Source organism: Phaseolus vulgaris, chromosome 11, assembly GCF_051622355.1.
Source record: "Phaseolus vulgaris cultivar YP4 chromosome 11, ASM5162235v1, whole genome shotgun sequence".
Taxonomy (NCBI): domain Eukaryota; kingdom Viridiplantae; phylum Streptophyta; class Magnoliopsida; order Fabales; family Fabaceae; genus Phaseolus; species Phaseolus vulgaris.
Genome location: NC_143508.1, coordinates 45,941,664 through 46,013,752, shown reverse-complemented (window position 1 = coordinate 46,013,752; position 72,089 = coordinate 45,941,664). Strand labels below are relative to the sequence as shown.

At 31.8% G+C, this 72,089-nt stretch overlaps 2 protein-coding genes and 1 long non-coding RNA gene across 3 annotated transcripts; all 3 read right to left on the bottom strand.

Moving 5' to 3' along the window:
• Positions 1-42,411: 42,411 nt before the first annotated feature.
• Positions 42,412-42,834, bottom strand: LOC150023294 (uncharacterized). The gene is made up of 3 exons (XR_016517163.1): positions 42,730-42,834; positions 42,584-42,653; positions 42,412-42,507 (listed from the first exon to the last, which is right to left on the bottom strand). It is a non-coding gene; the product is annotated as an uncharacterized LOC150023294 (long non-coding RNA).
• Positions 42,835-43,152: 318 nt separating this feature from the next.
• Positions 43,153-44,006, bottom strand: LOC150023293 (uncharacterized). The gene is made up of 2 exons (XM_090297791.1): positions 43,477-44,006; positions 43,153-43,392 (listed from the first exon to the last, which is right to left on the bottom strand). The coding sequence occupies exons 1-2, from the start codon at positions 43,948-43,950 to the stop codon at positions 43,153-43,155; spliced, it is 714 nt and encodes a 237-aa protein (XP_090153917.1). The 5' UTR covers positions 43,951-44,006.
• Positions 44,007-51,282: 7,276 nt separating this feature from the next.
• Positions 51,283-53,702, bottom strand: LOC137833268 (protein CUP-SHAPED COTYLEDON 2). Its single transcript, XM_068641630.2, has 3 exons — positions 53,344-53,702; positions 52,853-53,136; positions 51,283-52,127 (listed from the first exon to the last, which is right to left on the bottom strand). Exons 1-3 carry the CDS (start codon positions 53,546-53,548, stop codon positions 51,516-51,518), a joined length of 1,101 nt encoding a protein of 366 aa, XP_068497731.2. The 5' UTR covers positions 53,549-53,702; the 3' UTR covers positions 51,283-51,515.
• Between the last annotated feature and the right edge of the window lie 18,387 nt (positions 53,703-72,089).

Genomic DNA, 72,089 nt, shown 5'->3' with positions numbered 1-72,089 from the left:
ATTTTTTTATACAGCTACTCTTTTAAAGTGTCAAAAAGTGTCATGCATTTTTTTATATTGCTACTCTTATAAAACAAAAGTATCGAGACATAAATTTGAAAGTGTACAAGGTTGAAAATAATACTTCATATTCCATTTAAATACTTACTTTTGTTATATGTGTTGATGAGAAAAGATACATTTTAACAAAAATAGAAGACTTACATAAAGCAAGCCAACAACCGAACTATAAAAAGAAACAAGAAGACTACTACGGTAACTACATAACAAAAGAGAAATGAACATAACATGAAGATGATGATGGTTCAAGAGATGTCTCAAATATCTGAACTCTAATGAATACTAAGCATGTCACGTAAATCAGTATCTGCTACTATCTAATCAACCATCAAAGGAAAATAAACTTTTTGATCATTTTATAACATCAATCACTAATGTTTCAACCACATCTAAACTTCTCCAAAAGCAAATTTAGGGTGGTTAGGAATTAAGACTAACTTCAAAAGTGAAACTAGATCTGCAATAAAAAAAAGATAGAGTTTGTGAAAGGGCTAAGCAAAACTAAGCTCTGTCTAAACACTAAAGCATAAACCTTAAGAAAGGCATCTCACCCAAAAGTTGTGTACCGATGATAAGGCTCAAGATGAATTGCACAAATGACCTACCCTCAATGAGGTAATAAAACATAATCTAGTTTATACAAGGAAAAGCAAGTTACAGTACCATACACAAATATTATTTTAAGAAAACTTACAAAATGATGAACTCAAGGCAGGGGTTGATCATCAAAGTTCCAAGCATAGTGAGGGTGAACCTGACTTGTGCTTGTTGAGGTGTCACCATGTTGTCGCTCCATCATCATGGTTAACTTTTGCTCCATGAACTTTATTTTATCCTCCAACATTGCACACTTTTGATTTGCTTGAGCAACTATTTGAGTTGCTTGATCAGCTCTTTCATTTGCTTGCATCACTTGTTGATGAAGTTGTTCATTATGAGAAAAGTAATCACTGAAAGGAGCACGTATTGAAGGTTGGGTTAGGGAAGACACTCCATGGAGAATGTTGGAAGCCAAGTCTGCAGTTCCATAACATCGACCTCTACTCTTGCCTCCAACAACATCCTTCTAGCATTGAAGTTTTGTTGTTGGATTGATCGGTTGGTTGTTGGAAGTTGATCCTTCAGAGTTGTCTGATTGGAGGGCTTTCAATCGCTCATGGTAGGTTTCCTAGTTCATTGTGAAAATTGTAAGTGGGACAATAATAAGTTAGAAATATAAATCATGTATACAAAAGTAGAGTAATAACTTACGTAAGTCTGTTTAGCACGACTATCTACCCAAAGTCCATCCTTCTTAGTGTGTGTGGCTATGAATAATTCATCGGGTTGAATCGGCCGACCAAATTTTCGTTGCTAAAATAAATGGAAAAGTTACCAATATTAGATATTATCTACTAAATTTAGGCTTATGCAACAAAATATAGATACTTACTAAGCCCAATGCAATGTCGAGGTGTGATTTACGACCAATAGAGTGCAATGCCCCACCTCGAGTCGATGACCTATTCAATTTATTTTGGATTTGATTGTTCTTTGAAATTTTTCGAATCCCAATAGTCCAAGAGACCAATCCATGCTTGTTTACTAATCAAGTTAGGTCTAGTTGCTTTCATCCTAGCTTTACCAAGCATATTAGAGAGGCGTTTTCTCACCTTTGACTCGTACACTTTTCTAATTTGCCACTCATCATGAGGGGCTCAAGTCACTTCAGTCTGTAAAAAAACAACAAATTTAAATAAAAGTTAATAAATATAATAAATGCTTAAATGGAAATGAGTGAAATTGCTATGTTAAGATCACCTTAAATTAAGTCCACCATTTAAGTTGGACTTCCTCTGGTGTTTTGTCATAGTGATACTAAGGACCCCTAAATTGTGACCTAATTGCATGCCCAATTGCATGGACACAATGATTATGTGTCCATCTACAAAACATGCAAACCAAAATGTTAAACATGAAGTATAGCAAACAATTCACAATAAAGTTCAATGCGATAATAAATTTACCCTTTACCCACTGGTCAAATGATGACCCTCCCACTACCATCATGTTCTTCATCCGGGATATCATGGTGTGTCGTGGGTTGTACTGGCATATCAGGGGAGGGTTGCACTGATGCCTAAGTAGGCTGAACTGATGTATGAGTGGGTTGCACTGATGCCTGAGTGATGAGAATAAAAAAGATGCTATTAATAGGAGGAATGGTCAATGACCAAAATACTTGAAGTTCTTCTTATTAGTATTTTAATATGGAGGCCCAAGCCCAAAAACCAAGCCCAAGAAGGCCAAGTCCAAAAAGCCCAAGTCCAACCCATGAGGGGCAAGGCCAAGCTTTAAATAAATGAGCATCATTGGATGTCTCTATTTGTAATTACTCTAGTATAGTTTTTAGGGAGGTGTGGATATTAAATAAGGAGTATGAATGTACAAAATAAAGTCACATTGTCCATGTGACTTAAGGGATGGTGTAGGAGTATTATAGGAGGTGCTTAAGTTAGAATTTGGTCACACCTTTCTCATGACTAGCTAGGCGCCGAATTTGATTTGCATTTGGGAGGGAAATCTGAATTTGATTAGCTTTTCATTTTAGCACCTCTAAGGCTATAAATATAGGTGCTTGCTCTTTGTAAACAAAAGGGATGGTGTAGGAGTATTATAGGAGGTGCTTAAGTTAGAATTTGGTCACACCTTTCTCATGACTAGCTAGGCGCCGAATTTGATTTGCATTTGGGAGGGAAATCTGAATTTGATTAGCTTTTCATTTTAGCACCTCTAAGGCTATAAATATAGGTGCTTGCTCTTTGTAAACACAAGTTGAAAGTTAAATTTTAAGTAAAGAAACTCTACTCAATTTGAGAGAGAACTTTGTGAGATTTGATCTCCTTCCTAGTCTTATCTTGTGTGCTTTTGGAGGGCTACAAGTGGCGGTAATCACACACTCATATTGGAGCTTTCACCACCAAGTGGCGTGTTCATCTCCAACTCCATCTCATCCGATCTTCATCCAACTAAGTTCTTTCTCCTTTCATATCCATTTCCATATTCTAGCAATTTCCAATCGGTAGCTTAGTTTCCTTTGCTTTATTCTTCATTTTCCACCATTTATTCTTGTCCTTATGTGTTGTTCTTAGATTATAATCGGTGCACTTTGTTCCATTATTGATTTCAATCGGTAGAATTCATTCCTTGTTCAATTATGTTCAGTTTAAGCTAATTCCATATTTTAATTGTGTTTCTACTTGTGTTCATGTGTTGTTCTTGCTTTCCTTTCCAATTCCGCCCTATATTTGTGTGTAAGGACATGACACTCATGATTTTTATGAGTTTGGCTCTTCATTTGGATGGCAATGTCCTCCATTAAACTGTCCTTAAGCCTCCTTAATGTGTTGTATCTTGTCTAGTGTCAATCCAACTCATATCACTGAGTGGGCTGAACTGATGTAAGAGTGGGTTGCATTAGAATTTGAGGAGTCACATGAACGGATGGAGCACTAGAGAAGTGAACTAATGAGGGGTAGATATGGACTATAATGGACTGTAAGTGGGAAAGAGTATCAGAGTAGACAAACATTGGACTGCTGAAGCCATGGGCGACAGGACTGGTATAATACGAGAGGTATAAAGAGGAACATTGTCCTGTCGCACTGCAGAACGAAAGGATGAGGAGGAGGGGGTTGAGGAGGAAGGGGTGGAGGAAGAGGGCATGAAGGATTAAGGAAAACGGGATTGGGGTGATGGGCTAGAATAAGGAATGGACCCTAGTTCTATTGCAAGACGGCCATGCATAGATGTGTGAACCTACGTTTGAAGTGGAAATTCTATGCAGGCAAAGATATTACTACAACACCAGCTATATACGATGGTACCCTTTATTTTCCAAGTTGGAACGATAACATCTATGCAGTTAAAGAAGCCGATGGATCACTTGTTTAGAAGCAAAACTTGCAGATTCTGACAGGTCTGAAAGCAACGGGCTTTGTTCAGAATGTAAATTGGACAGTGTCAAGGTCAACTCCCACTGTTGTTGGGGATTTATTGATTGTTGGAATCTATGGCCCTGCCGTTGTTATTGGTCTCAAAAGAACAAGTGGTGAACTTGTGTGGAAGACCACTTTGGATCATCATCCTGCAACACTCATCACCATGTATGGGATATTTTACAACGGGTCAATCTAGCCTTCTTTCCTTAGAAGCTTTACTAATATTTCTCTGTTCAAACTCTCACTTCTTCTATTCAATATCATGACAAGCAGGAGTGTTTGGTTCTCCATTTTTCTAGTCATTTACAATACTCTAATTCAAAAATCTTATTCAAGGATAATACACTTAAATTAACTGTTGGTACAAAATCTATACAATTTAACTCCTGCTTCCTGCTTAAACCAAATATACCAAATATACAAGCCTGTTCCATCCTTGAACAACATATTACATATGATACTGCAATTAATCTCCATAACAGTCATACAAGAACTCAAGATACAGTGAGAGATAGAAGCTGCTAAACACATTAAAATGATAGTAAGTGAATAAGGCTCAAGCATAGCAAAATTAGTTCCTATCAAAGACATTAAAACACAGAAATTGCCATAACACGAATAGGACCATGAACAAGATAAGGCCACAAGGTTCGACCAGTTGCAGAGCAAAGCACACTCAACAAGAGAGACACCCAACAAGCCCCGACTAGTTCCCCATACCTCAACTGGGAACAAAGATCTACTGCAACTTCCATTGTAAGAAAACAGAACCAACTAATACCATCATAAGAAAACATACTCTTCACTCCCAACAAACATATATTGCAATACGACCTCAAAGCACCCAGACCCAAGACACACGAAAACACCCAACACAACCCTTATTAAGTCAACATCATACACCAAACATCAAACAACAAGACTAAATATGAAACACACATCAAACCATAGAAATAACAATAACTTAGTAGAGATAGAGAGTTTTAATTGGTCACAGTCCTCTTGGTCAAGAGAGATTTACCGAAGAGCAGCATTTCCTCTATCAATGACCTACAAGGAACTTAGCATCAAAATCATTCTAGAACTTAGCATCCTCTTAAATCAACCCCTTAAATCAAACAATGCAGGAAAAAATTGGTAAACAGAACACAGAAAAGTGAGCGTGCATCACCACATCAAACATAGTCCACAAAAATCAAGAACTTAAAAAACACAGAAAATCACAGAGAATGAAATAAAGTGTTTGGGAAACCACTGAAAATCAAGAACCTAGGGTTACAAAAATGCGAAACTCACTCGTCAAAGAAGAAGAAAAAAAGGAGTGGAGGAAGAAATGCGAAACTCACTTGTCGCACGTTCACGGTCGTCGCATCCCACAGTCACGGTCACGGTCATGGTCGTCGCATCCCAAGTTCACGAAGAAATGTTCAAGCTGACATTCTAGTTCAGTACGCTCAACAGTTTTCAACAACTAGAAGTTTTCAAATAAAATAATTTTATTATTTTTAATTTTAAAATCATAGCGTGGGCTAAACCTTCAAAACTTTAAGTAGCATAGTGTGGGCTTAACCTTCAAAGGCATAGCGTGGGCTTATCCTTCAAAAATTTAAATTTTTATTATTATTTATATTTTCAGTATGACCGTTTCACCAATGCAACCTTTTTTTTTTTTTTTTTAAGTTTGCATGGGTATAACCCACACTTTCTCACATTTTATTTAATTTTTTTTAATAATGAAGGCTTATTTGATGTTATTAGTGTCCACATGGCACCGTCACTTTTTTTTTTGCAGCTAAATGTAATTTTTCTTGTAGTGAACGTGCTCCGACACTGATAAAAATTTGATAAAAATAGTATAAATAGGAAGTGATCCCAAAGTATACACGGTGAATTAATTATGCATTTATTACCATATATTTCTAAGTTGATGTAAGTGTCAGAGTGTCATTACAAGCACCCTTCCACTTTTGATTCCGAGCCAACACACAATAAAAGAAAAATGAGCTTATAGCATTGAGTTAGAGCAAAAGAGTATTCAAAGATAAAGGTTTTGGACTCCATATGTCTTGTACGAACAAGTATATAATTGATACAAGAGATATCTTTCTTTTTTACAATAACAAGTATCTTATGTAGTTAGTTGCAAGAATCTTGAAATCAAGTATATCCCTTAAACATTCTTTAGTCAAATTTCTTACTAAGAATAGTTAATTTTTGAATAAGACAAAGTTGATTCTATTATCCAAAACTCTTTCAATTTTAATTAAGTATTTTAGTTTTTCCTTTAATATATTTAAAGAGTCTTATACTTAATAACATGTCTGCCGTGTTTTCTAAGACAGTACAAAACACTAAGAGTATAAATTATTTATGACAATCTTCAGGTTTGACATTGAGAGAAAAAAAGCAAAATACTCTTCAAAACTTGTAACTTTTATTGGAATCTTTTTTCCAGTAATTATTTTTTATTAATAAAACTTGGATTCAAAACCTTGGATACATAAGCTTTATACATTATGGTCGTGTAACAACTAACAGTCTTACAGAAAAATAAGCACCCTTATTATAAGCTTTTAAAGCCAACAACTTCATGCATTTGAGCTATGTATCAGTCCATTTTTAGAAGACCACAATAGTTTAAAAGCCAGAAACACCAAGTACTTCTGACACTAAGTCCTAAAAAACAAGATCATCGGTGGATTGTTATGAATATGATTTTCCTTCATTTTCATGTAACGTTAAGTCATATGTTTTATATTAGGATTGAAGCAAAGATTCCAAGGTTATAAGTTTACAGCTTTTACATTTTGATGCAAAAAATACTTTTGTTTTTTCCTTTTGTAAATACATACTTAAACACTTATATCAAGGTCAAAATATATTCTTCAAAGAAAAAGGATAAAAATATGTATTATCACAAACAAGAACTACTAAAGTAGATCAAAAACAAAGGGAAAGGAAGTGGAAAAACAGTGGGGGAAACCAAAATAAAGAAAAGGAAAAAGTGCCCATTTCTGTACCAATGATTCCCTTTGAGCCTCCAAAAAATATCCATGATTCCTTCTTGTTAGAAAAACTTCCAAAGTGAAGCTTTATGCCATTGGACTATAGCACTTGCACGATATTCTTTACCTTTTTATTCCATAATCATTTGGAGGCACAAGCAAGATCACTAGAAACCAGCAACATATAAGACCCAGATAATTGTGAGAAAGTCCAAAAGCTTGAGTTGGGTATGGTACACCGCGTGCCATGCCATTTTCATGCACAAGCAGCTGCTCAACTCTGCTCCTTTTTCTGTCCCTAACGGATATGCTCACAAACAAAACCTCCCTCAAAACCAGTACTACACTCATTGCCTCACCAATCATGCATACATCACACACCCCATTTCAAATTTCTTGTACCTTTCTTGTTTCATCATCACCATCATTGTGATCCTTCCACCCAATTAGGGCCCTTCACTGGCTCTATATATAGCCCAAAACTGCGTACTTACGTAGCAGCATCGATCATGATGCTCTCTGCATGAGTGCCTCTGCCCCCATCAGTCTGCTGAATGTTGAAAATTCAGAAGGATATGTGTGTTTTCTTGTTGGGATATATGAGAGGCCAGTGAGTGAGTGCACTGTAGCAAGCATATTCCATGTAACGTTTCATCACAAAATCACCCTTTAATTGGCCACTGGGTTACACTACATTACATCTTTCTTTACTTCTTCTTTTCAACAAGAATAAGGATGTTTTTTTTATCTACATTATGAAACCAATTCTTTTTTAGGTGTAACAATCACGGAAACGATACATAATATTTAAGGATCCAGTTTCTGAGTTTAAGTAATGTACTTTGTTAGTAACTTGCATAAAATGTGTCTTCTTTTCCCAATTAATTTACACTCATTATATCTTTTATATTATATACAAGAAAACAATATGAACTACACAATAATGTAAGTCTTTCTCTATATTATTTGAGAGATTTAGTGTTGTATTCTTCTGGTGACCAACATTCGATTCACATAGCATTTTCTTATGGATCCAAATATTCTTTCACTCAGAATCAACGATTAATGTTTCAAGATTAAGAGGTTCTCACAACAAGAAATCTGCTTATATACACAGATCTGATGAAACTTCAGATCACCCTTTTAAGAAATAAGATTCTCTGTGAATTATATTAAGTTTAGAATCGTTTTTAATGTGTCTTGTTGTTTCAATTTTCCATGTTAAATCAGTATGAAAGACCAAAAGCTAGTAATTGTAGTGTGATCAAAACATATGCATAAAGTTAAGGAACACACAATATGACATGTATTCCTTGTTCCAAACATTGATACTCTGATTTGATTGCCATGCCAACAGCATTGAGCACTGACTTGTTTTTTGTTCTAAGGTGACATTTTGTGGAAATTTGTACTTTGTGTGAAATGGGGTGGCACCATCTGCATTACTAGCACTGCAATTATTTTGCTGTGGCAATGTTCAGAAGAGGACAATTGGCCCCGGGTGGTAAAGTTAGAAGTTTGAATGGGTTGAAAATAGGGTGCAAACATGGTTTGGCATGAATGGGTCCCAGAAGAGTAGGTGTACAAAAAGTTGAAGGAGGAGAGGAAGAAAAAGGTAACAAAGCTAACAGGAAGAGCATTAAATTTGTCCCTTGCAGTGGTAGGACGGGTGTAGCTTAGCCATGGGACTCACTCTCAAAGTCTAACCCTAGAATCAGACCCCCACGTGAAAATTATCTCAATTCTCCTCTTCTCTCACTTCCCTTCTTCAACTCTCCATTAAATGTCACAAATAATACTCAAATTTCACAAAATCTACATATGTTCCCTAATCATCATGGATACTTTTGTTCCTAACCTTTTCATTTTACAAAATCTCATTCACTATATTCAATTAAATCGCTTTTCAATAATTATGTTTTGTTATTTACAATATACACTTAAAAAAAAAATCAATAAGACAAAAATAATTAGTTATTATATTAAATAAGTTTGATATTTTTTTTTAAATATAAGTTTATAATTTAATTTATAAATTTTATTAATAATAAAAATTATTTTATTTAATTTTTTAATCTTTAAAATAATGTCTAATTTATTTAACATAATGATTAATTATTTTTAAAATTAATTTTTATTTAATAATTTTATTGTAGTTTTAGTGATCGATGAAATTTGTTTAACATACTAATTGAACTAAGAAAGTAATATATATTACCCAAACAATTTTTTTTAAGAAAAATGCTAAGAATATATACATTCTTCAAATTATAAATATTTTTATGACTCATAATTTATGAGCTTAATTATAGTAAACATAATTTAACTTAACTGCACATTTTATCACTTTTGAAAATTTACTATTGAGGTTTTTTTTGCGCATTTTACCATAAATATTTTTATTTTCTATAAATCTCATCCGTTTCTTAAACCTTTAAGAGAATAATAACGTGTTACAACAAAATATAAAAAAAATTATTGTAAAACGATCTTCTTTTGCTTTTTTACTTTTCTTTTATGAAACACCATCGTTTTATTATAAATTAATTAACCGATTAAATTTGTGAAAAATTGAACACCTTAACAGTAAAGAATGTGATTCATGACTCATTGATAATTGAGCGGTTTCAGTTTAGGTCCAATTTTTTTTTTAATTAATACTTAAGAATGTGATATAAAGAGTGTCTTGAAGAGGTTTTTCTTTTGTTAACTCTTCTCAAATTTTCAATTCTAAATGTTAAAAACGCTTAAAGATCGGTATAAAGAAGATTATTAGATAAAAAATTATTTGAAGAATAAAAAAATTATTAGTATATAAAAATAGTTTCTATTATTAATAAAATTTATAAATTAGTTTTTAAATTGGTATTTAGTTAGTAACCAATTAATTTAGATTCTAAAGTTAGTAGTTAACTTAGAAACTAATTATACATTTTATTAATAATAAACACTACTAGAAAATCATTAAATAATAATCAAATTTAGAAAAAAAAATAATTAATCACTATATTAACTAAATTAAATATTAATTTAGAAACTAAAAAATTATTTATATCTAAAGTGATTTATATTATTAATAAAAATTTATAAAATGGTTTCTAAATTTGTATTTATATTAGTTATCTAAGTGCGACTAATACTTTAAATTTTAAATTAATCTCTAAAAGACTAATAGAGACTAATTTAAAACATAAAGTAATAAATATTTAACTTTGATAGCTAATGATTAAATACCAATTCAAAAATTATTTTTAATTTTTTATTAATAATAAAAACTACTTTTAGATACCAATAGTTTTTTAGTTTATAAAATAGTATCTAATTCAATCAATTAGTAACTAATTATTTTGATCTCTAAAATTAGTTTTTATTTAATGATTTTCATGTAGTAAAAAACTAGTTTAAATATTAATAATTTTTGTGTCTATTTTTTTAATCAGTAATTTTCAGTTTATTAGTAATTAATTATTTTTGTCACTAAAATTAATTTTTTATTTAATATATTTTTTTATAGTGAATATTATTTAAATTTGGTAAAAAAAAAAAACTTGGTAAAACATAGTAACAGAGATGAACTTTCTCCTTCGTGATAATTGATTGAGAACTGCATAATATATAGTATTCACTTTTCTTTCTTTTCATTTCCACTGTTTCTCAAGGTGCACTTTTATTATTACGATGATAATGCACAGTTCCACATGATATTCACTGTATTAACATGATCCCATTTCTTATGGGGGGCATGTGAATCCTTTTCATTATAATTTATGAACTACATGCAGTGTCGGTTTGTCATTACTCATTATATAGCTGTTGGAAGACATGGAAAAACGATGAAACCAAAGTTATAACATACTTCTGTCATTGTCCCTTTTAATGTATGCAGATTAATGAAGTTTTTGTCCCTTTTAATGTATGCAGATTAATGAAGTACGGATACAAATATAATTTAGTTTAATACTAATAACTGTGTTTACAAAACAGTTTTATATTTTCATTTAATCACATTTGACTTTTATGGTAGATATATTGTAAAGTCAATACACAGACTATGAACTGTATCAGAGTTTAAACGGGATTTTATAATTATAAGTTATGTATCTACAAGTTAAAAGTACCTACAATTATATAATTTTTGTGTTAAATTTAGTAGTAATTTGCTCTCTGTGCATTGGTAAAAATTTATGAAATATTTTTTTTTTTTAAATCGATAATTGGTGGGCTCAATTCCCTATCTAGCACCATTTACATCTTTATTTCCCTATCTAGCATCCTTTTGTTTTTATTTCCCTATCTAGCACCTTTTTGTTTTTATTTCCCTATCTAGCATTCTTTTATTTTTTATTTCCCTATCTAGAACCATTTTAAAAATAAATAAATAAATAATAATTTTTTTTTATAATTTTAATTTTGAATACATTAAAAAATAAATATTTTTAATGTTTAAAATAATTAGAAATATAATTAATGAATAAACAAATGAGTTTTTACAAAATAAAAATAAAAAAGTAATAAATTAAAAATGTTTAGTTTAATTTTTTTTTTAAAATGAAGAAAATAAAAAATTAAACTATACAACAACATAAAAGTTGAATCTATAAACATAAATTAACATTTATTTTTATTATTATTGATGATATAATCATGTTAATTTCAAGTAAAAAATACAGGACATAATTATAAAAAAATCAAAGTCAATTAGTATTAATTAATAGTGAACACATAAATAATATTGAAGTGTTTACCCTAAATGCAAAATTCTAAAAAAAAGCTAATGCAAATGCTACACTTAATGCTTAAAAATGAGACCAAAAAAATGCAAAACTAGATAAGTATAGAAAATAAAAACAGCAACAATAAAATAAAAACAAAAAAATAAATATAAATAAAGAATGACAGAAAAAAAATAACAACTAAAAACATAAAAGATATAAAATAAAGGCAAAACAAAATAAAATAAAGATAAAAGATATAAAAAAAATTCAAACAAGATAAAGATAAGAGATATAAGGCGATATTAAATAAGTATATGTTGATCATAAAAAAGAAAATAAATAAAAGATGATCATTCATTTGATATTTTCTTCAGTGGTACATTAAATAGTTTGTGCAAAATGAAACATAATTAATGACGAGAATTGCACAATCCAGTAATTTTTTTTATAATTTTAATTTTGAATGCATTAAAAAAAATATTTTTAGTATTTAAAATAGTTAGAAATATAATTAATGAATAAAAACATAAATAGAAATAAATAAAGAATGGCAGAAAAAATAATAATATTGTCAAACACCAAGACACACAAAAAGAACGTGTCCCAACATTACTAGACTGTCTACTTTTCGTCATTAATTATGTTTCATTTCGCACAAACTATTTAATGTACCATTGAAGAACATATTAAATGAATGATCATCTCTCATTTATTTTCCTTTTTATGATCAACATATACTTATTTAGTATCGCTTTATATCTCTTATATTTATCTTGTTTTGATTTATTTGATTTTTTTTTATATCTTTTATCTTTATCTTATTTTGTTTTTCTTTTATTTTATACCTTTTATGTTTTTAGTTATTATTATTTTTTCTGTCAATCTTTATTTATTTATGGTTTTTGTTTTTATTTTATTGTTGTTGTTTTTATTTTCTAGACTTATTTATTTTTGCATTTTTTTCTTCTCATTTTTAAGCATTAAGTGTAACGTTTGTATTAGTTTTTTTTTAGAATTTTGCATTTAGGTAAACACTTCAATATTATTTATGTGTCCACTATTAATTAATACTAATTGACTTTGGTTTTTTTTATAAATATGTCCTGTATTTTTTACTTGAAATTAACATGATTACATAATCAATAATAATAAAAATAAATACTAATTTATGTTTATAGATTCAACTTTTATGTTGTTGTAGAGTTTAATTTTTTATTTTCTTCATTTTAAAAAAAATAATTTTAAACTAAACATTTTTAATTTATTACTTTTTTATTTTTATTTTGTAAAAACTCATTTATTTATTCATTAATTATATTTCTAATTATTTTAAACATTAAAAATATTTATTTTTTAATGCATTCAAAATTAAAATTATAAAAAAATAATAATTTATTATTTATTTCTTTATTTTTAAAATGGTGTTAGATAGTGAAATAAAAAATAAAAGAGTGCTAGATAGGGAAATAAAAACAAAAGGGTGCTAGATAGGGAAATAAAAACAAAAGGATGCTAGATAGGGAAATAAAGATGTAAATGGTGCTAGATAGAGAATTGAGCCACAATTGGTGTCGTGTTATTTGAAAAATATAAAAAAGTAAGATGGAATGAATAAGCCATTTGAGAAAAAAAAACTGATAAAAGCGAATTACATATATTTATGATGTAGTAGCTTGTGACATAATATGTCTAGTTTGATTACGATTTTGTTATAATTTTAAGATATTGTGATATTATATTAAAAAACAAGTTAAACTTTAACTTGACCTACAAAAGCTAGCTTGTGATGTGAATTTTGTTTCATTTTTTTACCAACTTTATAAACTTTATTTTGTTTATTGTACAATAAAGTTTTAGAAAAGAAATTGAATAGAGGGTCAATATTTTTTTTCAATAAAGATAAATTTATATCAAATAAGCGAAACACAAATTTACTAATGTTTGGCTGAAATGTGACTCTTCCTTGTTTTGTGTTGCGTTTACTACTAGGACAAATGTTCCTTGAATGTTTCGTAATCGATGGAATACTTGTCTTAATTACTGTGGAAAATCAAGTTTAGGGTTACTCATATTTTTCGTGAAGGGAATGTTGTGCTGATAAGTTGGCTAATTTAGGATTTATTCATAGAGAATCATTTCATTGGTATAATAGGCTTCCATATAGTCTGTTATTAGAATTCTTTATTAATAGGTATAATCTACCTATGTATCATTTTTGTTAATATATGGATTTTTGTTTAGTCCCCCCATGTTTTTGTATTTTTTTTAATAATACTTTTTTCATGTGATGACAAATGATTGTTGTTACTTGAGGTGTCAGCCTAGCTGAGATATAAAGTAGCATAGTAATGCCTAACATGAAAACTTTTTATAAAAAAAAAATAAAAAATAAAATTTAATATTGGTTAGCCTTAATCAATCACTTGATTACAAGGATACATAAATTGTTCTTGGTTACCCTTTTAAATCTTCCCCTAAACTTAAAAACTTAAGCATTCATTGTTATTATTTTTGCTTGCAAATATATAGGTGTTAAGAAAGATTACAATTTAAGCTTTACAAAATAAATAATATAAAATTTATCATACACCCACTATAAAAAATACAATATGAACTATTCTAAATAGATTATAATTATATGTAAAATTGATAAGCTTTATGTGTCTTTTGGTACAACTATCTTTGTATTTATAATGTCTTTGCATATGTTATTTCTATGAAAAATCTTCTCTTGATATTGTTGTTCATATTTTGATAATGTGATCCTTAAGATATATTGTGTCGAAATACTTTAGTTAGCTTTTCTCGTTATGTTTGTGAAAAAGTTAAAATACTTTCTATTTTAATCGGTTAATACACATGTTAATTGATTATTTCAGCTTTTCATTTATTTCAGAAAACAACTTAAACCAATGTTAATTGATTGTTTTCTTAAACACATTTTTTTAGTTCTATGATTTAATCAGTTAACAAATTAGATAATTGTTTATTCTGTTATGAAACATATCAAGAACAATTAAATAGATTACATAAAACCTATAGCCCAACAAAATTAATTACAAAAAATATAACTCTCTGGAATAATTGATTATCATCCCTCGTAATTGATTATTTTTCCCAGATAACATAAAAGCAAAAGGAAAGGTTAGGTAAACTAAAGAAGAGTCACATTCTAACCACTCATGACTATAACCATTAGCCCACGAGAACTCGATATCCAAAATAGCCCCATAAGCTCAACATAGAAAGACTTTTTAACATCAAGATACGAGGAGAAGCTGCCAATGTATTCGCCACGACTTCCTCTAAAATGTCACCATAGGCAACATGGTCTGGACATCCTTTAGTAGCCCCATCAGGATTAACTTTAACCCATCCCACATCAAGCATCTTTCAAATAATTTGAAGAGGCCTAAATTTTTTCCGAGGCCTTGTTTGAATATAAAAAATATTCAAAATAGAAAAGTCAATAATATCTTTATTCACCAGTTTTTGTAGAATTACCTAATGATTTGATGTGCCAATGAATAGTGTGGATGGATATATCCAAATTGATGATCTGTTGAAATCTAGTATGGTTTCTCATTCTCCACAACATCCAAAGAATATAAAATATAACAACAAGACGAATATCCTTCACAAGAGGAATACTTGGAGACTTAAGAAACTGAAAAATATCATTAATAGAGGAGAAACTCATACTTGGAAAAGATTGTTGGAGCCAAGCCTAGATTTTAAGATCCAAATTGCATTAAAAAAATGTGTAAAAAGCTCTCTTCCTATTGCATACCTAAAAAAACACATAAAGCACATGGAAATGCCTATAGATTGAGTATCCTTATCTGAAAGAATTATATTTTGTAAAATCTTCCAAAGAACAAGAGTTTTAGCCAATGAAATGAAATTCACCTAAATCAGCCCTCTCCACTTATAGGAATTATGAGAATTTAGGAAGAAATATCTTTCCAATTTCTAATTAAAAATATCATAATCGTCCAAAAACCAATTAATAATATTAAGTAACTTATTGAGAATCAAATTACCAAGATTATAAAACCACATAATATTATGGAAATAGCAAAGAGACGAAAATTACCATTCCAAGTTTGTGCCTCTCTTGCATGGGAACCCTAACTAACAGAGAGATACAAATATTAGAACGCCAATTATCATTTCAAAAGTTAATTTACTCTTTGTTGCCCACATTACAATAAGTATTATCCAAAACAATAAGAATAAAAACTTTGTTTTCAACGTGTGTATTTGTAACTTGAAGGCAATTTACTAGAACACAACATGTTAATATATTTAATTTTCTATTTTAAATTATTGGGCTTTGTTTGTTTGGCCCCACTTTCCTTTTATGTTTCAGCTAGGTCTTAATCTTTTTCTTATATATACACCATGTATTTTACTCTCTAATAAGTGAATAAAAGTTTCTTTTATATTTATTTTTCTCTACAATTAGGGTTCATCAAAACCTCTCTTTCTTCATTACGATTACGTGCGATTACGTACGCTACATTAAAGCATCACATCAGACAAAGAATATTCATCTTCATTTACTGTAATATGGTATCAGAGCTCTTCGAATGAAGAGTTCTGCTACGCTTCTCTCTGATTTTTATTTCCCTCTTTGCTGTTCTTGGTTATTTTTTTTCTGTTCTCTTTCAAAATCTTGATTGGTTTTAAAAATCTTTTAGGCAATGTTTAATGAAAACCCTAGTCTTCATAGTCTTAATAGTAGTCACACTATTACATGCAATTTTTGTGGTAAATATGGTCATACTGAGGCTGTTTGTTTTCGCAAAGTGGGTTTTCCTTCTGGTAATGTTAAAACCTCAAAGTTTTCTTTTACTAAAAAAGTCTGCACTTTTTGTAATCGTCTTGGCCACACTGTCGACACCTGTTATAAAAAGCATGGGTTCCCTCCTGGCTACAAATTCACCAATTGGACATCCCAAACCAATAATATGATTACTACTGACACTTTTTCTGAGTTTTTTTCCTAAAGAACAGGATGTAAAGGGGATTCAACTTACATCACAACAGTGCCAATTCCTTACCAACATTTTGCGTCAGCAAAACCTTGAGGATCCTGCCCCTCACACTCAAATTAATCAAGTCGGCACCATCTCTACGGATGAAATCCCCAATACTGAGCATTCTTCAACAGGTAAGTTTCTCTCTTCACTATCTTCTATAAAAGAATCTTGGATTATTGATTTTGGTGCCACTGATCATGTTTGTCACAATTTGAACGTTTTTACTACTTATACTAAAATTAAACCTGTCTTAATTAGTCTTCCAAATGGCCAAACTGTTTATGCCACATATTCTGGTTTAGTACGTTTTTCTGATAAGTTTTATTTGTCTGATGTGTTATACGTGCCTCATTTTCAATTAAACTTAATATATGTTTCTAAACTCACACACCAACTTAAATGCACTTTAACTTTCACTTCAACCCACTGCATTATACAAGACAATCTCACCCAAGAGAGGATTGGTACAGTTAAAGCCTTGTCACTACCTTGCCTGCTTCTAGTCGTTCTAAACCGCATTGTTTTGCTCCTTTTATTAATTGTAATATCATAGACAAAACACTATGACATTATAGACTAGGACACCCTTCACATGAAAGATTACATGTCTTAAGCAAACAATACTCTTTTATTACTGTTGATACTCATCATGTATGTGACACTTGTAGTCGTGCAAAACAGAGAAAACTTCCTTTCACTTTAAGTAATACTGTTACCTCTGTTATTTTTGATTTTGTACATTTTGATATTTGGGGACCATGTTCCATAATTTCTATGCAAGGTTTTCGTTATTTCTTGACTATTGTTGATGATTACTCGCGTTATACTTGGGTTATTCTGCTGCATAACAAATCTGAAGTGCGTCAGCACATCATTAACTTCACTGTTTTCGTTCAAAATCATTTCAAAACTAATATCAAAACGATTCGTACTGACAATGGTGTTGAGTTTGTTATGTCAAATTTTTATGCTTCAAAGGGAATTATACATAAAAAGTCTTGTGTTGAAACACCACAACAAAATGGCATTGTAGAACGTAAACATCAACACATACTAAATGTAACCCGGACTTTACTTTTTCAAGCAAATCTTCCTCCTATTTTTTGGGAATTTGCTGTAAATCATGTTGTTTTCTTAATAAATGCTATTCCTACTCCATTACTTAATAACATCACTCCTCATGAAAAGTTGTTTGGAAAACCATATGACATTTCTTCATTTACTGTAATACAACAAACTCCGTTTAATAGCGATAAAATACTAATAAATATCTTCAATCTAAATGGAGTTCATAATCCATCTATCAACCTATTCTAGCATATTAGCTGGTCACTTATAGATTTGAAAATTATAAGAAAGGGTACCAACAACGAAAAATTTAACCAGTTGTGTATAACCCATCTTACTAAGAGACTTACCTTTCCACAAAGCTAACTTAAGGCAAATTTTATTAGCAAGTGCCAACATCCAAGAAAACAGGGATACCTAGATATGTAAAAGGAAGAGAACTTTTATTACAACCAAGTAGCCTCGTAATTCTTCTATTGCAAGAAACAAACTTATCAGTCGTATAAAAATGACTTTTAGTAGAGATCAACCACTGTCTATAAGTCGTTATTGGGTAATTTTAGTAATTATTTCATTTTTCTAATCGATTAATTTGCAGTTTAACAGATTAAAACATAAGTTATAAGCATGAAATAATCACTAAATTTTTTAATACAAAAATAAAACTAAGGACTTCATCAAATACAAATCAATTCACTGAACATAAAATGTTGTTTAAATTTTTTCTTGGTCACTACAAAATTTAATAAATAATACAAAATGAAATCAAATGCATGAAAATTCTAATCTTCACTTGATTCTCCACTACTTCTAACATTGATTCGCTTTAATTTTTCTTAATGCTTTGAAGAGGTAGATGAATATTTTCCAGTATATCATCATGCTTTTCATCCTTTGTAGTTGGTAGTTGTATATCTTGTATAGTTTAATCATTAGTTTGCATGGCTCATGTTATTTTTCAAGCATATGCATTTGTTCTCGTTTTTTAACCATCCCCATTTTTGAAGTGCACTTTCCTCAATTTTATTAGAAGGGTGAAATGCAGTAGTAGTTTCCCCTTCCAAATCTACTGCATAATATTGTAAAACTCTTGAAAAAACATACAAAGGGAATTTCATATACACGTGACCTTTTTGTCTTCAACATAATTTATGAAATGATGGTTGACCAATAATATTGGATGTCATCCTTAAAAGTATAGATCAACATGTCATCCTCAAACAATTATACATGATTGCTTCCTTTGCTTCCTTCATCGGGATAGTGGTGAAGAAGTTATGTGTCTTGCTCTAGTATTATACTAAACTTTCTTGTTCTTTTCTCCATTTCAAGAACAAAATTCTTTCTTAACCTATATATTGTTAATAAAATGCATAGGAATATATGGTCCGCTCATAATAGCATCCCAAATGCCACTATCAACATATTCCAAAAATATTTGCATTCTCACTTTCCAAAAGGGTTAATTTTCACCACAGAAAAGAGGAGGTCTATTTATAGCAGCACCGTAAAAAAAGTTTGGTTTTGTAGAGCCATTTAAAAAATATTTTTCAGGATTTGTATTTTGAATATCCTTCAAAAACCATCTACGAGGCCAAATGTTAGAAAAAAGTGTAAGGCTATGATAAACCAAGAGTGGGTGAATTAGTTTTGAAAACTTTTTGAAAAGATTTACCCTTTTTTCAAGTTCTTTGAAAACTATTGCAACTAGAAAACTAAATGCAATTGACTTAGGAATCAAAATTGATAAATATTAGAAACAACAACATAAAAGGGGAAAGAGAAAGAGAAAGACTACACAAGAGCTTATACTAGTTCAGATCACCAATAATCCTACATCATGATCTCCTTTATTCAATCTTGAATAACTTGAATCCACTATCTGTATATGTTTTATACAAGCACTCAACACAAGAAAAACATACACAAGATAACAAACAAAATAAGATAAACTCTTGAATACAATAAAAGGATATGTTCTATCCTTGGATCACACCAAGAGGAAACCAAACAAATTAAATATTGAACTCTTAAGAGGATATAAACTGGAAACAATTCAACAACTAAAAAATAAAGATGTTACCAAAAAACAACTTAATTGAAGCAACACAAGAGAATTTAGTAACACAACACAACCATTTGTAAGTTTTCTTTGAAAAATCATGAAAGCATTCTTTCAACAAATGAAAATAGCCTAGAAAAATCTTAAGTGAATGTTGTAATAATAATTTTAAAAGTATGTGTTAGAGAAAAAGTACAACACCCTAAATGCTTTGATTGTGTGCTAAAACATAACAAGCTAAGAGGTTTAAAGACATAAAGAAGCTACGTCTGAAAAAGGTTGATCAAATCACAAATGCATATTCTTTGTCTGATAGAAGATATAATACTATATCAAGTTCCACTTCATCTAATAAGTTAATTGAAGATCATTCAAATGATAAGTACATACCAAGACTTCAAGTTGACTCACATGAAGAATATTCCAAAGCTTGAGTATGAAGATGCAAAGAATGTCTTTTATGTCTATTCCAAGAAGATCAATGCTAAACATCAATGTTCAAATATCTCTTGAGGTGTGAGCTCAAGTTGCTATGACCACCAACTCTTTTGACATAACTACTTTTCATCCCTGACTCACCTAGCTACCCTGTACGGTGTGCACTTTAATCCATTACTTGGTGTAAAAGAATGTTACCCAGGAAGATAGATACTACCAACTATCAAAGTGCTTGTGTGAAGAAAAGAAGAGAAATTATTACTACATGTCATGCATATAATGCACACACGATATTATCAAAAAACTGCAAAATTTTTAAAATACATTTCAACCCCCCTTGTGTTATTTCTTGTTTTTAATAATACTTCAAATATGTAAAAGAGTAAATCAAAGGTTCTATTTATAAAATTCTGAAAATGTTGATTAAAAACTTATTTACACACATTTAATGAATTATCTTAAGTTGGTAATCGATTATTCTTCATAAAATTTGAAAAATAGTTTAAACCTTTTTGTTTTAATCGGTTAATGCACATGTTAATGGATTAATTCGACTTTTCATTTATTTCAGAAAACAACTTAAACCAATGTTAATGGACTACTAAAAAAGATAATTTATTATTTTCTAAAACACATTTTTTCAACTCTCTGATTTAATCAACTAAAAAATCGGATAAACGATTATTCTATTATGAAATATATCAAAAACGGTTCAATCAATTACATAAAACTTTAATCAATTAAAAAAAAACTTAAAATCTCTTTCATATGTTTTAACCTTTCAAAAATAATTTCTATGGGTTAATTTTAAGATTGATTGTGTGCTAAACTAAAATCCTTGTGATTACCTTGTGTGTAAGACTCTCAAAACACATGGAATGAAAACTATAACACTCAATACTTTTTCAAAATCAAAGCCTTCTAAACATTGTAAACAACTTCTATAGAGGTTTGGCTTTACGGTTTAAGTCCAACATATATATTCATAAGCATGGGTTGTATAGAGACAAACTAATTACAATTTATGTGACATATATATCATTTGTTTCCTTCTATTTTATTTGTTGTAAGTATTTGAACTGATTTTGTATAAACTTTTCTATCTAAAGCATATGTAGTCATTGTTGTATTTATTATAGTATTTAAATAGATGTATTAGCATGGTTAAGACTATTGTAATGTTTAGCTTATTTCGAATTGTGTTTCTTATGAAATATCTTTGATTAAATTTATAAAAGTTCTTAGATGTTGTTATTTACAATTTACTTAATACTTAACAAACAATTGGTTGGACAATCTTATATTTTATTTTAAGTGACCTTCATTGAAAGCATGTTATTTATATATTTGGTCAACACATCTGAGGCGTTAGACGACATAAGTTAATTTAAGACAATAAATTCAATACTCAGTTATATAATACTTTTAAACTATATTAGATTGTCTAGATTTGAAGACTATCAACCTCTTTTGTGATTGAAAACATTTACAGTTTTGAATTTAACATATCACAAATAAGAATATATATATATATATATATATATAAATGTATGTATATAAGTTAATGAAATCATTCATTTAGATAATAGAGTATATGTAAACATAGAAGATATCATATGTTTGTTAAATGCTAGAGCATGCAACATTTATGTAGAATGCCATATATTAGGATAGAAATGACTATTATAGTAGAAAGTATCAGAGTAGCCAAAATGGTATTGGAGTGAATGACACATAGAAATATAATATGATGTATGTAGTATATATGAATTAACATCTTACAAAAATAAATTCATCAGTAACACAGGTTTTGAAAGGATATCTCATCACTATTGCAATAAAAGGAGAAGTTTAATTAGGTTTGTTTGGGAGGTAGAAGCTTGGTTGGGGTATCTTTTAGTGTAGTTTGATGTTAAGAAATTACTAGTAGACATGTCTTAGTCATAACCTTAAGGAGTTCTACCATGGACACTTGGATTTAAGTAGCAAAAGAAGACAATACTAAGTCAAGCATTTTGGCATTGTTTAAGCTCAAGGAGCATTTTGATATAGAGGTAGCTAAGTTCTCATTTAGCTTTGGTTGTATCTATTCAGAACATTTATTCTAAAGACTTTAGAAACCTTTTACAACTACCTCTTAAGGAATCTAGTAGAACTTCTTCCAAACGATATCGTTTAGGTCTTGGAGAAAGAATATTGTGGTGTTGTTTGTTGTATATGTTTTTGCAAGGCGAAGGATCTCAAGATTATCTATCGCAACAACACTACTTTGGATATTAGAACATTTCGACAAGGACGCTAGCTTCTAAGTTTAAATACATATTCTAATTCCATGAATGAAGAGCTTTAACTTAACTAAGATGAGGCATCCAAGAGGCATGGTTAAGAACTCATCTAGCCTATAAATAAGAGCCTCACCTCCTTGTATTCATAGACTTGAATGATGTATTGAATTGTGTGTCTAAATTTTCAACACATTTTTCTCCAAGTCTCTCTTTACTAGATGCTCTCTAGTCTAGTAGAAACTGAAGGAATTTGGCCTAACCTCTTCCTTGGCCTTTGCACTTTGAAATTGAATTTCCTTTCTCCTATCCTCAAATCCATTCGGTGCATTCTTCCAAATTCTCAAGACTTCCGCTGCTTCCCTTCTCCTCTGGTCAAACTCAAGAACAATAATGCATCATGTGGATCAGATCAAGGACACAAGGTTCAGATAAACCTTAACCTCAATTTTGTTTGGTTGTGTTATTGAGTTCTTGAGTTTGTCGAATTATGTTCTTGTGTTTTTGTCATGTGTTTATTCTACTGATTCCATAGTTTAAACATCTTTTCCACCATTTGTTTTTGTATTTTAACCAAGTAAATTCAAGTTACATCACATGTTCTTCATTGTTCTAGATGTTCTTGAGTTGTTCTTGAATTTTCGTTACTTTTAATTAGTTGGTTCTTTAATTCTTGATGTTTTCTATCCTTTATTTTACTTTTTTGTCACTTTAATCAGTTTAGTTTGACTTTTTTTTAATGTTTGTTGGTTCCTATATGTTCTTGATGTTGTCTGTATCAAAACCCATGCAAGAACCTATAGTTATCGGTTTTGTTTAGTTTTCGGGTTTTATTTTTTTGGTTTTAATTGTTGTTTAATTCAAGATAGGTGTGCTATTAGGTTTTATTTTGTGATTTTAATCCTTGAATGACAATAGTCTTGTCTCAATTTTGTTTCATTTTGTCATATAATTCTAGTTTTCAACCTAGACATATGTGTTTGATAAAATGCCTCTTAGAATGCGTACCATGCGTTTGTGTCATAAAACTGTAGTATAAGATTTGAACCATTATGTCTTCTTGTTCTTGTTCCTAATTTCATTGGATTCTTAGGTTTTCTTCTTGTCCAAATTTGTAAAATTGTTTTAACCTGGTTTGGCAATTTTATTTAGAGTTCATTTTTCTTTGAAAATTCTGAAAAAAAGAAACACAAATACTTTGACATGTTGTTCGCAATAAATTTTGAATTCATCTATGACAACGCTGAAAGATAGGTTCATTTTTGTGACCTCATACTTCGTTGTATGTCAAACTGTTTTATTTGTTTCTATTATACTACTCATCCGTTTGACCTGAAATTTGTTTCATTTGATCATAAACTGTGTTGTGGTTCTTGGATAAATATTTCATCAAAATTTTATTTATGAGAAAATTTTCGTAAATTATGGAATGGTCAGTGTCGTTTCACTAGGGATTTTTCTTTTGTAATCCATTCTAGGGCCATTATTAAATTCCTTTTATTCTTGTGCCAAATTTTCTTCTTACCTTTAATTGTTGTTTGTCATTTTTTTGTCTTTCCATGCTATTTAAATTCCTTTTGGTATAGCTTTCCAAATTTAGTTTTTTTTTTTGCTTTTGTTCTTGTACTCATATTTTGGTGAAAGGCTTTGGTGTTTCAACTTTTTGGTGTTGAGGAAGAGGACTCTTGGACTTCTTCTTTGAGGTGAAAGTTTTCATAGAAATAATATATAAAGTAAGAGAAGGAGACAAGAAATTTCAAAGGACAACTTCAATACATATTCCACATCAAGAAGCTTCAATCACTAAAGGAATTCCTCAAGATTATGTTTTACTTTTCTATAATTTTTGTATCACAAAACCTTTGTGTAATTTTACTTTTGGGTTGATTGGGAATTTGCTCCAAAGGAAATCTCAATAGACATTTTAATAGTTCACACGTGTATTAGTGGTGGAAGTCTGAGTGGGCTCTTAGTACCAACTGCACTTTCACATTAGGATTCGCCTAGTTTTACTTTTACTAGCATTTCCTTTCTTGCTTTAATTTTTGTTTTCACTTTCATTCCTTTATTTTCTTGCTTTTAATTCTCAGTGATACATAGGATTTTTTTCTTTTCTTGCCTTTAGTAGATCTTTCTTTGATCTTAAATTCATTTTGCATTCACACACACCCTTCGTTCTTAAAATTATTTTGAGTCTTTTAGGGAACTTTTGTGAGAACTATCTAAGGTAAGCTTTGACTAAGAAAGTCTTGGTACTTAAGTAGTCCTTTGTGACTCACCTCACTTTCCTGTGAGTGAACTTGGAGAAAATTCATACTAGATTCTTTGATTTACCACAAAAAAAAAAAAATTCGAAAATATTTTATCACTCAAGTTGAATTGAAATTTTTTGTGATTTGTTTTTAAATTCAACAATGGGTGCGCATATCATATTACATTCTTGCATTTCAAAATCCAAAGATAAATCTAGACAAAAAATTTCTTTTGTTGATCCTATCGTGTCTCCACCTAAATCTCCTTCACTCTTACCGTTATAATAGATACAAATTCTTTTTTTTGAGGAGAAATGTTTAATGGTTGTTACCTTTCGTTGTCTTTAGTAGATCTTCCTTTGATCTTTAGTTTCATTTTTGCATTCACATACCCACCCATTTTCATTTCATTTTTTTTTTAAGTCCTCTGAGAGAACTTTTGTGAGAACTATAAAAAGTAAGCTCTGGCTAGGAAAGTCTTGGTACTTAAGTAACTCATACTTGATTCCTTAATTTACTTCACCAAATTAAAAATATTTTCGAAATGTTTTTGATCACTGAGGTTGAATTGTAAATATTTGTGAAAACCTTTTATATTTTAATTCAACAATGGGTGATCCTTCACATCATGGTAATCTCAACACTTGAAATTTTTCTGATGGCCATGAAATACTAGTAAAACAATCCAAATATATTAATGATTTGAAGGAAATGTTTTCTCAATTTATAAGTTCCCAAGAAAAGAACAGAGAAAAAGCTAGAAGTAGGTATGAGGATCATAAATATAGAGAGTTCATATAGAAAACAAGCATATTGTAGGGAGTGCTCCTTCTAAAATTCTACAGAGCCTAAAATAAACCTCTCTTCTTTTTGTGGGCATAAAAATGTTGAGGTATATTTAGAATGGGAGACGAAGGTTGATCAAATTTTTGAAAACCATCAATTAGATGGATTTAGAATACTTTCCTTGGTTAGTCTAAGTTTTCAAGAACATGCCATCTCTTGGTGGAAACAAAGGCAATATGATGTTAGAATTAATCGCAAATAAGAGATTTTAAACTAAAATGAATTAAAGGCATGTATGACAAGAAAATTTGCCAATCCTTCATATGATAACAATTTAGTAAACATTTGTGATGATAAAAATTTAAAAGACACTCAAAATTTTTCTCATGAAAAAGATATTTTATAATCTAAAGTTTTGAAAATTCTTTGTTTAGAACTGAACCAGACATTCAAAATAAACTCTTTTCTTTAGAAAACTCTTGTGAGGAGTTTTGAAGAAACTTTTCTGTCTGGAACGAAACCAGATTTTGTTAAACAACCTTGTGAATACTTCCTTTTTATAACACAAGATCAACATTTTGCAAATTCATGAGGTAGAAAAACAGAAAACTAAAAAGAAATGTACTTCTTGGATCCATTTTGTCTATTTATTAGGTAAGGATTGGCCTTGAAACAAAGGTCATTTCTTCCATTTTTCTTTTTCTTACTTTTGTCGTACATACTTTTTTCATTTTACTTTTTGATTGTTTTTACAAGTTTATCTTTGACCCTAGAGGAAGATCATTTTGCTTTCATGGTGGCTTAAATAAATCATCTGAGGGCATATCCTTAGAGGCGGATCGTGATGGAGGATCATCTTCCATTTTAGGCCACCGTATTTATAGTCTTGTATAAAATGTAAATAGTATAATAGTATTTTGGGTCTTGTACTGTAGGCCAATTTAGTATAGGAATTTGGGATTTGAAAAGACAAGAAGAAGGCATCCAAATAGGCGTGCTTCTCTCCCAAGGTTCATGCTTCTCGAAGCCTCTTGTCCACTCCTTGTACGCCACTTGTATTGCCTCTTCAACCTCCTAATGTCATTTGTCTTGATGCCAATGGAGAGCTTCTTAAAGTCTTGGATTGGCACATGGCAACCCACCAATGGAAGGATTGTTAGGTGCCACATGTCATGCTATGAATAAAGAGGATTTTAGAACTACAATGGTCATCTTGAGAGCCTCCTTATCCTATAAATAAGAGGCTTCACTCATGTAAAAATTTAGACTTGAATGATATTGAATTTGTGTTTAAGAAATCCTCAACAAATTTCTCTCTAAGTGTCTCTTCTAAGATGCTCACTTACATTCTAGAAACTCAAGGAAGTTGGCCTAACCTCTTCCTTGGCCCTTGTACCTAGAAATGTCATGCCAATCACCTTCCATCAAATCCTGCAAAACTCATTAACAAATTACATCATTAACCCCTAAAGCTACCATGCACACTAGATCTATGTGAATGATCACTCATTGTTTGACTAATTTTTTTTTGAAAGATTTTCACAATTTTTTTAAGTAGAAGTTCTTAAAGGTTCAACAATGAAGTTTTCACTAAAGTAAGCCCCAGGAAAGAGAGAAGAGTCATTATGACTACTTAAGTACCAGGTCTTTCCTAGCTAGCGATCCTTAAGATAGTCTTTCACTGATGTTCCCTAAAGAAACTTCAAAAAATAGATTGTATGACCTTGTGTGATTATGTGAGGTGTCCCTAAAGACCAAAGGAAGGTCTACTATGCATTTAGACACACAAAAACTCCTAATGTATCATGGAAACTTAAAACCAATAACAAAGAATAAAAGATGCAAGAATGTAAATGATAGCAATAAAATCTAGATGAGTCCTAAGTGAAACTGTAAATGACACTTAGAGCCACTTGACATACGTTCACACTAAAGCACGTGAACTATTATATGTTTAATGGGATTTCCTTTAGAGAATTTTCCCAAACAGTGGGTAAATGAAAATTACGGAAGCTACACAAAATTCTGTGATACTACACAAAATAAGAATGTAAAATGTTTGTGAAAAAGAAGTTCAACTTTTGAAGTTTGTATGTTGCGTTTGTTTATGGAATTTGAGGTGAGTAATGAATCTAGAATCCAGCCTCCTTAAAGTGCCTCGAAATTAGCAACAACAATTCAAGCTTGGTTTAGTGCACCAAGAAGGAATGACTCCAATATCTCCAAAAGTTTTAACACCTCTTACATGGAATACACACCAAGAGATCAAGAAATTAAAGCAACAAATGCATAATTTGAAAGCTAGACTCAAAAATTAAAATTGGAATAACAAAACTACAAGGAAATTGAATAAAAAAATGACAAACAAACAATTAAAGCACACAAGAAAATATAGCACCACAAGCAATTCCTATGAATAGTTCAAGAGTAGATTATAAACCAAAAATAGCACTAGAAATGTTCTAAAAGTGAGGTTTCTAGAATTTATGTAAATTTTAATTTTGAGAATTTTGCCTCAAAATTTTTTATCACATGGAACTAAGATATAGAAGAAAGTACTCGTAATACTAAAAAATTCACAATAACTCTTTTTTCGAGAGCAACCGCGGACTTTAGTCAAATTTTTCCAGTAATGAACATCCAGGCTTTTGAGATTTATAATATTTTTTGTATATTTATGCTGGATGCTCCTTTTTAACATGGTGTTAATGATTGATTAAAAAATACAAATCCAAATTTTCATAAAATCTTAACGCACCAATTAATAACAATAATTTCGGCAGTTTAGCGTTATTATGGACTAAATTTTCAGCTACACTGCACCTAGTTAATCCAATAAAATTTTAGAAAAAGCAATCAAGACATAAGAGTAACCTAACTCTAAGGAGCTTTGTCAATGATCTAATAATAAGTTATGAGCTTAATGTCATAAAATACACAAAACAACACCAAATTGTTTTATTGAGACATTTCAGCAAACAACTTGTAAACAACAATAAGGCATTTTGTCAAACACTATACTTTGGAGTTTTGTGACAATTCTGGATATACAAGATGTATAACATGACTGGAAAAGATATAAACCAAATATTAGAGGATTTTAAACAAATTTCACCAATTAAAATGCAAGAAAACTCAATCAAATTGCAGAAGAAGCAAAAATAGTGACAACCTACGGTAGAAACTTTGTTATGTACGGTTTAAGGAAAATTGATGTGATTGAACCGATTGAAATGCAAGGGTACAACAATTAAATGGTGGAAACACTTCAAAACACAAAATTAAGCAGTGAAGAACACATAATTAATGAGAAATTGTTTTTCCAAATTTGTGTACTTAGCTAGAATTAAAGAATCTTGCTCCGGTCCACTTGATGGATAAGCTCACAGATCCTAAGTTCAATGTCGTGTGATGTGGTTGATTGGATATAGTGAACAATGAAAAGTCTTTCAAGGAAAAGAGAAGATTTGGTGGAGGTTTTGGTCCGTGTGAGAAAGAAGAGTTTGGAGAGGTTAGGCTAACTCCTACTCATGCCTAAGTTGCTTTCTAAGAGAAGCTAACTCAAAGGAGATTTTAGAGAGTATACGGATATCAATAAAATCAAAATTTAATTACTAAAAAATATCAAAGTCTCAATAATAAAAAGGAGAAGCCCTATTTATACTATAAGGAAACTTTCATGGCAATTTACTCAAATCCTAACTTGCATGGCGCAAGTTCGGGTTAAAAGGTTGCTTGTCATTCAAGCTTCATCTAAATTCTATCTTGCATTCCAAGCTTCTACTAAACCCCATTGCAAGCTTCTCTTTTATCATATCTTAACAAACAAGGTTCTATTTAGGTTTATATTTTTATTCTATATTATTTGTATACTACAAGGCCTAAAAGTATTCTATTAGACTCGGAAGAGAGAAGTTCCAAAATTTGTAAATGTTGTATCACTTTTTTAGGCTCTGAATTGTAATGACTTGGATGGTCCTCCATCACCTATTAGGTACGAAAGATGTTGATGGAGGACCATTCTCACTCTTACAACCACCACACATACGACTAAGAGCAAATGCTACTTTTAATTTGTACAGAAAACATATTAGTTATTAAACTATATTAAAATAGTATAAATTTGTAAACAATAGATTAGAATTCATTTAGGCCTTGTATTTTTGCATCATTTCTAGAATATGATAGAAATAACCTAGAGGACTTATAGAAACTGTCACTTGAAAACTCAAGCAAGGGTTCCTAGATGAAGCTCAAGAAGTTGGCCAAACTTCTCCCATAAAACCTAAGCATCACCATATTTTTCTCATCCAAACACAATTTCATCAGTGCAAGTATCCAAACTATAATTCCTTTGATAATCCATACATCTTCCTCATGATTAAAGTTGGAACATTTCATGCAAGAATCAACTTGCATCATATGGTAGCAGAGCAAAAAGATCCATGAACAATGCTCACATTTTTTTCTAGCTAAGTGCTCGGTTCCAAACAAATTTTCTAACTTTTTTTGTGTTGTTTTGCTTTGTTCCTTTATTGTTTGGATGTTTCATCACTTGTTCTTCAATTCCACCATTCAATTTTAGTCTTTAATTTTTGTATAGGCATTTTGGGCCTTGTATTTGGGCCATTTTAGTATAGGATTGTAGAACTTTAGATAAGCCAAAAGGGAGGTCTACATAGCACACACCAGGCGCCACATAAGCTTCTAACATGGCGCCTTCATTTTTCCTTCCTTCCTTCTCCACAAGGTGACTCTTCCTCTTCTTCATGAAGCACATGGGGCACCTCATGCATGCCTTCTCCACTCCCTTGTGCCACATGTCCATTTTATAATAGAGACCTTTTCAAAACATGGATTGCCATATGGCAATCCACTAATGGAGAGTTTTTAAGTTGCCAAATGGAACTCCGTGAATGGAGAGTTTTTTAGAGTTATAATAGTCACTTTAAGAGACTTCTAGCTCTATAAGTAGAGAACTTCTCTTGTGTAATTCTTAGACTTGGATTGTGTAATGAATTTATGCCTAAATGATTTCAGAATTCTTCTCTAAGTTTCTCTTATCTCTTGCTTTCACTCTTTAGTTGAGAAGTGCTAGAGACAAAGCTAGAAGGTTGGCCTAACCTCCTTCCTAGCATCATTCTCCTACAACACTCAAAAACGCATTCCATTTCTTACCCATTTTGATCATATTCTTTCGCTGCCATATCTCCTACACTTATCCAATTCATTCTAAACCAAAGAACTTAAAGAGGAGCAAAGGAGAACTCCATCAGAATTGGTGTAGAATAATTTGTAAAAGGATTTACCCTTTCTTCTTGTACCTTCCATAAGTTCTTCAATTTTGGATGATTATGATAAATAAGACATGGCAGTGGAAGAATTGATCAACAAAGGGTAAGAATGAATGGGTTTTGGAGTGTTGTAGGAGAAATGTGCTAGGAAAAAGGTTAGGTCAACCTTCTAGAAATTTCTAAGGCTTCTACATTTAGAGAGTGAGAGAAAAAGAAATTGACACTTGAGAGAAAATTCTAATACCAAATTGGCATAAATTCATTACTCAATTCAAGTATAAGAATTACACAAAAGAAGCTTTCTATTTATAGATTTAGAAGTCTCCTAAAGTGACTATTAGAACTTTAAAAAAATTTCCATTCATAGAGTGTTATGTGGCAACTTAAAAACTCTCCATTGGTGAATTACCATGTGGCAATCCATGTCTTTAAAAGCTCTCAATTAGGAAATGGACATGTGGCATAAGGGAGTGGAGAAGGCATGCATTTGGGTGCCCAAGCCTTCAAGACGGGAAAAGAAGAGTCACTTCGGTAAAAGGAAGGGAATGAGGCCATGTAGGTGTCCATGTGGTGCCTAGGTGGATGCCAAATGTGCTCCCTTCAAGCTTCTTTCTCCTAAATTTAAAATTGGCCCAAATTTCTATACAAAAATTAAAGACTGGAATTGAAATCCTATTTACTTTATACAATTTTTACAAGGCTAGAGAAGGATAATTCTCTAGAAAAATAACTTTTGATCAAAACTTTCTCTCTTTTGAGCCTGGTTGTTTTGGTGGCTGGGATGATCCACCATCACCTTTGGCATGCTATCCGGTAGCTTTAGGTTGATTTGAGCCTTAGAGAAGCTTTGTCCATGAACTTCTATCCTGTGCAGAAGAACTTGTATTCTTCTAAACATATTATCAACACTCTCACCATCCATCATGGTCAAAGACTCGTATTGGCGTGCAAAAGTGAAAATTTTTCTTACAACGTTAGATGTTATTTTATAAACTAAAAAGATATTGGTATCTATAATACTAGGGTTTATGGAGCTAACACTTACTCAGTTAAAAGACTTTTATAGAGGGATCTTAGTTTCTTCACTAGCTCTTGGTGCATTTTGGGAGATTTCAATTTTGTTCTCTCGGCTGATGATTGCAAAGGTGGGGTTGCTCCTAATCAGGTTTCTTGTAATGAATTCCTTGATTGGATTAATAATAATAATCTTACTAGTATGTCTTTCTTTGGTCCTTGTTATACTTGGAGTAATGGGAGAAGAGGGTTACAGAGAATTGATAGAAAGCTTGATAAAGCTTTATGTAATGAAGAGTGTCTAGATGAATGGGCCTCTGTACTTATCAAGTTCTTGTTAAAAAAACTTCTGATCAATCTCATATTCCTGTTAGTCTTTCTAGTAATTTTTTACATAAGGTTAGCACTTTTCGATTCTTTAATATGTGGCTTCAGGATAGATATTTTATGAAGCTTATTCATGATTCTTAGAAAAATACTATGGTTGGTTGTCCTATGTTTATTTTGCAACATAAATTGAAAATGTTGAAAATTGAGCTCAAAAGCTGGAATAAAAATTCTTTTGGTAAGGTTCAAAATGAAGTGACTCTTAAGCAGACTTCCCTACTTGCTATTCAACAAAGTTTAGAGACTGCTAGTTCTCTATTTCTTGATATGCTTATTTGTTAAGAAAAGATTGCTAAAGAGAAGTTTAATCATGCCCTTCATTGTCAATACTTGTTTTGGAAAGAGAAGGCCAAGATGGGGATATAAATACTGCTTTTTTCCATGTTGTGGTAAAAAAAGAAATAATTCTAGTGGGATTCATAAATTACGAAATGATAATGGTGTTATTGAGGATCCTAAGGTCATTGAGGATCATATTTAGGATTTTAATAAAAAATCTCTATGTTGATTCTAATCCTAATGCTTAGATTAAACTAATATGGAAAATTTTATTGGTACTTATATTCCTGCCTTGGTTTCCTATGAGGAGAATATTATGTTGATTAAATGCCCTAATTATTTGGAAATCAAGAATGTTATTTTTAATCTTAATGGTAATAGTGCTCCTGGTCCTGATGGTTTTGGTGGTGTTTTTTTATCATTCATGCCAGGAGATTATTGGGATATATGTTTGCAATGTTGTTCAACAGTTTTTAAAACAAAATTGGATTCTTCCTGGGATGAATAGTAATGTGGTTTCCCTCATTCCTAAGATTCAAGGTGTTGATTCCATTAAAGATTTCAAACCCATTGTTGTTGCCAATTTCAAATTTAAGATCATTTCCAAAATACTGGCATATAGGCTTGCTATGGTGGCTTCTAGAATCATTTCTCCTAATCAATATAAGTTTGTGCAGGGTAGACAGATTCATGATTGTATTGGTATTGCTTATGAAGCTATTAACATGCTTTCTAAAAAGGTTAGAAGAGGTAATGTGGCTTATAAAGTTGATATTCATGAAGCATTTAACACTCTAGGTTGGAATTTCTTATTTTCGGTTTTGACACTTTTTGGATTCCATCTTTCAATTGTCAGTTGGATTAGTACAAGTTTTTGCTTAGCTATACTTTCTATTGGGGTAAATGGAAGTTTTGTGGGTTTTTCTTCTTTGTAGTAGAGTGAGACAAGGTGATCCTTTATCTCCCTGCTTTTTTAAGCAGAGTCATTTCTAAGCTTGTGAATGATAAGAGGAATTTGCATATGGCTAGCCCTAATTATTATATCACTCATTCTCACATTTTATATGTTGGTGATATCTTTGTCTTCTATAGGACAAATAATAAGTCTCTTAAAAATTTGAGTATTTTTCTTCAAAATATGATGATTTTTCTGGTCAGTATGTTAACAATTCTAAAAGTAGCTTTTTCACCATGGATACTTCTGCAATATTCGTTACCAAAATTCAACGTCATCTTTCTTGCAGTCATAGTCTTTTACCTTTTAACTTTTTAAGGGTACCCATCTTCGTTGGTGCTCCAAAGCGCATGTTTCTTCAACCTTTGGCTGATAAAGTCAAATTGAAGCTAGCATTTTGGAAAGGGAAGTCTCTTAGCATGATGGGTCGAATCTAGTTGGTTAATACTGTGGTTACTAGTTTCCTAGCTTATAGTTTTAATGTGTATAAATGGCCTGTTTCTATTCTTAAGCAAGTTGAGTAGTGGAGTATAAGTTTTATTTGGACTGGTGATATTATTTAGAAAGGTATAGCTACAGTTAATTGGGCTAAGATTTGTTCTCCTTTTGATAATGGAGGTTTGAAGGTTAATAGCCTCCAACACAAAAATAATGCTTACCTTCTTAAGCTTACTTGGAATTTTGCTTATAGTAATAATCCTTGGTCTCTTCTCTTGAAAGCCAGAGTCCTTAAATCTTGGTACTAGCTTCGATTGGCTTATAGATCCTCTTCTATTTGGCCTGAGATTAAAATTTTTTATGACACTATTCTTGAACATACCTCTTGGACTGATGATACAAGTACTGTTATTAATTTATGGAATGATAAATGTTGTTCTTCTCCTTGTTTATCAAACATTAAAGGGGTACTTGTTGGTTCTAGAATCCTGATGACTACAGTTTCGCAATTCTGGGGTGGTCGTGATTGGATTATTCCCTAGCCTTTACAACAGGTGAATCGTTTTTTTGAACATATTATGATTAGGCAGGAACATGATACTCCTAATTGGATTCTGGAAGACTCTAGTCATTTCACTCTCAAATTTGTTAGGAAATTTTTCTTGGATCCAAGAGTTCCCTGTGGTTGGGGTAAAATCATTTGGTCTCCATATATTCCTCCTTCCAAAACTCTAGTACTTTGGAAAGTTTTTCATGGGCGGCTTCCTACGTATTAGCACATTTAACACAAAGGTTTACATATATGTTCTATGTGTACTCTTTGTGAAAAGCAGGAAGAATCTATTCAACATTTATTTTTTGAATGTTCTATTGCATTGCATATTTGGAGTTGGGTTCAAATTTTTTTTCCTAATTCTCATTTCTCTAATGTGGATTATCTTCTTTCTTTTATTAAGAGTGATGGCAGTCCTTTGGTTAAATTCATTAAACTTGTTGTGATAACCTTTTCTATTTGGATGACATGGAGTATGAGAAATTATGCTAGATTTCAAGTTAAGATTGATTTTTCCAGGGCCATTTATACCATTAAATATTTCACTTTCCTAGTGGGTAATTCATCTAAAATCTCAATGAGGAATGATATGTTTGATTTCAATGTGCTTAAGTTTTTTTATATTAATACTCGTGGTGGCAAAGTTCTTCATCCTCTTCCTATTATATGGGAGTTTCCTTCACTAGGTTGGATTAAAATTAACACTGGTGGTGGGTTCTTCTAGTCTTGCTGCTTGTGATGGTATTTTTCGTGGGAGTATGGGGGAGTTTATTGGTGATTTTATGCTTTCTTTGATATTCAGACTGCTTTGGTTGCTGAGTTTTATGGAGTTATAGATGTTGTTGAAGAAGCTCCAAAGAGGGGTCTTACTAGTTTATGGGTTGAATGTGATTATGCCTTGGTTTGTGCTGCATTTACTGCTAGGACTAATGTCTTAATTACTATGGGGAAATCAGGTTTAGGATTTCTCACATTTTTCGTGAAGGGAATACATGTGCTGACAAACTTGCTAACTTAGGGTTTATTCATAAAGAACAATTTTATTGGTATAATAGATTTCCATCTAGTCTTTTCTTAGAATTCTTTATTAATAGGTATAGATTACTTAAGTATCACTTTTGTTAGTTTCTTTATATATATATATATATATATATATATATATATATATATATATATATGTGAGTTTTGATCTAGTCTCCCCATATTTGCTTGTATTACCTTTCTTTCTTTTTTAATAATACTTTATTCATGTGGTGGCATATGAGATGTCAAGTTTCATAGTGATGCCTAACATGAGAGCTTTAAAAAAAGTAGTTTCAAGTATTAATAAAAAATTATAAACTAGTTTCTAAATTGGTATTTAATATTAGCTACAGAGTTTTTAGCTACTAATTACTTTAAATTATAAATTAGTCACTATAAAAACTAATTTAGAATCTAAAATGTTTAGTATTTAAAACCTTTGTAATTAATGTTTGAAGCCAATTTAGAAACTAGTTTATAAATTTTTATTAAACTACTTTAGATTCCAATAATTTTTTAGCTTATAAAATAGTATCTAACTTAGGTAATATATTGATTAATTATTTTTTGTCTCTAAACTTAGTTGTTATTTAATAATTTTCTTATAGTAGATCTTTTAATTAGGTTATGTGAATCTTCACATTAGTCAATCGTATGAGATCTCCGATGAAGATCTCTCTTATGTTTTCTCTAATATAAGTGAGGATTTTTTTTTAAAAATAAAACCATAAAGTTCAAATATCAAGTTGAACTCAATCATATCACCTAAGAATCAAAATAAAAAATAATTCATAAACATCTCCTTGATTAAGGTGTTATTTAAAAATAAAAATAAACATGAGACTCATGTTGCAAAATTAAAAAAATAAGAGAAGTTTTTTATTTATATATTTTGAATTTGTTTTAATCAAATTTCATTACACGTTATTTTTTTAATACTAAATATAACTCCTCCTAACATTATCCAAACATAAAAGAACTTAAAGCATGTTTGCTTGTGCGACCTGTCCAATGGAACTATGGAAGCTGTTACAAGTAGCTTCTGAGAATTCTATTTTTTTTATGTCAAACGCGGAGAGATAGTACATCATCCATGTTATTAAATTCTTTCCCAAACATGTACCAAATAATATAAAGAATTTAATGTAAATTTCGTACATAAATTAATAACAAAAATTATAGCAATATTGATCCATAACTGTGAAAGCGAGTCTATTTCAAATATTAAAAGAGAATAAAGGTACATGTCTCAAACAATGAAACACAAAGATAACATGTACAAGGGTCCATTTCAGATCAAAAGCAACTCAGGTAATTACCCTTTCCTCCTCCCTCAACCTCCCAAATATTGACAAGTTAAGCCTTTATTCAATCTTCCACTGTTGCCTTCATATCTAGCAAAGAAAAGGATATTTTTTTTTAAAAGTTTTTATGTTAGGCATCACTATGCGACTTGACATCTCAGCAAGGTTAACATTTCAAGTAACAAAAATCATTTGCCATTACATGAAAAAAGTATTATTAAAAAAAAGAAAAAAAAATATGGAGAGACTAGACCAAAATTCATATGTTAACAAAAACGATACATAGGTAGACTATACCTATTCATAAAGAATTCTGAAAACATACTAGATGAAAGCATATTATACCAATGAAATGATTCTCTAAGAATAAATTCTAAATTAGCCAATTTATCAACACACACATTCCCTTCACGAAAAATATGAGTAACCCTAAACCTGATTTTTCCATAGTAATTAAACATCCACAAAACATTAGTTTTAGCAGTAAACGCAACACAAACCAAGGCAAAATCACATTCAAGTCATACATTAGTAAGTCCCATCTTTTGAGTTTCCTCCATAGCATGTATAACTCCATAAAATTCAGCAATCATAGGAGTCTGAACTTCAAGAAACATAGAGAATGCACCAATAAACTCCCTCATACTCCCACGGAAAATACCTCCACAAGAAGCAAGACCAGGATATCCCCTAGTAGCCCCATCAATGTTAATTTTAACCCAGCCTGGTGGAGGGAACTCCCATCTAACAGAAAGAGGACGAAGAACTTTACGAGTACGAATATTAATACCAAAAAACTTAATCACGTTGAAATCCAAAATATCATTCTTCATTAAAGCTTTAGACGAATTTCCCACTAGACAAGTTAAATCCTCAATTATCGAAATAGCCCTAGAAACATCAATCTTATCATGAAATCTAGCATAATTCCTCATACGTCATATCATCCAAATAAAAAAAAGTTATCACAGCAAGCTTAATCAATTTAACCAAATGACTATCATCACTCTTAATAAAACAAAGAAGATCAACCTTATTAGAGAAAAAAGAAGTAAGAAAATCTGTCGAACCCAACTCTAAATATGCAAAGCATTAGAACATTCAAAAAATAAATGCCTATCTTTGTTGGTGCTCCAAAGTGTCGATTTCTTCAACATTTGGCTGATAAAGTCAAATTTAAGCTAGCATCTTGGAAAGGTAAATCTCTTAGAATGATGGGTCTGATTCAGTTGGTTAATACAGTGATTATTGGATTTCTAGCTTATAGCTTTAATATGTATAAATGGTCTGTTTCACTTCTTAAGCAAGTTTAGCAGTGGTGTCGAAATTTATTTGGATTGGTGATATTATGAAAAAGGGATATAAAATAAACTCAACCCTACAGAAAACAAATATGTCATCAACATATAAAATATGAGAGAGTGAGATAACCTTGCGGACTAGCCATATGTAGAATTTTCTTATCATTCATAAGCTAATAGATACCTCTACCGAGAACTTCCTCTACAAGACAAAAGAAGTAAAGGAGACAAAGGATCACCTCGTCTAACACCTCGACTGCCATTTATTCTGATAAAAAGCATATCTGAACGGAGAATTGTACTAATCCTACCGACAAACGAGGGGTGAAAACCAAAGCGTGTCAAAACTGATAATAAGAACTTCCAACTCAGAGTGTCAAAGACTTTATGAATATCAACTTTGTAAGCCACATTACCTCTTCTAACCTTTTTAGAAAGCATGTTAATAGTTTCAGAAGCACTACCAATGCAATCCTAAATTTGTCTCCCCTACACAAACCCATAATGATTAGGAGAAATGATTTTAGCAGTCCCAAGTGCAAGCCTATCCACCAGTATCTTGGAAATAATCTTAAATTTGAAATTAGAAACAACAATTGACCTGTAATCTTTGAATCTTAGGAATAAGAGATACCACATTACTGTTCATTCCAGGGAGAACCAATTTTTGTTTAAAAAACTATTGAACAACGTTGCAAACATCTGTCCCAATAATTTCCCAGCAAGAATGATAGAAAACACCCCCAAAACCATTAGGACTAGGAGCACCATTACCATTAAGATTAAAAATAACATTCTTGATTTCCAAAAAATCAGGACATTTGCTCAACATCATATTCTCCTCAGAAGTAACTAGCTCAAGAACATAAGTACCAATAAAATCTTCCATATTGCTTGTATCCAGAACATTAGTAATAGACTCGACATAAATAATTTTATAAAAGTCCAAAATATGATCCTTAATGAGTTTAGGATCCTCAATAACCTCATTAACAATTTGTAGACGATGAATCCTACTAGAATTATTTCTCCTATTGACCATAGCATGGAAAAAAGCAGTATTACGAACCCAACCTTTAAACCATAACATTTGCCATTTCTTTCCAAAACAAATATTGACAGTGAAGAGCATGACCAAGCTCCTCCTTAGTAATCTTTTCTTGACAGAGAAGGCCATCGATATCAAACAAACTAGCAGTCTCTAATTTTTGTTGAATACCAAGGAGGAGACTCTGCTTAAGAAGAACTGCATTATGAACATTACCAAAAGAATTTTTATTCCAATCTCGGAACTCAATTTTCAACCTTTTTAACTTATATTGCAAAATAAACATAGGACAACCAACAACCTTATTAGCCTAAGAATCATGAATAATCTTCATACATGAAGTATCTTGAAGCCACATAGAAAGGAGACTAGCAAGACTAGCAAGAATAGGAGAATGATTAGAACAATTTTTAACAAGAACCTGATAAGTACAAGAATCTCATTCATCCAGACACACTCCATTACATAAAGCCCTATCCAGTCTTCTATGAATTCTATGCAACCCTCTCCTTCCATTACACCAAGTATAATAAGATCCAGTAAAAGGCATACAAGAAAGATAATTAGTATTAATCCAATCATGGAATTGATTACAAGAAACCTGATTATGAGTCACCCCTCCCTTTGCAGTCATCCGTCAAGAGCACAACATTAAAATCTCCCAGAATACACCAAGGCCCTGTGGAGAAACTAAGATCCCTCCACAAAAATCATCTAACCAAGTATGTGTTAGCATCATAAACACCTACAAAGCTAAAGCATTTATCATGCAGAAGGCAAGTTACAAAAATAAATTGAACATTGACAAGGAAATTTTGGACAAGATTAGGAACCTTCAAACACCAAAGCTTAGTAGCTTTATTAACAATAGGAGACGTAGCCACCAAATGCATATTAAAAAATTTGAAAAGGACATCGAAAGCATCAGTGTACGGCGTCATAGGTTCAATAAGAAAAACCGTGAGGGGTTTATGTAGTTTAAGTAAACTAATCAACATCTCCATAGTTTTGTGGTTTCCCAGTCCTCTAACATTCCAGAAAAATGAAGAGACCTTCATTGTGACGTTGTAGAGAGAACTGCCTTACCAGTTTGTTTAGATTTACAAGTCCCCTTTGGTGGTCTCCCTGGTTTTCTTTTAGTGCGAACTATTTCCTCCCTAGTATCACTAGATGCTCCTCCATCTCATTAGGATCAACACAAAATTTGGAGACAACCCGATTTTCAATAATGATGTGGTCAGAATTAAATTTAACAATGGTAGTCAGAATAAGTGACACACCAATACGAAGATCACCTCCCACTTCTGTAATTTCCAAACCATCAAGAGAGAAAAAGTGATTTTGCAAGACCAACGTATCATGATCAGGGAGTAGTGCCTTTACATCCCCAAGAGATTTAGCCTTTCGAGGGGAGGTATGACGCGACGGAGATGGTATAATCACAATAACATTGACCTCCACATGATGATCATCAATAGGAATCTTAATTGGTGCTTTAGCCCTCCAAGGAGAGGTAGGACACGACAGAGATGGTACAACCACAAGAGCAGAGACCTTCACATGATGATCATCAATAGGAGTCATAACTGAATGTACTGCAAGTTGTAACTTTGAGCCCTTGACTTGCATAACAACAGATGAATTCCTTACCAACCCTGATTCTGAAATATCCAAAGTAGGAGTGAACAACCCTTGCCTGGGTGAGGACCTATCATGACCCTTGCCTGCAAAATCATGCTTCCCTCCATCTCTTTTACCAGAAGCAAGGAGACCCAAGAGTGACCATGCATTAGCCTCTCTAGGAGCATCAGTTGTCAATTTATCAATAGGGCTTTCCACGAGCTGCGACTATGGATCTTTCTTCCGATACTCTTTACGTTGTTTAGGAACCGCAACCCTCCCCTATTCTCGTTCGTCAGAAGTTGTTTTTTGAGAAAGTTTATGTTGAAGTCCAGGAACACGACTTTGATAATGAATCTTTTAACATTTGTAGTATTTTTTTTTCTTATTGGATGAACATGCACGGTTTTCTAATAATTCAGTGATGTTATAATATTTTTGGCGGAACCAATAAATCCTTCAATGTTAATGAAAAGTTCTTAAAAATAACGTTTGTCATTCTTCATTTTGTTTCAAATAGGTCTTTATATATTATTATTGAAATATAATTTACTACTTGTATTTTAATAAAAAAAAATTCAGAAACTTGTATTTTAATAATAAAATACATACATTTTAATGATAATATATAGAGATCTACATAAAATGAAGATGGATGTGAGAAATATGATAGTTATTTTCAAGAACTTTCTTCTAATTTATTTATATTTTATGATTAAATTGAAACATGTCATGTTTTTCAAATAATTAAGTGATGTTACACTAGTGCAGATAAGTAAAACAAATGCGGCTATTTTAAATTTACAAATGCGGTCATAGAACCGCATTTGATCAACACGCATTTATAAATCTGGAATTTACAAATGCGGTCCTATGACCGCATTCATAAATCACATTTACAAATGCGGTTACCTAAAACAACCGCATTTGTATATTATTCTGAATTAGGGGTTTGGGGTTTAGGATTTATGAATGCGGTCTTGGTAAACACCGCATTCATAAATCACTATTTACAAATGCGGTCATTTACCAAGACCGCATTTGTAAATACTGAATTCCCATTTACAAATGCGGTCATTTACTGAGACCGCATTTGTAAATGCGAATTCACTATTTACAAATGCGGTCTTGGTAAATGACCGCATTTGTAAATAGTGTTTTTTTTTTTGGTACATCCTATTTTGTGCAGAAACCATATATTTAAATAACCTGCATAATGATCAAACCCAGCCAGACAAATACAAAAATGTAGTAACCAATTGAAATCATCAAAATGTACATTTACAAGTGATCAAATTACATATAATAAAACCACTAATATTGTTTACTTATGCTAGAGTTATAAAAATTAATGAAGTATGTGGACCAAGAATCTCTAACATATGAAATGCCTTCCTCACTCATTGGTGTTTCTTCTGTGAATAACTGCATTGCAAAGTTGACATAAATTAGTTTCTAGATATATATATGTTCAAGAATTATAAAAATGATTTAACATATACCTCCTTCCAACCAGTTTTAACACCTAGTCTTATAATGGTAATCATCCATTGCATAATGTAATAGCCACACTCATAGCTTCCTGGTTGTTTATTACACTATATAATTCAATAAAAAGTAATATGTTAGTATATTGATAAACAATGATAATAGAGAAAGAAAAAAATTACAAACCTTTACTCTTATGTAGTTCAAATTATTTGAACTGGATCGACCTTTTAGGATGTTATATCCACGCCATGAACTGGTTAATACAAAAAACCTCGTTAGTAGATGGTTAATTAGTAACATATACAAAGTTAAGTTTATACTATACTTACGTATCAATGATATCCTTAAATTTTGTGGGCATCTTCTTGTGTAGGGAACAGAACCACACAACAGTCTTATCAACCATTGATAAGACAAGTAACTGCCAATGATGCCTATATGATCATTGAAAAGAGTTAGTAAATATTTAAAACATGAAATAATAATAATTGATGACATATAATTAAACTTACTCATTAATGTAAGGGCATAAATAAATTTGTTTTCCCTCTTTTTCCAGGATGTTAGTGATGTATGCTTGAGTCTCAGTTGAGTTTGGTCCAACGGGATTAGTATATGCAGGATCTACGAATCCATACATATTTTCCTTCCCCTCAGTGATACAGACTCTATGCAAAAACCTACAAGTTTTTAGTTAAAGCATAATCAATAATAATTTAACATAAAGTAAATTGAATAATAGGTAAAGATACTTACATCATAAAAAATTGAATTATACTTATATTGAGCTCCTGTTTCCCAGATATAAATTCTGATAAATCTGTGTTGTAAATCATCAGTGGCAGTTCAGTGTTGATTTGAAAAAATGTATTATCCCACGGAACTGGAAAAGGATCATTGCCAATCTGACTAGCAATGAGACGTAGGGAAGCCATAGGATCGTCAACTGGAACCTCACGCTTCTTTTTCGGACTTGGTGGCTGAAAAGGTTCCTACAAGATAAACAACATTTGTATTAAATTATATGTAATATATAAATATAAATAAAAAATAATATAATGAAACGAAATTATTACATGAGGTTCGGGCATAGATCGAATGAGCTCTCTGGGCCAGGCAACGAATGTCTGAAATGCATCGGCCACAGTGGTTACCTCATCTGAAGGTAGTGGAACACGAGCATCAGGAAATCGTACTTTTTCAACTGTTACCTTCGCCACATCAGGGGAGAGAGGAACGTTATGTAAGGTGGTGGCGTTTTTATAGACTTTTCCAAGTGCCACCACCCGAGGAAGTTTGCCGCCCACTACCAGTAGCTCACAATCCTCTGTCTGCCCATTGATATCATCCCCTGATGTTGGAGGAGCCGCACAACTCCCCTTTGTGCTCTTGGGAGTGGGACTAACAAGGGGTTCAATCGGCTCAGCACAAACTTGTTGCGATAGAAACTCTTGTCGCATTCGATCATTCTCCTTTTTCATCTCCAGCCACATCAAATCAGTCTCCTTTCTCATCTCCTCCATTATTTCTTCACGTAACTTAGTCTTCATTTGAGTTTCCTTCTTGGAGGAGGAGGATGGCTGTCGTTCTGAAACTCCAAAATAAAGTTTAATTTCGACCCCTTGTCCAGCGGCACGAACACGACCAGAGTGTTCAGGTCGTCCAATTGCTTCAACCAGGATATCGTGACGACCTTCAGCAACAAATGTACCGTCGGATTCCAAGGAATCCTGCAAGAGTACACAAAAATCATATTTTCAATCATTAATATAATTAATGCTTTAAAAAAATTGAAAATAACAAAAATAACTTACAATTTTTTCGATTATAACCCCGGATTGCTCGGAACTTGGTGCACCCGACTTTTTAATTCGGGCCCTCTTCCATTTTTCATGGCGAAAAGGTGGTGGAGGAGAAGTGACCCCTGTTTCCACATTCTCAGAATACGTCCCCTGTTGAGATTTCTCCTTTTCCACCATCAGTGTTTGCTCAAGTTTTCTATACCCCGAACGAGACATAACGTGCGGGGTAAGATTCTTCAAAGCTATCTCTTGAGCTTTCTTCCGACGATCCTGTCATAATTGAAATAAACAAACTGAAGTAAATAAGATAAACTTATTAATGTTATATAAACAAAAAAGTTACTTCCCTTACCATCCAAGCCTCATTTTCACGGCTTTCTCTAAAAAGACGCCATGTCTCTTCATCAATATGTTGGTACTTTAAACATGGATTTTCGTCTTTAAGGTCGCCAAAAATGTATCTGGAAGTCAGTCTTGACTTAAAGGTACGAAATTTAAGTGCGATATTGGATAATATCTTTGATCGAAGCGGTTCCACATCAGGAATGTCAAAGTTTGCCTAGAAAATAACATCATCAAATTAAAATTAATTAATCAATATTAAAAAGCATTATATGATAACAATAATAATGTAAAGCTTACCAGAACATCCTCCCATAGCATGTTCCGATCAACCTCTGAAACCTCATCCCATGAATTAATCAAAATGGAGAGCCTCTCACGAGAAACAACTCCAAGATAGCTCATAAACTCATCTGCCTTAGGACCAAAAGCCACTCCAGTGTTGACGTCAATGTCAACATGTGTCTTCTCACCAACAGCACGTCTCAATGCAAGACGCTTCAATCTAGTAGGTCCTCTACTGCCTCGTCCAGATCGAGGTCTGTCTGGAGTCTGGTCGTCATCCATGTCTCTGTTAAAAAAATTAGGTAACAAACATTAGTTAATGTGCATCGAATTAAAATCATATAAAAATAATACAAAAAATTCTAAATGTTTATTTACATGTTGCATGTGGGTTGAATGTTTATATGTAAATTCCTTCACTATGGTCTTTACGGGTTGCATGTACATCATCAAGTACATCGTCATCTTTATTAGTTATCATTGGTGTGAATGAACGAGTTTCGCCATATTCAATATCATCTATGGCTTCCCCTTGTTTTTTCCCGTGTAAAACGACATACCAATGTTCTGACGTAGGATCTTTCACATAGAAAACCTGAGATGCTTGTTGAACCATTATAAATGGCTCATCTCGATACCCTATCTTTCGAAAGTCCACTAGTGTGAATCCTGATTCATCAATTTTAACCCCACTTTTATTATCAACCCATTTACACTTGAAAACTGGAACGGAAAACTTAGTGTAGTCAATCTCCCATATCTCTTCTATAAACCCATAGTATGCCATTGATCCAAGTACTGGATTTGTATCTTTCGAAGTCGAAAACTGCATTGACTCGGCTTCAAGAGTAACACCAGAATTTTGAACTGTACTCTTTTCATCAAGGGACTTCGTGTAAAATATACAATTATTCACTTCGTACGCTGTACATGAGATGACATCAAACTTCAATCCAGCAGCCAACCAAGTCAAGGTCTCTGATGCCGTTGAATCCTTGAACACCTCATCTTTAAACCAAGGCATGAAAGTTCTATTATGTTCCATCAAGACCCATTTCTCTGCTTGTCTTGGGTTATTTGCCTTCACAATGGCTTTATGAGCTTCTATGTAAGGTACAACTTCATCTGTGTTATTCAATATGTACAAATGTGCTTGCAAGACTTCTGATCGAGATTTGCTTACAATATTCACACCACGTAAACATTTACTTGTAGAACGCCTGTGGTGCCATGAATTAGCTGGAACACCTATTGGATTTGCTTTTGTCATGTACTCTGAACAAAATTCAATACTTTCTTCAGCTATGTACCTTTCAATCATTGAAGCCTCTGGACGATAATGATTTTTCACATAACCTTTCAAAATTTTCATATACCGCTCAACAGGATACATCCATCTTAAGTACACTGGTCCACACAATCTAACCTCTCTTACCAGATGCACCACTAGATGAACCATGATGTCAAAAAAAGACGGAGGAAAAAACATTTCCAATTCACACAAGATAACAACAATTTCATTTTGAAGTTCATCTAGTTTTGAGGGATCAATGACTTTACAACAGATGGAAGAGAAGAATGAGCACAAACGGGTTATGGTATGTCTAACATTTTTTGGTAAGATCCCACGGATAGCTACCGGCAACAACTGATGTATCAAGATGTGACAATCATGAGACTTCAACCCAATTAACTTCAAATCTTGCATTGACACTAGACTCTTCACATTTGAGGAATGTCCTTGTGGCACTTTCACACCCTTTAGACATTGACAAAAACTAATTTTTTCATCTTTTGACATTGTGTAACAGGCTGGGGGCAAATATGTACGCTTACCCATTTGTATGGGTGCCAACTCGCCGCGTATGTTCATCTCAATCAAATCTAAACGAGCATTTAGACCATCCTTCGTCTTCCCGTTAATGTTAAGAAGTGTACCAATTAAGCTATCACACACATTCTTCTCAACATGCATTACATCTATACAATGTCTGACTTCTAACCTCGACCGGTACGGAAGATCAAAGAAGATTGATTTCTTCTTCCAAATATTTGTCACAGATGACTTTTTTTTGGACTTGCCGAAGGTGTGGTCTATGTTATTTACCTTTTCGTAAACCTCAACACCGGTTAATGGAGTTGGTGGACCACTACCCTCTTGGTGTCCATTAAAGGCTTTTTTCAACCTCCGGTAAGGATGATGACTTCTAAGAAACCTCCGATGCCGAAGATATACTGTTTTCCTTCCATGTTTCAATTGTTGAGAAGCAGTGTCTTCTTCGCATATTGGACACGCTTTGTGACCCTTAACACTATAACCTGATAAGTTACCATATGCCGGAAAGTCATTGATGGTGCAAAATAACATGGCATGAAGCTTGAAAGTTTCATTAGCAAATCCGTCAAATACTTCGACACCCTGGTCCCACATTAACTTCAAATCTTCAATTAGGGGACTTAGATAAACATCAATATCATTCCCTGGTTGTTTCGGACCGGATATCATCATAGACAACATCATGTATTTTCGCTTCATGCACAATCCAGGAGGTAAGTTGTAAATAACTAGTAATACAGGCCATGAACTGTGATTTGTACTCATATTACCAAACGGATTCATTCCGTCTGTAGCTAAACCAAGTCGGATATTTCTTGATTCTTTACCAAATTCTGGAAAGTCATCATCAAATTTCTTCCATTGAATAGAATCAGCTGGATGTCGGTACATGCCATCGCATTTCCTCTCATCTGCATGCCATCTAAGATTCTTAGCATCGTCTGGGTTTGCAAACAAACGCTTCATCCTTGGAATGATGGGAAGATACCACATAACCTTCATTGGGGGTCCATGCTTTTCCATGTCATCAATAGAATCATCATCTTTTTGTTTCAACTTATAACGTGATAACCCACACCTCGGACAACTTTTCAACAATTCAAAATCTTTCCGGTATAATATACAATCATTAGGACATGCATGTATCTTTTTGTACTCCATACCCATTGGACAAAGAATCTTTTTTGCCTCGTAATTACGATTAGGTAGACTATTTCCCTCTGGAAGCATATCCTTCAACAGCTGGAGCAATTCCGTGAAGCTTTTATCAGTCCATCCGTTTATTGCCTTCAAATTCATCAATCTTAACACCGCCGACAACCGTGTGAAGTTAGTTGATCCAGGATACAAAGGAGTCTCTGCATCTTTTGACATACTTTCATATCCATGCGCTTTTGCAAAACACTCAGCTCCCACATCACGAATCATGTCCTCCAATCGATCATCATCTCCATCATCGTGTACTGCTTCATCCATGGTAGAACCCACATATTCTTCAGTTACGGAAACACGTGGTAAATTTAATAATTCACCATGCCATGTCCAAGTTGTATAAGATCGAAGAAACCCATCACATAGCAGGTGTTCCCTCATGATATTCACATCCAATATCCTTCCATTCAAACAGTTAACGCACGGACACCTGATCTTTGCTCCATCATGACCACTAATAATCGCGTTACGCTGCGCAAATTGTATAAATTCCTCTACTCCCCTTTCGTACTCATCACTTATACGAACAACATTAATCCAACTTGATCCATTATATATTCTGGAATATAGTTAGGATTTTCTAATAATTAGTATTCTCTTCAATCTCACACATTTGCCGAGGGTCGAACACCCCCGGACTCAATCCAAACACGATATTTCTATTATAAAAGTAACAATAACTAACATAACATAAAACTTTTATTAAAATGTAATTAACAACTAACTAAATATGTCACTTCTAAAATTAAAATTCTAGAACAAAGTTTAATACACATAGAATTATAATTCCATAAAGATTAATATCATATTCATTTTTATTTAAGTAAAAGTAGTTTAAAGTGACAATTATAAAAAATAAATGATGCCAGGAAAAAAATGAAAGATATGCAAAGAGAAAGTGCAAAAAATAAAAATAATTACATGCAGAATTAGTGTTGTACGCTCATATTCTAGTTATTTGTTATTTATTATATATACTATAAAAAAAATTATTAAATAAAAATTAAAGATAAAAAATAAAAAATTATTAAATAAAAATTAAAGATAAAAAATAAAAAATTATTAAATAAAAATTAAAGATAAAAAATAAAAAATTATTAAATAAAAATTAAAGATAAAAAATAAAAAATTATTAAATAAAAATTAAAGATAAAAAATAAAAAATTACTAAATCAAAATTAAAGATAAAAAATAAAAAACAAAAATAGAATTTATATATAATATAAATTTAAGAAAATAGAAATTATATAATACAAAAATTCAAAATACACACAAATATATAAATTATTAGTTATTAGTTATACATTCCAAGTTGTATTAGTTATTAATTAAATATATATTATAATACAGAAAAATAAAAATTCAAAATATTAAATATGAATTCAAAATTTTAAATATAAATTCAAAATATTAAATAAATACAACACCAACCTTTAGGTTGATGGTGATCGGAGACGAAGACGAAGGCGTAGGCGAAGGCGGTGACGGAAGCAGTGGCGGTGGCGGAAGCAGTGGTAGTGGCGGTGGCGGAGCAGAAAAAACCAGCGAACCCAATAGAACAGTAACCACCTATATGCAGAAAACGAGTAAGGAAACGAAATGACAATGCCAAGGAAGTGAATAATGACAATGACAAAAACGAAAACGAAAACAAACGTTGAAGCAGAGAGAGCTGAAACTTACAATGCAAAGCGGAGAGAGCTGAGAACGTTGAAACGAAGAGCGGAGAAGACGAAAGTGAAAGTGAAAACTAGTGGCGCGCTTCTATTTTTAGGGTAAAATTGATTTACAAATGCGGTTCTAGGGTAAGACCGCATTTGTAAATCAATTAAAATGAATTACAACTGTGGTCATAGTAAAGACCGCATTTGTAATTCATTCTGAATTGAATTACAACTGCGGTCATAGTAAAGACCGCGACCGCAATTCAGAATGAATTACAAATGCGGTCTTTACTATGACCGCAGTTGTAATTCATTTTAATTGATTTACAAATGCGGTCTTACCCTAGAACCGCATTTGTAAATCAATTTAATTACAAAAATGCCACCGCGTTTTTTACAAATGCGTTTAAACGCAAAGCCGCACTAAATAAATGGTCGTTGTTTTCAAATTTTGTACTAGTGTTATATGTTGCGCTGAACGATCTTTTTAGTATTTGAAAGTGTATTTTTTTTTTCATTTAGTCCTTTAAATATTACTAAAAGTTCCTTAAAAGTGATTTTTTTTCTTTCACATTCATTGTTTTATTTTAAATAGGTACTTATATACTATTATTATTATTATCATCATCATTATTATTATTATTATTATTATTATTATTATTATTATTAAAATGTAAAGTCCTTACACATATGGACTAACTTGTATTTTAATGATAGAATGCATAAACTAAAATACATTTTAATGATAAAATGCAGGATCTACTTGAAATGAAGATGAACGTGTGAGAAATGAAAAATATTTTCAAGGACTTTTTCTAATTTATTTAAAATTTTGAATTACATTGAAACATTCATACGCAAGCATATTAACTATTCTACCGATATTTCCTACAAACACTTAGAAAATTAAGACATGAGAAATTTTTACCGAATCTTCAATATGTAAAAGTATTATAAATTTTATTTTTTAAATTGAGTTTAAAGAAACAATTTTTAATATTGCCTTCATCAAAAACTTGGCTTTAGACGATGGAAATGCATCAAATACTAATCATGAATGTCTTCACCAATGCTTCCCAATAACTTCAGAAGTTAATATATGAGAGAAATTTAGGGAAACTTGTAGACTTTATGTTTTTTTTTAAATTGAATTTGCAAAAACGGTTTAAACATAGTCTTGAAAAATATTTGTTTTAGCAATTTTTTGTAATTTAGTTTGGAGAAGAAATTTTAATATAGCTTTCAAGAAAAACTTGCAATGCTGATAAAAAAAACTTGCAATGAAAGAAATTTTTATTTGTAGATTGAATTAGTGGAATCTAATTTAAATTTAATCCAAATTCAAAGTAACTAAAATTTTGATCCCTAATTTAAAACCCATTTATTACCCACTTCAGAATCTATTAATAACAAAGCAAACCATCAATTTTTAAAATAATTTTAAATTAATTCATACAATAGTTAGATTCTTATTTTTTTCCTCTCTCTACTAAAGAATTTATGAAATACTCCCAACATCTTCCTCCACATTTTCCCATAACCTCAAAATTTGGTTTCATATTAGCACATATATTTGAGACATGTTTTGGAACACCCCACAAATACAAGTTTGAGAAAACCAAGGATGAAACCAAATTAAATTTAGTGTGGAAACCTAGTAAGAGGAAGTAAAAGTGGTAAACGGTAAATCATAGCCAAAACCACACGCAAAGATAAATTTAGTTGTGTTCACGCAATAAATTTCAAAAAGTTTGAACACACAATTTAACTAACTCGCAGTCACATTAAATCATTGAAGCCTGGTAAGTTCTTAACCTAAATGCAACCCAACCGCAATACCAAAACCACTCTAACAATCACAATCAACAACCCTTACAAAGTTCGATCCAAATAATAAAACCATAGATTACTAGCCTAAGGAAATATTCAAAGCCTAATAAAGTAAGATTCATCATGGTCAACGCAAAAAACAATCAATAGCCCCACATGCAATCCAATTCGGACGGTACAATCGACATGCCAGAGCTGCCGTCAACCACCCTCGGATCCTCCGGCGCCGGAAAGTTTGCGACGGCGCTAAAATTTGCTACGTCAGTGCCGCCATGGACCACGGGAGGGAAAAAGAAGGGGAGGTTAAGGTTGTCGTGCAAGGACCTCAGACATGGGAAGGCAGACAGTCCAACGTTGTTCCTGTGAAAGCGGGAGAAAGGGTCGAGTGGCGGCTCCGGCTGCGGAACGAGCTGGTTGAAGGCGGAAGCGTCGGTGGATATAGTGGAGAAACAGGACACGTGCTCCCTTTGGTTGGCGGCGGCTGCGGCGGCGGCGGCGCTTTCGAAGGAGTAGGTTTCGCGGTCGTTGAATGTTGCGACGGCGCTGCTGCTGGCGGCGTATGGAGAAGATTCTAGAAGCGGTGGGAGGTAAATGGAAGAGGGTGAACCCGGTTCGGGGCAGAGACTCATGTTGCTGCTTGTGTTTGATGTGCTTATTCTCGTTTTCTTGGAACCGCCGGTTGCTGCGGCGGCTGACACAGTGGAGGCACCGCCGGTGTTGTTCTTCTGAAACACACGCGATATCACCCACTCATCCTTCCAAATTTCAAAAAAGAACAAAAAATTAGCCCTTTAATTAATCAATCAATGAAAGTGCAGTTGCGTATAAGAATAATAAAACAATGTCTATGTATACACCGTTTTTCTTAAGAAACCCTATATAAGCTTTTTAATATAGTAGTAAATTTAACATTTTTAATAAATTTCATCAAAATAATGAACTATGTTTATCAAAAAACACAAGTAATAATACTCGCAATTTGTCATAAGTTTTATTGGATAAGAAGGTTTACCATGTGTGATAATAAACAAGTAACTGTTTATAGAGTGCAGCAGAATGTCTTAAAAAGGAGATCAAGAAGCAGGATTCAGGATCTTATGCTTGGTAGCAGCACTGAGGGTGAGGGTAAAAAGTTCACTAATGATAATGATACAGTGGCTAAGTTGCTGTGCCCTTTTGATGATTATACCTTGTTGTCATCATTTTGATAATAGTTTATATTCCCCATGTAGTGCAAGCTTGTTCATGCTAAGGAACGTGCCTTTGCACTAGAGGGTAATAACCGTTGGCTAAGTGGTAGAACCACAGCTTTAGAGTATTTGTGAAACTAAGAAACTATGTACTATGAAGTCCAATCGTGAACCGAAATTCCAAAATCAAAAGGAAGAGAAAAACCACGAAAGCAATAAATGAAGTCCAATTAAAGTGATTCAGAAGAAATGTGGTGTTAGAGAATGACAATGATGATGAATTTGGTTACCTTGGAGCTTCTAGAGAGGTAGTGGTAAGCGAATTTGCCTTCTAAACGATACTCATGCATGACCCAGTTGCTCTTTTCACCCTTTGGAGCTCTTCCTCTATAGAAAACAAGGGTTTTCTTCATTCCAACGAGGGAACAGGTTTTGGAGCTATAGATCTCCCGGTCTTTTCCAGTGGCTTTCCAATAACCAGCTTCTGTGGCCCTGTTGGTGCGTAAGCCAGTTGGGTACTTACGGTCACGAAGGCTATAGAAGTACCATTCCTTCTCCCCCATCTTTGCTTTCTCTGCCACGAAAACACCAACAACAACAACAAAGTGAGAAAACAACATGATCTTAGGTTTTCAAAACACATATCCGCAAACTAACTTTCCAACTTTCAAAACGAGTACTATTTCTTAGTTCTGTATATATCAAGTTCATCTTATTATTACTACATACGTAAGTTAGATGTAAACAACAAGACATTATGAGAGTTCTGTTTACTAGTTACCAGGAAGCTCCCATGGCTCGCACTTGTTGAGGTCGACTTCAACTATGGCTCGGCCAGTGAAGGAGCTGTCTAGAACCTTCTTGAGGAGGTAGTATGTGATGAGTTCCTCATCGGTGGGGTGGAACCGGAAGCCAGGAGGTAAATGTTGTTCATTGTTGTTGTCGAGGTGAGGGTGGTGGCGCTGATTGTAGTAGCCACTATCCATAGGAGCATGCAGAAGAAAGAGAAGAAGAAGAAGAAAACGAGGAAGTTATAAACCAGGAGAAGAAGATAAGGGCAAAGAGACAAGGAGAAAGAGAGAAAAGAAAAGGGCACAATCTTTCTCAAAGGAGGAAATTGATCATTAGAATGGGAATGTTGGATTCAAACACATCATGGCTCTTCATTATATAGCGAATGCAATGCTAAGTAGTGTGTGTGTTTTTTTTTCTTCTTTTTTCTTGTGGAGTAAATTTATGGAGGTGGCAGAGGGAAAAAGGTGAAATAAAAATAACAAAGTGTGTGTGATATATGATATGATAGGGCAAGAAAAAAAGAAGAAGAAAATTGTAAACTCTTTGGTACTATCATTGTAATATTATATTGTAATTGTATATGAATAATTCAGTTAAAAAATGAAGTTTTTATTGAGTAGTGTCCTTTTGTTGTGATATCTCTTTAACTCCGCTAGCGTCCTTATCATATCCCACAATTCTACAGGGCTAGAGAGAGAGAGTGATGCGTAGGAGGGAGTGGTTTCTGAGGCTCTGCTTTGAGTATGCGTGCGTGTGTGAGGAAGTGTGCAGGTATTCCTCTGTCAGTGAGTTACAAGGAGCAGCAGAAAGTAGTTGTATTCTATATACGTATGAGAAGTAGAAAACACATTTTTATAAAAATACATAATTACAAAAACAGAAATAATACTTTAACCACCTTCATTCATTCAAACACCAATTTTATTAGCCAAGTGTTAAAAAAGTGGTTCAAATTTAGGTTTTTGTCCTAAAAGTGTGCAATTTTCCTTTATGAAAATAGGTCAATTTTTTATTTTATTTTATTATAATATTGAATAAATACTGTCTTAATAAAACAATTTTGTGTGAGAAAGTGTGATTAAAAAATAATCTTAATATTGATAAAATTTGAAATTACAATCGTGTAATGATAGAATGATTTTGATTAAAATATTATACGAAATCTTGTTATTCATACACAATTTTAATTATTTTCATTTAATATTGGAATCATGTTGTTTTTTACGACTTATTTAATTTTATAATATTTTTTTAATTATCAAGTTAAATTAATTATTTTGATGAAAAAACCTTTAAATCTGTCCTCTTCCTTAGTGAATTTTCGTAAAAGCTCATTCATTAAAATTTTAATAAGTTGTATTTAACTCTTATTCTTGTATTACTATAAAAGGGAATTTAATTTTACCTACACAGAAATAGATTATGTATTATATATACATTATATTTCAATGAGAAACTAATATATATGGTAAATTTATTAATATTTATAATAATCATCATAAAAGTCCTGGTCTGAATAATATATAACTATTAAACTCAAATTTAAAAGTTCTAAATATTTTGATATAAGTTTTCTGTCTCCTTTTCCACAAATTTTGGTACCCTCTTGGTCACAACCTTCACGATCACATATTCCCTTTCAAAGTCTATTCTATATTTAATTTTCTTCTGTGATAGATAATTATTTGTGTTTCTAGGTGCTTGGTCAATTGTGTACCAGATTTATGGTATCTCAGTAGCTAGAAGTAGTAGATATTGAATTTGGCTACATTAATGCAGTGATTTCCTATATTTTAATTGTCATTTGCAGTGATTTTGTCACAGCATAGAACACTTTTATGCATGATTAAGTGCTGTCACCTTTTATGTTACATTCAAACTTTTACTTAAAAATTAAAAGGGTAATGACAAAAAAAAGTAAAAATAAACAGTAATTGAAATAAAATGAAAGATATAAATATTATTTAGATCAATATAAAACAAAACAAAAAACAATTTCTATTTTATAAACCAATTTTAATGTTTGTAATAGAAAATAAAAGTAAATATTGAAATTCTACCAATTAAAATGTTAATTTTAAGAAAAAAAAAATAGGATTATTGATGATTCTCCTATAAGCTTTTTGGATTTGTTTTTGGCAAGATTGGTTCTTAGGGAGTAGGGTGGTCATAGGTTTTGCCGACCTTATTTTTTTCATTTACAGTACTGAAGGCTTGTCTATTCTTTCTTTGTGTGCATTAATATCATTATGGTAAAATGATTGGCTGCTTAAAACTTTTTTTTTTACTACTTTTAAAAATCTTCTCCCTTAAAATGATTTCTTATATGAGAAACAAATATTTCTTTAAAATAAATTAATTAAGTAATTTGTAAGGATTTAGAACAACTTTAGAGGATAAATGATATATTTTAAATGATATATAAATATTTTATTAAAGTGAAAAGAGTATATAAATATAAAAAAAAATAGTTATTTGAGTATTTTAAAAGAACCATCCTATCTCTCTAGAATTTTTTTTCTTTTTCTTTCCTTTGTCTTCTTTCTAACTTTGTGAACCCATATGTCATCCGACCAATGGTCAGAGTCTAACATCGGACTCCTGCAAACAAATACTACAAGACTACTCGATCAGAATATTAGTCAGAGTAAGTTCATTTTTGCTCTTTCTGTTTTTGAGTCAGTTTTAAGTTTGTTTGGTTAATATAAGTTGCATGTGGTGTTTTAACTTCATGATTAGTCTCTATTAGTTTAGAGTCCTACTGGTATGGCTAGATCATTAATCTAGACTTTGTGGTGCAGGTTAAGCTATCCTTGGGTTTTGTAGGATTGGAGATCTTTATAAGCACACCTATTCAAACTCAGGTAAAGAAAGCTAGTTTTAATTTTCAATAGAACCCTAAGTTAGAAGATCTGGATGTGAGGTGGCATGGTCACTAGCTTCAGATCTTCTTGCAAGATTATTTGTTTTTTGGTATAGTAATGTATTGATTGAAATTAAAATGTGAAATGAATGATTTTGTTAATTTGGTATAGTATATGTTGATTTGGATCTGAATAAGTTATTGAATGTATTTTGATTGAGATTGAAAGTGTTTGAATGGTAGTATGAATTTATTTGAGTTGTAATATGATTCATTTGAAGTTATGAGATTTGTAAGTATGGGTTGTTTGAATATGGAGGTAGAAATTAGTTTAGAAATCATGAATAGTTGAGTATAAAGGTTGATATAAGAGCTCAATGGGAGTACCTTTACAACTCTAAGAAAGATGATGCTTTTATGGTCGAGTATGTTAGATGAAATTCAAGTTTGATTATGAATTCTGGCGAAAATCTTGAAACATAATAGTTTTCTGAAGTTTTATTCAACATTTTTTGCTTAAGTAAGATATTTTCGCTCAAGCCAAAGATCCTCGGTCAAGCTAGAATAGTGCAATGAAATATACCTTGCTCTCAGACTTATTTTCACTCAAGCGAGAAAATTATCGTTCAAGCAAAAATTGGGTGAAAATGAGGTGCTCTCTTGTCCATTTCCGCTGAAACAAAAATAGGGTGAATTTTTTAGGTGCTCTTGAATTCATTTTCGCTCAAGCAACTAGATTTTCGCTAAGGCAAAATTATATTTGCTCAAGCTAAAAAAAAATTAAATTTGGATTTTTGCTTTTGAAAGACTGGTTCATTTCTGTTTTATTTTTTTAATTCAAATTTACAAGAAATTTTAATTATATATTTTATTGAAAATATTTTGTTTTATGTGTTTTATGTGATTTTTGGATGAATTTTAGTTTGATTGAAATTTTAAACTTTGGTGTAATTTAATGGTTTGATTAGGTGTGATAATATGAGATATGAAAATGTGATCGAGACATAGTATTTTTAGAAAAGGAAATATTGTGTTGAGATTGTTAGGATTTGCATTGATTAGGGATTGTCTAGAATGAGGTATCCTAACTCTCCTAATATATTAGAATCATATAGATGAAGATTATCAGGTGTTGAGAGGTGAAGGAGATTCATATGATTTTGTCTGCAGTTTGAAATATAATTGGGTCTTATAGGTCATATGAATTAACCTTGCCATATGAGATTATTATGCGCATAACTGTGTGAAATTTACAGTGAGATAGTATGACAAGTGCAGATATCTGAGTCTAAGTCAACGCACGAGTCTTCATAAAGTAGAATCAAGTGTCTATGTATGTTGATCAGTAGAAGTCTGTCATGAGAAATATGAGTTATGAATCATTATAGATACTTGATTGCTTTGAAAAATGTATTAGAATTGATAAATTGGTGTTTATTATTTATAGTGACATTTATATTAGAAGTTTTAAAAATAGTTAGCTTACCTTTTTGTTTGTGTTGTGTTTGTTTTTTATCTGTGATGATCGTGTATTTACACGAGAGAAGGTGATATTTCAGGTAATAAAACTTCACTCTGAGCTGACGGAGCAACTTATGTTTGTTTGATATTTTATTTTAAGTTATGTATATATTAAATGTGTGTGTGTAAATATTTAATTAGATATTGCATGCATATTATATTATTTAAATATGGTACGTAGGGATGTTAAAAAAATAATTGTAAAAGGAAAAGATATATTAGCAAATATTTTAAAAAAAAATATTCAATGTCCTCAAGTATGGAATTTATATTTCAATTTCTTGATAAATTTGATTGGAAATATGTGAAGAGATTTTTTTATAAATACAAACTTCAATCGAAGTAAGGGGAGCTAATATTACCTTGATTGACAATTATGATTGTTTATAGTATGAAATGCATGGAGTTGGATGTGTGTGAGTCATAAGATTTTTTGAATGAGTATATGGTTTTGGAACTTGCATTTTGTAGTTCTAAGTATGAAATAACATTGTTTATGAGTTTGTTAAGAAAATAAATCCTTGTGAAAAATGTTTGTTAAGTTTTTTGGATTGCTCTCAGACCAAATATCACTCCAATGACAATTTTTTGCTTAGGTGAAGCTCAAGTGGCATGCATTAATTGCACTAATTATCTTATATCGCTCAAGCAATAACTTGCATCTTGAGGGAGAGAGTTGTCAAGACAATTCTCTTGTCACTTCAAGCATGTCACTCAAGTATTGCACAGAGTGCCCAAATAATATATATTATGGCTCAAGTGTTGATTATTAATGCTTAAGTGTGTTGTAAAGAGAATATAGACGTGTCAAAACATTTGGTTGAGTATGACGTGTGTCATAGGCACTCAAATACCAGTTGGATGCTAAATCATCCTAAGGTAGTGAAGGTGGTTTTGAAACTTCTTGGATTACTTCCAACAACGTGATAGTCATTCAAGTGTTGGTTGTAATGTGATGGATGTTCAAGTGATGGACGCTCAAGCGTTGAGAACGTCCCTAGAGCAAGGAGAACCATGTAAGGGTGATGCTCTCAGGTTGCATTTTTCTCAAGTGATGAGTACACCGCTTAAGCGGAATGGTTGTTGAATTGTTTATGTTAAAGAGGTTTATCAAGTGAGAGAAGCTTGCTCAAGCAATAGTCTGCTAGTATATGATTGTGAAAACATTATAGAAAAAATGGTTGAATTGTGTATTTAAATTTTTTGGAAACTTTTTAGAAACCTTTATCTTTAAAAAGGCAAATAGACAAAGTTTAATAATGTGTTTGACGAAGCTTGTTGTACCGATAAGGTAATCGGGGGTGATGACGTGGCAGCAAGCGATAATATAGGCGTGTTGAACGGGACACCTTGTTGACAGAAGAGAAGTACATCGGGAAGTCTGTGTAGTCGTCGATCGTTGACTTGGCGTTCTCCGATCTCTAGTGTGTGTAACCGGCGGTCACCAGAGTTGCGTCATAGTTACCATATGTGTGTACTAGGAGATCAGGTGGTTAGAGACCACCGAAAGGGGCACATCGCCGAAAGATCAGGAAAGCTTGCTTAAGGTTTCCAAGGGGTACAAGTTCGGGGGACTAGTGATATGCTTGTCACGCAGCAGTGGAGGATGAGGTTATCAGATGATCATTCCCTAGCCAGAGGTCGGGGCAAGGGAACAGTTTCTCAGAACAAGCATGGTGTGCAAGTGAAGCAGATCGTGATAGCGGCAGGCGAGACCACAGAGAAGGTGTGCATGGTAACATCCCGTACTCGCCACTTAAGGGGGTCGCGCTCCAAGGAAAGTTGAGCACCAAGTTACTCCTTGTATGGGTAACTTAGTCGAATGGCTTGAAGAGTAGAAGTGACGCTCAAGTCGAGGAGGCTCCAGATAGCGACACGTGTACAGCTGGATGTGAGCCACGTGTCCAGAGGTGTAACCGTCAGGAGAGAGAAAATTCTCAGGTATATAAGGAACACTTAATAGACTTTTGAGGTACGTTTTCATAATACTTTCTAGGACACTGAGATTCACTGCGCACGGTTCCTTGAGTTGAGATATTCTCTCTGAGTTTTTGGTGATTCCGTCACTGACTTGAGCGTTGGAGCGCGATCGGCCGCAGCGGCGCCACTTTGTTTTCTTCAGGTTCTTGCGAGGAATTAGGGCATGAGGAGCAAAGGCTAACGTGGTGCGAAGCTGATCAAGAGGAGAGACCTTTGACGTGGCAAGACTCTTGCACTCAGGTCAACCGGCAGGATCACTTGTCAAACACAACTTCAACATGACAAATACATTGTTAAAATCTTCTTTTACAGAATATGTTTTCATAAAATTTTCCTCCTTAAGTTAGTTGTAGATAAATAATATGCAACAAAAAAGGATAAGAGATACAAAGAATTACACGCGTTATTTTTGTACTGGTTTATCTAAAGCACATAGACTACGTACAATTATTGATCAACCCGATCAAGTTTTCAACGTAAACTACCACTACAAAATACAAGTATTATTTGGACTCAACCACTGGACACATTACAAGTATTCTTTGGACACAACCACTTATGGTTATGCTAGAAGTACTATTTTAACACAATTGTTTTTTGCTAAGTTACAAGTTTTCTTTGGACACAATCACTTCTAGCTAAGCTACAAATATTGTTTGGACACAACCACTTCTAGATAAGTACGAGTATTGTTTGGACCAAATCACTCATGGCTAAAATAATTTGATAAACAAAGGTTGTGATCTAAAGATCATAGGGCTTTTCTCACTAAAAGCAATTAATGTTCTAACATAGATACGATTTTGAGCACTCTTTTAGCTAGTTATGAACACAAATATAGTTTTTTCTCACACACAAAAAGGCTTAGGATTGCTTGAAATCACTTTGAACAAATTTTATAAGCGTCTTCAACCTTTCTTCTTCACAAAAATATTCTTTATATATACCTGAGAAAAAGAGTCATTGTAAATTTTTAAGCACATTTTTCAAGGGATCTTGATGTAGACATATTGTTGCAAGATCCTCTTGAGAAAAACAAAGAGATGAACATTCCTTGTACACAAAGAATAATTATTTATAAGTCTTTAATGTGTATTATGAAATGTTTAAAGCTTATCATTTATCAAAGAAATATACTTATCATTTGTCTAAGATAAAACTTATTAGACGAAGAGTACTAAGCAAGACACTATCGTTTATTAGATAAAGAACATAATAAAAAATGTTTGTGTTTGTTAAGATAAACAAGGCACTTGCATCTGAAAAGACCTTATGTTTATATAAATATGTTTCAAACCTTGTTGTTTCATAACAAAATCATAACCAAATTAAAAGGTATGTTGAATTTTAATCTAACAATGACATTGTTGTATTTTTTACATGTTGAGATTTATATTTTTTATACATATTTGTGGATGGCATAATGTAAAAAAGGTGAGATTAGTTGTATTTAGTTTGGAAAAATGTATGATTAATGTTGAGAAGCATGACATAGTGTATGCATAACATATGTCTTTTTAAGTGACCCTTCATTTATGGTCAATCCTAGTTGGACAATATATATACATGTATATGTGTTGATATATATGCATATAAGGTTTGGCCCTAAATGGATGGTTTGCATAGGCCTTGATGGGTGGTGTAGGGATACATTGAATGATATTGATAAACATGACACTTACGTAATAGATGTATTCTAACTTCATTATTGTCTAGTCACTAGACAAGACTTCAGGTGGTGAGAAACTTAAGGATACTTAAATTTAGCTTGGTAGCATATGTACATTTGACTTGGTAGCAAATATTTCATGCTACTTTGACATCGAGAATCCTGACTCGATTTTGGTATATGTCAAGTGTCTGACTTTGATGAGACTTCTGTATCATGATTTAAATTCTTCTAGAGAACATATAATATTTAGTCATGACATCATTTATGACTAAATATGAATTCATTTACATCCATATGATAGTGACATGAGTATGATTGTAATATGATATATGTTGATGTTATATTATGATATGATAATCCATAATGTTTACACTAGCTCACCCTTACTTGCTTGTTGTATGTTACTACTAGTGTTGTACTAAGTATATGAGCAAACCTTCTACTAAGCATATGGGCAAACTTTATTCGTAGTGACGGAAACAAACTAATTTTTGAATGATTAGACAAATTTATCACACGACTTTGTTTATGTATTATGTTTTTTTTAATACTTTAAATTATAAGATATATATATATATATATATATATAATGTATGTATAACAAATATATAATATTTATAATCTTATATATACTTTTATAGTTATATCCTACTATGATAAATAATAATTTTGAGTGGCTTTACACTTGTAACATCTTTTCTTTTTATTTTGTAATATTTGGTCAATGAAAACAAATTTGAAAAATAAAATAAATGCTTCTTTTTATACTATCTATGAAGTCATAATATATCTTCTCAGCTTTGAAAATATCATTAAAAATCAGTGTGGAATAAGATGTTTAAAAAAATTGTGTAATCATTTGGCATAGAGATAAAAGGAAATGAAAAATATTAAAAAAAACATATGTTTTTATGTTTCAATGCTGTAATACTAATGTAATTTATGTTCTATTTCTCTTTTTCATAAATAATTTACATTTATAATAAGTTATTTTATTCATAAGAAAATCCTAACATATTTTCCTTGATTATTAAATTCAAATAATAATTATTTTTTATATTACTTTAAACATAACAATCCCTATATGCTTAATATAAAAATTCAAAACATGGTTAGTCTAAATATATATAATTCAAAAATATTATTTGCTTTAGATTTAAATAAAATTAATAATTTATTTTCGTATAAAACAAACCCTCAGAGGAAGAGTATGGAATTATTTTCATTATTCTTCTGTTTATTTTTATTAAAATAACTTCTTCTTTGACACATTGTAACTTTCATCTTCTTCTTTTTTTATAGGCCCTCTTTCTTTTTTATTATGGACGATTTTTTTTTTCTAAATTACTAATCTAACATTTAATATATATTCAATTTCTTCTATTCATCTATCTATCTGTAGACCTATTAGCTTTTGAATTTAAGTTTTATAAATTGGCTATGCACTCAAATATTAATGAAGTTGCCTTAATTCCTTCTCCTTTTTTGTACTTAGTTTCTTCACCACTCTCTTTGACCGTTGTCATTGTCTTATTCTTTGCTTTTATAATTGCCTTCGCCTTTAACGCGACTTCTGAAAGTGTACACTATATATTTTAAGGTTTAATTGTTATTTAGATCCTACATTTCTAAAATTGCAACGTTGGCTATTTTCTGTTTTAGTGGTTTGTGTATATGTTTTTATTGGCGATAGGATATGAATGACTATGAATTGAGATATGCCAAAGATTGAATTGGATGAGAAATTATTTATATCTAGTAGGATGTATTTTAGTCTAGTTTGTGTTTTAAGGTGCTTAGTGTTGGAACTAATTAATAAAAAAGTATTATGACTTCATAGATAGTATAAATGATGTAGATTAAAATATTAGATCGCTAGTGAAAAAAAAAAGATAGTTCCTAAAGGAAGGATTGGTTGAATAAAACTTAAAAAATGTTTGAAAAAAACTTTTTTTAAATAGTTTAAGGGAACAGTATAATAAGTTTAGAAAAGATTTTTTGAAATGTTTTTATAAGACTCGTGAAGGGTAATAAAAACTTATACAAGTGTAATTTATAGCAAAAGTAAAGAGATATATGATTTGTATACCGGTTCATTACAATTGTTGTGCGTTAAAGTATAGTTCAACAACTCTGTATTTTTTACTATGTGCTTGTCAAAACAAAATATAAAGCATGAAGATGCTTCCTCTGAAAGATGATGAATTATGAAAAATAATAGATCTTGTAAGATGCAAGTGCTTCGTTTGACAAATGATGCAACACCTTGTAGTATTCACGTTGTTTGATAAGTAAAAACTTCAAGAGATCTTATAGTTTCTAAGCTTATGTTATACCTAACAAAAGTATTCTTGAAGCTTATTACTATGTTGTAAGGAATGTGTTTGTCTTCTGACTGACCAGATGATCCACAAAGCACAAGTCTACATTAAGATCACTCAAAATACAAGCTAAAGTTGTTTTATTTCAACAACCATCCTAACACGAGTTTATGTCAACTCTGGTTCAACTATCCGCCTTATACGATCTTCACTTTTACTTCATTTTGAGCAAAAGCTATCTGACCTAATGCTAATAAGTACTTCTAGCTATCAACATGTTTCTTGAAGAGGAGATTGACATTTAATGTTGCAAGCACATTTAGTATACCTCTATGTTTGTTCTTGTTAGACAAAAGTAGACGAAGCTATATGGTTTAAAAGCTATTAACGACTAGAAAGGGATTTGCAATGACTCTTTTTTCCAAGCTCTATATATAAGACTATCCTTTGAAGAAGAAGATAGAAAAATGAACGATTGTTAAGTTCAAAAACGTTATCAAATCCTTTATATGACCTTAAAAGGTTTTAAAGAACGTTGTTGTGTTCATATAACAAACTAGAAAAGAGTTCTTATATAACATTATCTAGTGAGCAAACCTTCGTGGTCACATTCTTATAGAAACCTAGTTGGTTTAATTAGGAGTGACTGTGTTACAAAAAATACTCAATTTCATAGCTAGAGTAGTTATCGTCTAAAGAATACTCCAAATTAGCCAGGAGCAGTTGCAGTCCATACTATACTTAATGGGTTATCCAAGATTGGCTAAGGTCCAAACAATACTTTTTTTTAGTGATGAGTGGTTGACTTCCAACAATACTCGGGGTTTTTATTCACGAGTGGTTACTTGTTCAAATAATATTTGGGTTATTAGCTAGAAGTGGTTGTGTTTCTACTCAGTTTGTAACTTGCAGCAGTAGTCTACATAGTAAAATTCAATCAGTTGATTAAGAATTAGAAGTAGTCTACACTAACAAGAACCAATATAAAAATCAAAGAGTAAATCTTTCTTTCCCTTATCTTTGTTCATTACATATTATTGCATTGCATTAACAAAAGAAGGAGAGATTTGCAAACAATTCTTTGGAAACACTTTAATATACTGTTTTGTCAAGCTAAAAATATTGTTTGAATGCTTGCTATTAGGTAATACATTGCAAAAGTCTCAAAGATTTTCAAAAAGAATTTGTAGGTATACAGTTGTCTCCAGAAGAGGGAGGAGGGTGAATGAAGTTTTATACTCTTTTGACAGTAAATAACAATAATTGTGTAGTACACCGTCTAACTTATTATCTAACAAATCTTCTAGTAGAAATATTTTTGTATAATTGTCTATCATGTTGTTTATCAAGAATAATAGAGTAAATAATAAAGCATGAGAAACAACAAAAGATCAACTCAAAAGAATTTATCCTGGTTCACCCAAATTCGAGCTATCCTTAAGCAACTACTTAAGATCTTCCACTAACCAACACACGTGGTTACAACCAGTATTCTCACCTCTCCATGTTATAACAAGTATTCTCATCTCTTTAAGTTACAACGAGTATTCACATATCTTCAAGTTACAACGAGTATTCACATATCTTCAAGTTACCATGAGTATTCACAACTCTTGAGGTTAAACCTTCTTAACCACTCTATGAGATTAAGAACTCTCAAGAAAATAAATAACACTTTCAAAGAGAGCACAAAGAAATCTCATAAGGGTATAACTTCATAATGTGAAGAATTGCAAGGGTTCAACTCAACCCAAAAGACTAGATGCTTTAACAACTTGATTAAATGTTCACTGTAACTCTTGTAATTTCAACAAGATCACTTGAATAGCTTGTATTTCTTGACTTTCCTTTTTTTTGTAGTTCTTCACCTTTAATTCCTTTATATAGCTTTTAAAATCTGTCATTTGATACTTGAATTGGTTAAGTTAGATTTTGCAATATCTTCATCTTTCCGGCGATAGACGTTCAAAACAAAAAGCTTGAATTTGCAATCTTTCAATTTATTTTTTCTTCGAATATGTTTAAGAAACTAATTCAAAAGTATTTCAATATAGGTTAGTAAACCTAATATATCACATCTAATAAAAGAAATTTAAGCAATATTATTTTGAAAGAGATAATCAAGATATCTTTGTTTCCTAAAAGCACGTGTGTGTATGTGTGTGTGTGGTGCTTAGAAGATTTCGTTTTTCACAATTAAGTGTTTTAAAAAAACATGTTACACATTTAGCATGTTCATCAGACGGTCTAACATGCAAAAAATTGTAGGCGCTCACAAGAGTTATTGTATACTACAACTTTCGCTAAACATTATTAGATCATTTAAATCACAGACAAAACATATATATGAAATCACAAATTAGACACTCAATCTGAATTTTAAAATTTTTTATGCAATCAACTATTCTTATTAGACCATCTATCATGAATAGATGTTGTAAACGCTTAGAGAGTCTAATGAAAACTATAGTTGTACAAAACATTGTTAGAATAGTCAAGATACAAATAAATAATTCAGTTACTTTTTGTTATCATCAAAACATAAAAATGTGAACTTCACGTATGATTTTCTGGTCATCAGACTGTCTAGTGAATTGGAGACTGTCTAATGCCTCAACAGACCGTCTAAGGGGCTTAACAGACCATCTAGGAGGCTTAGAAAACCATCTATAAAAATCATCCAGGTTCTCAATACAATTCAAGCCTTCCATATTTTTTTACCTATTATTTCACAGTTGGTATCAAAACTCAATCTCTAAAGGGTTGAGCTCATCACATTGACTGGAGGAAAGATTCAAGTAATGACAGACTTGGAACAATAACTGATATTTGAAGAAGCATCTCTTACAAGGCCTCTAGCCTTTCTTGTAGAAGACTTTCCTTATTGGAAATATTGTATAAAGATGTAAGTGAAGTCAACAAATTATCAATAGTGGCAAATGTTAGAGGAAAAGTTCAACACCTTACAATTTTGATTAAGTTCTTAAACTAACAAGGCATGTATGACAAAGATAAGCTCATACAAATGCACCATCTATCAAACGATAAGAGCACCATTTTTTACCAACAACAACGTCTAAAGAGTTAAGAATTGAATATTGGACAATAAGTACAGTTAAAGACCAAGCTGACACATTCATGAAGAATATTTCTAAAGCATGAGTTTATATTATACAAAATGTCTTCTATGTCTATCCCCAAGGAGATCCATGCCAAACAACAAAGCTTAAATACATTTTGGGAGTAGAGCAAAAGTTGCAAATCCACCAACTCTCCTAACACAAGCTATTTTCAACTTTGGCCCAGCTATTTGTCCTGTATGTTGTGAACTTTTAAACATTTCTAGGTATAAAAGGTTTTGATACTAAGGAAGATAAGTATTGTTAGCTATCAAAGAGATTGCATGAAGAAGAGAAGAGAAATTAATATTGTAGGTCATGCATTTAATGCTTCTCAATAATTAAGCTTGTCAAACTATAGGGCAAAGAAGAAAAAGACATGCAAAGCTTCTCAATGGCTAGAAAGGAGAATTAATGAATATTTTTTTGAAGCCTATTTAAAGATATTTTTTGAAGAAAAGAATAAGAAGAAGAGTTATAATTTACAAGTGTTGAAACTCTGATAAATTATTTTGTGCCCCAAAAGCATTTGTAAGAACACGATTTGTGTTGATTCTTGCAAACTAGTAGAGAAAGCTTAAACCTTGTAAACTTCGAAAGACGTTACCCTCTCTAGTGAGAGAAAACAATGTTCTGTTGATCAGTCAAACTTTGTATCAATCTTGAGCCAAAAGTGTTTTGTGAAAGAATACTTAGTGGTTAGCAACGAGTGACTTGACTAAAGAATACTTAGTGGTAAGCTAGGAGTGACTTAAGTAAATAATACTTGAATTTTATTAGACAGGGTGACTAAAAGCCCAAAGAATACTCAATGTTAGTGACTAGTGGCTTGATCAAATAGTACTCATTTGTACTTCGCAACAATAGTTTGCTTAGTGGAACTTGACTGGTTGGTTAAGAATTGGATGTAATTTGTTGTGACAGGAGAATTAGTGTAAAGATACCTTGTAAACACTCTTTTTCATCTTTATGTATATTGCATGTTATTTGCATAACTAAATTAAAGAGGGTGAACTATTAAAAAGAAAAGTTGCAAAAATTAATAGTCTTTCATCTCAATGAAAATCGAATACATTGTCTTTTTGAAAAGAAAATAAATTTTTAAAACATAATTTAACCCTCCTTTCTTGTTTTTTTTTGTTGTTGTTGTTGTTGTTTTTCATAGTAGATTATCACCATATTAGATATCAAGACTGAATCTATAGAAGAAAACTAGGAAGAACAAGAATTTAACTCCATGTAGTTAAACAACAAAGTAAGGTACACCATTTTATGTGTTTTATCTCAAAATGAATATAAAAATGTTATAGGTTGAAAACTTATTAGGATATATATGACTGATCAACTACGAGAGTAATGAAGACGTTTAGTTAAGAAAAGTTGCAACCCTTACACGTTAGTACAAGTCCTTCTTCGTGAAGGATGATGAGAGTGTATATGACATGTTTGGAAGAATGAAAATTCTTCTAAACAATGTAAAAGCTCTTGCTTTTCTAAGGCACAAATTGATCTGACTTTTTGAGATTCTTCAACCTCTCCTTGATGTACTTCAGTTGATGGATGATGATGTGCTTTTCTCTTTGTTGAATTTTGAGACCAAGAAAAACTTGAGCTCACCCAATATCCATCTCGAAGTCCCCTAATTTAACATAGAATTTCCTTGCAAAGGGATTTGTTAGTAGCACCAAATATTATATCATCTACACATACTTGTACAATGATAAATTCCTTATTGCATTCTTTTCGAAATAAGGTTGAATCAACCTTTCCTCTTTCGAATTTTTTTTTTTTTTAAATAAAGTTGCTTAGTCTGTCATACCAAGTTCTAGGAGCTTGCTTAAGCCCATACAAAGCCTTTTCAAGCTTAAAAATATGATTTGGTTTATAAACATCTTTGAAACTTGAACGTTGTTTAACAAAAAATTCCTCTTCTATAAAACCATTTAGAAAAGTACGTTTGACATCCATTTGATAGAGCTTTATATTTTTGAAGGCAACAAAGGTTATTACATCCTTATTTCTTTAAGACATGCAATAGAAGAAATTTTTTTGGTAAAGTCTGTACCTTCTTGCTAATTGTAGCCAGATGCTACCAACAAGCTTTTTTCTTAGAATTTTACCATCTTCGTCGAGTTTGTTCTAGAAGATCTATCTTTTTTTAATCATGCTTTCATCAAACAGAGGAGGTTCCAAGGTCCAAAAATAATTTCTAGTGAATTGGTATAGTTCCTCTTCCATGGCTAGAATCCAATCTTCATCTGCCAGAGCCTCTTCTATATTTTTTGGTCTTAATTTGAGACACCAAAACCATAGTAGCTCTATCTTTGAAAGCAGATTTATTTCCAACGCCATCATTTCTCTCACTTGAGGATGAGAGGAAACACATATCAAATCCCTCTAAAGGGTCTAACCAGAGCGTGATGGTCCATATAGAACTTTGTTTGATGTATCAACTCTATTTGACGCTTTTACTATGTTTGAGCCTCTTGTTGTGCTTACAAATGATTCTTCGTCTGCTTTTCTTTTGTTTGACTTTCCAATATGTAAATATACAAAGTGATGTTCAAGATATGATAGTCTTTTTTCAATAGTCTTATCACAGTAGATATATCTTTCAAAATGAAAAGATGAGTAAATAGGTGTTGATTTCATATATTTTGTAAATAATTAATTATAATGATACTACTATGATATTTATATCTAGAGGTGAAGCTAGACAAGTAATTGAAGTGAATGAATAACAATATAGCACATATGTTGGGATTTGGCTTCAAGCAAAATCCCCTTCCTTCCCACTTTGGTGCATGATGGCTTCAAGTCCTTCCTGGGCGAATTTGGGCTTTCTTCATGGGTAAGGATGTTCCACGCTCAACCCTTCAAAATTCGCTCAGTCGTTTCTTCTCTGGATTACAAGTGTATGCCCTTAATCTACTAAGCGTATATAGAGGCGTTCAACGTTTAAGTGTCTTTTATGACACTTGTTTGTTCTCTAGAATCAATCCCCTGAGCCATTCTTCATGCGCTGGGTGGATTGAATTTTTTTGCTTTATTCTTGTTTGCTTATTTTTATGCCTTTTTCTACAAGATTTTTGCAAATTTCTTCTTTTTTTCCTTGTCTGTAGGTGCAGCTGGAGTTTGAGAGATTTTGGCATTATTTTCATTAGTTTTTCCATATTTTCTACACTACTTACATGCCTATTGATCTATGATTTTTTGTTACAAGTTGACACTTAACAGGAAAACTTGGACTAAATTCATGAGAGTTAGGAGTGTCTTTTAGAGCTTGTAAACTATCACATGGCTTTCATGTGCACATGAGTTGGTTAGACTTTTACTCTTCAAGCTTTCAAGTTTCTTCTATGTCTAATGGAACATCTTCTAGGCACCACATGTGCTTCCTCCTCAAAATCATAATTACTTTTCAAATGTAATTATTACATCTCCCTAATTTCAAGGAACTACCCATGTGAACTCCTTAATTTCAAGGAATTAAGATGTCTTAATAATGTTTAATGGAGTTAATTCTTGATTAGTAAAGTTAACTCCATTTTCTTGTTCATTCTTCTCACTTAAGTCAAGCTTTTCCACTATAAATAGGAGTCCTCTTCATTTGTAAAGCATACCTTGAAGATTGAAAAATTAATTTCTTCTTTGAGTTTTTAGAGTTTGAGAGTTTTGTACCATTTTTTCATTCTTATCTTGAGAAGTTTTCTCAAGTGGTGAACTTATCCTTTAGTTCTTGGATTAAAGGTGGCGTGTTCTTAAGATTTTCATTATCTAAAAAAAAATGGGTTTCTCCATGATTCTTTGTTCTTCCGTCAAATGTTCTTTCCTATATCTCACTTGGGGCTAATTATGAATTCTCTTATCTCTCAAGGGAAATCCACCAATACATTGCATGCCCTTGAAAGCTTAAGGTTGTCGTGGGCACCTTTTTCTCTTCATTGACTCTATAGAGTTCAAAGATTTTTTCTACCATCATTTCCCTATATGAATACTCTTTTAAATTTCATTTTCATAGAGAGGGGAAAGCCTAGCTTTGGGAAAATTTTGTTCTCTAGGCTTATGGTAGTATCTAGGGGTGGTTGAAGATAATCTTTATTGTGATTATTACTATACACCCCTTTACTTTGAGAGTGGGGTTTCTCATGATATGTTCTTCTACCCCTCTCCATGTTTTCTCCTAGTTTTTTCTTATCTTTGTTGATTTAATTGAGAAAACATGTTCCTTAAATCCTCATCTTTTTTTCAATTTTTCTATCAAAATCCTCTTTCTTATGTTTCTAATCTCATCTCTTAAGTTCAACTCTACATGATGATCATTATAACTTTTATGCACACTAGAATGTCTAAAATTAGAATGGTCACTCATATTTTTATCCAAAGATTATCTCAAAGATTTTAAAGTTCTTCACAAAAATGGAGTAACAAATTTTCACAAAATATTTTCAAGTGTGTGTGCATGTATCCCTATTGGATCAAATGCAGGTCAACTAAACATATTAAGGCAAGTCCTAGTTTTTCTCACAGAATAAAGCTAATAATGGAAATCTTTTAAATAAAATGAACTTCTAAGTAAACTAGACGAATCCTAGTGTAAAAGTTCAAGTGACACTTGTGAAATCCTTGGAACACTTCCACACTTCTATTACAATGTATACTTTGGGAGATGTAATTGTACCAAATAAATTTTCCCAAGACACCCAAAAAATGAAAGAACATATACAAAAAAGATCAATTTTCAAAACAAATTTTTCCGTGCAATACAATTAAGAAAGGAAGCAAAGTTAGCCATAAATTTAGTGACAAATTGTTTTGTTTGTGATGAAGATTTCCATCACTAATCCATTTTTTATATGCTTTGTGGCTTTTAAATGTGTGGTTTCGGTCCAATTATCAAAAATCATCTTCTTTCAAGTTTTTCCCTTTCTTTATATGTCCTTCCTTTTTACTTAAGGTCACCACAAAAGTAGCTTCAACAATATTCCACCAACACCTAGAATGCTACCATAGGAAGAGTGGGTTCTCAAGAAACAAAGGAAGAGTTAAATATTTTCTTTACCACTTAAAAATAAGAAGATAAAATCAAAAAAAGCTCAATTAGAATTGAAAAATATTCAAACAAAATATTAAATATTACAAAAATCAAAGAAATTCAAAGAAATGACAAACAAAAGTTAACATAAATTTAGAAGTAAGCACACAAAAGAAAGCCTAATGATTAGTCTAGAATTGGACTTCAAAAATTAAAATTAA

What these genes read in the sequence shown, in the direction of transcription:
- LOC150023293 (XM_090297791.1), bottom strand. Translation starts at nt 43,950, where the DNA reads ATGAAGACTAAGTTACGTGAAGAAATAATGGAGGAGATGAGAAAGGAG. An exon ending in GATCTATGCCCGAACCTCAT is followed by an intron (nt 43,393 to 43,476) that starts GTAATAATTTCG and finishes TTTATCTTGTAG; the next exon opens with GAACCTTTTCAGCCACCAAG.
- LOC137833268 (XM_068641630.2), bottom strand. Translation starts at nt 53,548, where the DNA reads ATGGATAGTGGCTACTACAATCAGCGCCACCACCCTCACCTCGACAAC. An exon ending in CGAGCCATGGGAGCTTCCTG is followed by an intron (nt 53,137 to 53,343) that starts GTAACTAGTAAA and finishes TTTTCGTGGCAG; the next exon opens with AGAAAGCAAAGATGGGGGAG. An exon ending in ACCTCTCTAGAAGCTCCAAG is followed by an intron (nt 52,128 to 52,852) that starts GTAACCAAATTC and finishes GAAATTTGGAAG; the next exon opens with GATGAGTGGGTGATATCGCG.